Source organism: Triticum aestivum, chromosome 3B (assembly GCF_018294505.1).
Source record: "Triticum aestivum cultivar Chinese Spring chromosome 3B, IWGSC CS RefSeq v2.1, whole genome shotgun sequence".
Taxonomy (NCBI): domain Eukaryota; kingdom Viridiplantae; phylum Streptophyta; class Magnoliopsida; order Poales; family Poaceae; genus Triticum; species Triticum aestivum.
Genome location: NC_057801.1, coordinates 582,568,061 through 582,640,149, shown reverse-complemented (window position 1 = coordinate 582,640,149; position 72,089 = coordinate 582,568,061). Strand labels below are relative to the sequence as shown.

Below are 72,089 nucleotides of genomic sequence, written 5' to 3'. Positions count from 1 at the left end.
TGGTACGACGCTGCGTTCGTGGAGCAAATTGGTGCGGGCACTGCAGCCAGGATGCGCCCCACTTTGGAGACGCAATTATTGAGGAAGGAATTCATGGCGCCGAGGTGGAGCAGGACCGGTGGTGGGCCGCGCCTCCCCTCGAGTCCCGACGCACTAGGCCCACCCAGACGTGACGCCAATTAAACCGTCACGCAGCACTTGCTCAAACCCACAGCCTTCGCATACGGCGCCGCGCCCATAAATAAACGGAATTAATTAACGCACCTGAGGCAGGCCCGCCGCTCAGCCGCACAGCCGGCCGACGCGTCGGAACGTGCGTCGACGCCGTGGAAAAAGAAGGCGCCGCTGGAGAGGCGGCAGGGGAGGAAAAAAGAAGCCCACGACGGCGACCCGCCGAAAAAGAAAAGGAGGGCCGACGGGGACCGGCTGCGTCTTCTACGTGCCGCCTCTCCAAATCGGTCGTCGGGTGGTGCGTGGTCCCCTCGCAGGCGAACGGCGCCGCGCCAGGTGGAGGCGGGAGGCGTGGACGGGGATTGCCCGGCGACGCCGGCACGTATCCGTCTGTCTGCCTGTCTGCTTGCCTTTTCTTTTCTTGCTTTTGGGATGGTGGTGGTGTGCTGTGGTAGACGGCGGGCGGTGCGGTGCGGAGCGGAGCGCGCGGCGCGGAGTGGAGCCGCGTGATCGGGACAAAGTCGACGGGACGTCGCGCGCTGCCGGGTCCAAGTCGTGCGCCCCGCTCCCCACTTGGTCTCCCCACCCGCTGCTGCCGCGTAGTAAGCGGTAAGCGTGAACGCGGCCTGGCGTGCGTGCCGGTCTCGCCGTATTTTCGTTCGGGGTTTGACGTGGACGGCGGAGCAGTTGAGTCGAGGGTCTTCCAGGCACGCCGCTTTTTACTGAGCTGCGTAGGAGTGCAGTGCTGTGGGCATGTGAAGTTTGTATCCGTTTCATCATCATAGGTAAAAAGTTTGTATTCCCATAAAAAAAAACTTTTCAAAAAAAATCCCCTGAAACCTTCGCATACTACTGAATTTGTATCGGTTCATGGGTAAATACTTGACGTGACACCCTATTTAACCAGGAAAGAAACGGAAATCTCTTTTGGAGCTCGGCCTCCAACGAGGACTCCGAATTCAAAATTCAAATTTTATCAAAATTCATATTTTTACGTTTCAAAAAAAAATCTAAAAAAAACGCAGATATATATGAAGGCATAACACACATGTGCGTAAATTTTCAGGACAAAAAGCGTTGAAATAAAGACTGTGCAAAAGAAACAAATCTGGGGTTGTTTAACACATATATTATTCATCCTCTCAGACCATAAATTTATCTTTTTTGTACAAGTCGCAACTCAAGGTATGTCATCACGAATTTTTATACACATGTGTGCTACATCATTATGAACATGCATTTTTTCAGAATTTTTTTAACCATAAAAGTTTGAATTTGATTTTTTCAAAAGAAAAGGCCTTCATGGAGCTCGGCCTCCAAAACATCTCTCTCGGAAAGAAAGAGCGACTATGGAAGAGGATTTGGAGCACTCGAGTGCTCCACCCTCTTATATGATTATTAAATTTAGAAAAACATGAAAACTTTTAAAAATCCTGGAAGTTTGAGATATCAAACCTAGGTGGCCAACCTAAATCCTGTGTGAAGTTTTGTGAACAAAATACAGGAAGTGTATTGTCAATCATAAGACAAAAAATGATCTTATGTATAGAAAAAATATTGTTTGCATGAATTATTGTTCGGACTGTATTTTCTTCACACGGATATAGTTCCTGATATTTTTCATGAAACTTCACACGTGAGTAGATTGGGCACCCAGATTTGATATCCTGATATTCCTAATTTTTTTTTCTTCCTATTGTTTTTTATTTAATATTCATATAGGGGTGTGGAGCACCCAGGAGCTCTTGTGTATTTCCCAAGCAACTACTCCCTCCGTTCCAAAATAGATGACTCAACTTTGTACTAAAGTTAGTACAAAGTTGAGTCATCTATTTCGGAACGGAGGGAGTATATCTTAATTCGACGGTGGGGATCTGGTGCCTTGATCAACTTTGAAGCATGCATGGATTTATGACGATGCTTTGAATATGGAAGAAGAAGGTTGCATGCAATTCCTAAGAAGGGGCAATATGTATAAGCAGCATATGGCTGGCCAATTTGGAGTAACGTAGAGGGGCTAGCTTGATCAGTAAAGTATAGATGGACCCAAAAGGGAAGTGATCCTAGTCGGTCATGCAAATGTAGATACGAGATGTAGAGGTGCTATGTATTAAAAAATAATAAGACTCGGCTACCTATGAGCCTCCTCCATAGTGATTCGGTGTGCTCAGCCGTTTAACCACACCTACAAACGGGCCACATCTCCCCATGGTCCCGATGCTCGTGCCTGGTGATTTTTCAAATTGGCTACCAATGAGCCTCTAGAACAAATTGGCGCACTCAACCGACTGATAATACCTACGAATGGTCCAAATCTCCACATGATCCCAACAAGCACGCTTCGTGATTTTTCAACGTGTTACTCGCGTGACCCGTTCGGCCCACCGTAGCTGGGCAGCTGTTCCACCCATGGGCACTGCTTTCTCCCGCCTGCAAACTATCGGACCTAGTCTCCCACAATACGCCTGCCGTGTCGATGCTTATTGGATTGACTCAAATAGCTTATTCTCTACTACATTAGTTCATTTTTTTCCTTTTCCTTTTGCTTAAATTTTGGAAATAATACCAATACATATATCAAATTTTAATTTACTTACATTTTAAAAATGTCCACCGTGAATTTAATTTTTTTAATGCAGTCTAAATAATTTTAATGCAACTTTAAATTTTTTAAAAAAATAAAAAAATGTATGTGATACATTTTAAAATATATAAAATGTAAAAAATGTTTGTACAGTTCTTAAAAATATATTTTCTACCATTAAAAAAAGTATATGACAGTTTAAAAATATTGGCATGTACCAAGAATGTACAACGTGTGTTAAAAAATGTAGACATGTGTTGAACGGAAAGAAAAACAGATAAATAAAGAAAATAAAATTGAAGAAAATCAAAGGACACTGGTTAAGAAACGCAGAAAAGCTGAATATCCGAGAAAACCAACAAAATAAACTGTAAACAAAAAACAGGCAACTGGAAGAAAACCGAAAAAGAAACTGTACTAAGAAAAGAACACAAAATCAATCAACCAGGTCGGCCCACTAGGAAATTCTATGAAGCTATGCTATGCTACAGGTCGCAATAAGCGAGGCACTCCTATTTGGCGGGTAGGTCGCCAAATTGCGAGCTGGCGTGTATCCCCTACAGCATCAGCGTCAGAACTGATTTTTTCGTTTTTCTTTGTCTTCCCTTCCAGTATTTTTCTTTCCTTTTTTTCCATTTTTTTCTTTTACCTTCCTTTCTCTATTTTTTATTTCCTTTCTTGTTGTTATTTCTTGTTTTTTCAATATGCGAAAATCTTTTAAATTAGTGAATATTTTTTTAAATCGTGAATTGTTTCAAAACGTGAATATATTTGAAATTGATTGACATATTTTTTGAAATCATGAGCTTTGCTTTAACAATTCGTGAACACTATCTTAAATTGTGAACATTTTCTGAAAACCTGAACATTTTTCCAATGCAAGGCAATTTTTAAATTCTTGAACAGTCAATTAAACCGTGAACTTTTTTGAATTTCTGAACATTTTCTGAAATCTTGAACATTTGTTTGAAATAAATTTTTGAAATTTAGGACTTTTTGATACCATGAATTACTGAAAAAAAATGAAAAAAAGGAAAAACAGGGGCGTCCGGGCCCGCACATGGGCCGGCCAAGAATGGCGCGAAGGGGCGCGCGCGGAGGTCCCGTAAGCGAAGTAGAGACGAAGTCGAACCCACGATCTAATAATTAATAGCCGCATTACCATCCCTCAAATTGAAGCGTTGCCAGTAACTGGATATGTTAAATAGCAGCGCTTTAGTTAAAACACTATGTACACCACCAGATCTGGGTTTTTTAAAGATCAACAATTGTTGGAAATTTTGAACAATTTTTTTAGGAAAAAATGAATAGAAAATCATGAACAAATTTCAAAATTTGAAAAACTTTCGAAACATTAACAACTAATGAAAACATGATTATTTTTAAAAAACAGACGATGATATTTTTAAAAATATAAATTGAATATGTTTTTAATATACGCTGCACAATTTTTAAATACCCACTAAACATTTTTCTGATATATGCTGACATAATATTTAAATACATGTTGAATAGTTTTTGATATACCATGAACCATATCTAAATACACACTGAACATTTTTTTGATATATGTTGAACGATTTTAAAATACACAAGGACTAGTTTTAAAAATAAGTTGAACATTCTCTTAATATATGGTGAACGTTTCCATAAATATACTATGAACATTTTTATATATAAACATTTAGTGAACTTTGTATAATACATGATAGAAACAAGACAAAAACAGAATAGAAAAGAAAATAAATAGATATATAAATTTAAAAAGACAAAAAATAAAATAGAAAAAACAGCAGAGCGACGTGGTCCAGCACAAGTTGGGCGTCGGGAGGCAAGGCTTCAGCGAAGCCATAACGTTTTGATGGTGTTGAGCGTCAAATAGGATTTGCGTTCACTTGCCGTGACCCTGAAGGTGTCATCGCCTGCAAAGCCATTGTAAATAGGTCAGGCTTTTGTTGTTGAAATCATATCCATCTTTTCTTATGATTCAACCCATTTTACATTACTTAATAAGAGAGGGATGAGCTCGCTAGGAGGCTAAAAAACCTATTACAAGATGGGCCCTTAGCCAAATTTGCTAATTCTTGAGCAACAACGCTAGCCTCCCTAGGAAAGTGCACAAATGAGGTATAAGGGAAGCTGGACGTGCTATGATAGCAATCATCAAATATTGTAGCCGCTGGACCTGTAGATCGATCTCCTTCATTCAACGGATTATTTGTTCTAGGCAAAGACCATATCTCAACACTTTAGCTTTAGCACATAGCACATCGCAACAGAATTCAATTTTCTAGTTCCCTACATTTATGAATATGCTACTATCATCAAATAATTGCACTCCTCTTAATAAGGTCCTGATCAAACGAAGGGTCCACATTGAGCTTCACATGTCCATTTGGAGGTACCATTCATCCTCCTGATTTTCTCTTAGCTCTTGGATGCGTTGCAGAAGTGTAGTTTGACGTCAAGACTCAGACCGAGGCAGCAATTTGTTGGGCATTTTGAATTTCTTGCCATGGCGGAGCATCCTTCTCTCCCATTATAGATACCAACAAGTGATAGTTATTATTTCATGGGCGTAGTTATTATTTCATGCATGTTCCTTTGCCGTAGCACAAATGTCTCCTTTTCTAGCAACTCCAGCTCAGCACACATTCTCCCGCTATATCAATTAGATATGCATTACTAATAATTTTATCCAACCCAAGTTTCTTCCGTCAAATAGGACAGGCTTAGTTCGTTACGTGAGAACACGTTTGCCACACATGCGCACAGTTTTGTTTTTGTATCGATTTTTCTTGCAGGTTTTTTCTTTCCTCTCCAGTTTTTTTCGCCTGGTTTTTCCTGCCATTTTTTTATTTTTTCATTCTCTTTTTCTAAAAGAATTCATTACATATTTAAAAAATTTGTAGGAATGTAAAAAATCATGTTAAACATGTATGGAGAAATATTTCTGATGTATGAAAAAATATACAACGTGTATGAAAGACTAAACATCAAAAACATATATTTGAAAAAAAATGTATTTAGAAAACTGTTAAACATGTATAAAATGTTCCTAATCTATACAAAAAACATACAATGTGTATGCAAAATAGAAATTAAAACATATGTTAGAAAAAAATTGTTAATTATAAAAAATGTCCTGATGCATATGAAAAAAGTAGACATCAAAAGATATACTTTGTGAAAATGTTAATCATTGATTGAAAAAATGTTAAATGTGTATGAAAGTTTTTCTTCTTGTAAACAGAAATACTATGTGTATGAAAAAGGTAGATATCAAAAATGAAATAACAAAAAATAGCCATGTCTTTGAAAATTTAAACGAGTAAAAAATGTTTTTGATGTATAATAAAATGTATAGTGTGTATGAAAAAAAGAAGACAGGTGTTAGAAAAAGAAAGAAACAAAACTTGTGAAAATAAGGCAACAAACAAAGAAAACCAAAAAAGAATTAAAAAAGAAAACAAAAAACCGAATAAAAACCAAAGGATAAGGTGAACAAATGAAAAACAAAATGGAAAACACAAATAGCACCGATGTAAAAAAAGATGTAGAAGGACAGGAAAACTAAAGAAAACCGATGTAATAAAATGTATTGCCCTAACTTGAAAGCAACTGTTGGGCCAGCTCACTTAAAAAGCCTCTTGAGTCGGAAGTAGGAATCAGTACAGACTACGCACAACTCGTGATTGTTAGAATAAGTCCGAGGCATATCGTCGATCATCTGAGGACCAAGCAATCACACGAGCACGACACCGAGATTTATTAACGAGGTTCATCGATATGGCTACATCCCCAGGGCCTGACTACGGGCGCTCCTCCCCGTGACACTGTCACAATACCGCACCAGGTCGCCCTGGACACCGGCACAAGCCGCCGGCTTCCCCTGCGTTCCAGTGCTATTGTGTTGGCATAGGTTACATCGTGTGTCTACCCCCGCTATATATGAGAGGCCTAGGATACAGGTGTCCTACTAGGACACGACTCCACATCTTATGTTAACACAATACAACTACAAGTCCAACTGTAACCCACCTTGTACACAATATTCGACACAACTCCAACAAACTCCACCTTGGCGAATATTCTCCACCATCCTGAATTTGTCATGCGTCAAACTTCCATGTACATTGGACTTGAGCTTATCCCATGAGTACCGCTGCTACTCCAAAGACTCCATATGACTCCACCTGCAACTTGTAGTCCCTTCTTTTCGTGACCAAAGTCAACACTCGAGCAAAATTAAGTTCCTTGTTACTCTAGTTTGCGCTCCCAACTTCCAGAGTTTCAGTCCAACGCCAGCACACATTGATCACTGACCTGCGTGAAAGTGAACAACTCACATATTGGGTGTCACACATAAGAGTTACCTGAACTCAATACCACCGCTCCTTTCTCGACCGCCTGTCTGAAACTTGAAGGAATTTCACCATTGCTTATAGTCACCCTGAGTCAAATTCATAGTTGTCTCACCATATGTATGACCACCAGAGCCCTGGCCTGTCTCCATGTCCCGTGCATACCGCACGCCTCGCCGCTATTACCGCATCGAGCCTCCGCTGTCCTAGTCGAGTCTCAAGGGTCGCCAACCCACACCACTCAACCCCCACTGCAGAGTACCATCGATCATCACCGACCGATGACGAGTTTCATGCTTCCATCAGACCATTGGGCTCCAGTCCGAACTGCATGTCACTCGCTTTTTCCCAGCTGAAATAGACTTCGATTCTCTGGATCCTTACACCGTAGCCCCTCAATCCAGCTCCACCTTCAACATGACTCCATGGTAGATGATCAGTCCACCCTTGCGCCCCGTCGACTCCAAGCTCTTATGTGCACCGTCTTGAATCAACCACGCACCGTAGTCTTGTCGAAGTCACACAAGCCCTCGGGGCCTGCGCCACATGTTTCCACGCCCAGAAGTCGGTCACCATCGGCATCACGCTCCTATGTCGTCGTCGCCGATCCCACCACCGTCTTCTGTACCAACCGACCTGCGTCGATCCGTCAAACTGTCCAAGTCTGACCTCAGCCGAACTTCCCCGACTGCACGACACGTTCCAGACTCCTCAAGCCGTCACTGTGACCATCACCATCCGTACACATATGTGTACCAACAAATAAAACCAGGCAAAGTCCACATAGCCTTCCCATGTCAACATACATGAAACCCGATTCATCACACGTCTGTAGCTGGGCTTTACTTTTCTTTTCTTTTTTCCATGATAGCATCACGATCTGACTAAGTCCTTGTGCCGTATTTTTTCCCCAAACAAATCACTTGTCCTTGCTTTTGCAGCTCTGCAGCTTCCTGCACGCGCTCGTCCATGCTTCCACGCACAACATGCCGCACATGTTGGCCTCACCGGGCTTCGGCCCGGCCGCCCGTGCCATGGCCTCGTCCGTTGCTCACCTTGCAGCCTGCATAGCTGCACCTGCCCCCAACTTGGGCCGCCTGAACCACACACCTATAGGCCCCTCCTGGGCCTTAGCGCGCCTTGCACAAGCCAGCCCTGCCTGGGTTCTCTTGGCAACCTTGCCGATGGCACACGTTGCCGCGGGATTCCTGCCGCTGCACGACTGATCTGTCATTGACGTCCGCGTGTGCCACGCGCCAACCAATTCGATCTCGCCAAGTCCTGCGGAACATGCCACCGCCGCTTTAGATTGATGTGCAGCACGCCAACACGCGTTGTCTATCGCCAGCTTCTCGACGAGATGTTTGTCTACGCGCCTGTTGTTGGAAATATGCCCTAGAGGCAATAATAAAAGCATTATTATTATATTTCCTTGTTCATGATAATTGTCTTTATTCATGCTATAATTGTGTTATCCGGAAATCGTAATACATGTGTGAATAACAGACACCAACATGTCCCTAGTGAGCCTCTAGTTGACTAGCTCGTTGATCAACAGATAGTCATGGTTTCCTGACTATGGACACTGGATGTCATTGATAACGAGATCACATCATTAGGAGAATGATGTGATGGACAAGACCCAATCCTAAACATAGCACAAGATCGTATAGTTTGTTTGCTAGAGTTTTGCAATGTCAAAGTATCTTTTCCTTAGACCATGAGATCGTGTAACTCCCGGATGCCGTAGGAGTGCTTTGGGTATGCCAAACGTCACAACGTAACTGGGTGACTATAAAGGTAGACTACGGGCATCTCCGAAAGTGTCTGTTGGGTGACATGGATCAAGACTGGGATTTGTCACTCCGTATGACGGAGAGGTATCACTGGGCCCACTCGGTAATGCATCATCATAATGAGCTCAGAGTGACCAAGTGTCTGGTCACGGGATCATGCATTACGGTACGAGTAAAGTGACTTGCCGGTAACGAGATTGAACGAGGTATTGGGATACCGACGATCGAATCTCGGGCAAGTAACATATCGATAGACAAAGGGAATAGCGTACGGGGTTGATAGAATCCTCGGCATCGTGGTTCATCCGATGAGATCATCGTGGAGCATGTGGGAACCAACATGGGTATCCAGATCCCGCTGTTGGTTATTGACCGGAGAGTCGTCTCGGTCATGTCTGCTTGTCTCCCGAACCCGTAGGGTCTACACACTTAAGGTTCAGTTACGCTAGGGTTGTAGGGATATGTATATGCAGTAACCCGAATGTTGTTCGGAGTCCCAGATGAGATCCCGGACGTCACGAGGAGTTCCGGAATGGTCCAGAGGTAAAGATTTATATATGGGAAGTCCTGTTTCGGGCATCGGGACAAGTTTCGGGGTTATCGGTATTGTACCGGGACCACAGGAAGGGTCCCGGGGGTCCACTGGGTGGGTCCACCTGTCCCGGGGGGGCCACATGGGCTGTAGGGGGTGCGCCTTGGCCTAATGGGCCAAGGGCACCAGCCCCACATAGGCCCATGCGCCTAGGGTTTGAAGGGGAAGAGTCCTAGGAGGGGAAGGCACCTCCTAGGTGCCTTGGGGGGGGGGGGAGGGAAACCCCCCTTGGCCGCCGCACCCCCTAGGAGATTGGATCTCCTAGGGCCGGCCACCCCCCTTTGGCCCTCCTATATATAGTGGGGGAGAGGAGGGACTTCATACCTGAACGCCTTGGCCTTTGGTTGCCTCCTTCTCCCTCTCCAACACCTCCTCCACCTCCATAGTGCTTAGCGAAGCTCTGCCGGAGTACTGCAGCTCCATCAACACCACGCCGTCGTGCTGCTGCTGGTGCCATCTCCCTCAACCTCTCCTCCCTCCCTTGCTGGATCAAGAAGGAGGAGACGTGGCTGTTCCGTACGTGTGTTGAACGCGGAGGTGCCGTCCATTCGGCGCTGGTCATCGGTGATTTGGATCACGTCGAGTACGACTACATCATCACCGTTCTTTTGAACGCTTCCGCTCGCGATCTACAAAGGTATGTAGATGCATCTAATCACTCGTTGCTAGATGAACTCCTAGATGATCTTGGTGAAACGAGTAGGAAAATTTTTGTTTTCTGCAACGTTCCCCAACACCTGTCGCCGCTTGCACGCCCTTTGCTGCACGCACCACTGCTTTCCGATTGCTTATTAACAGAACTCCTGCCGTCCATCGATCTTTTCCGGTCGCAGGTTTCGACCAGACCAATTCGACGAATTCCGCTCCAATCTCTAGATCAACAACCATGGCCTCAAATCGATCATCTAAGGACCAAGCAATCACATGATACCACTTGTTAGAATAAGTCCGAGGCATACCGTCGATCATCTAAGGACCATGCAATCACATGAGCACGACACCGAGATTTGTTAACGAGGTTCACCGATATGGCTACATCCCCGGAGCCTGACTACGGGCGCTCCTTCCCGTGACACCGTCACAATACCGCACCCGGTCGCCCTGGACACCGGCACAAGCCGCCGGCTTCCCCTGCGTTCCGGTGCTATTATGTTGGCATAGGTTACATCGTGTGTCTACCCCCGCTATATATGAGAGGCCTAGGATACAAGTGTCCTACTAGGACACGACTCCACATCCTATGTAAACACAATACAACTACAAGTCCAACTGTAACCCACCTTGTACACAATATTCGACACAACTCCAACAGTGATTATAGCAACGCCCAGGGATCAATCGTAGTACCGGCAGGGAGAAGTTCGACGCTCCTAGCCACTCCACCCGATTCGCGTTCGATGTTAGTAGTAGGGGGAGTTCTTCTTGAGGCAATTCGAGCAAGTTTTCTCAGGGTTTTTTTCTTCTCTTTTTAAAAAAAATCATTTTCTGCATTCATTTTTCCGTTTTATTTTATTTTTCCTTTGTTTTGTCTTTTGGTTTTATTATTTTTGTTTTCATTCTACATTTTTGTATATGTCAACATTTTTAGAATGAAAACAAAGAAATAACTTAGTGTGACGAGGATTTTCACAAATGCTTCATTAACATTTTTATATACATGATGAATTTTTTATCATTTTTTAATACATGATCAACAATATTTTTTGTACACATTCAACATTTTTTGAATGCTTAATTAACATTTTTCTAATACTTGTTCATTTTTTAAAATACTTATTCAACATTTTTCAATTGTTTTTTGTAGAGTGCAATATATATATATATATATATAATATTTAAAGTATAAACGAAAGTACAAAAATAAAGCACAAAATGAAAACAGAAAACGTAAAAACAAACAGAAAAAGAGGCTGTGGCCTCCCCCGCGCGTGGGCCGGGCCATCTCACTCGCCCCTTCAACTAGTCGGGAGCTGGATACGCTAAAGGGTATGGGGGCGCACGGGCCTCATCAAACCCTAAACTAACTCGTCCCATCCATACACGCTTGAACGTTTCTAGTTTGTCTAAAATAAACCTTTTTGTCGGGATGTCTAAATTTTTTTTTGAGGGTTAAAAAAAATATATTTCTGTCCGGTTTTGTGAAGCCGAAGCTTTTGATTTTTTTTTAATTTCTCATTTTTTCTTCTTATTTTATCATTTGTAATTTTAGACAAACTTTTCAAATGCGAACAATATCTAATTTCATGAATATTTTTTAAATCATCATTTTTCAAATTTGTGGTTTTTGATTCATGAAAATTTTAGAATTCATGACCATTTTCCAAGTTCATAAACCGTTTTCAAATCTGTGAGCATTTTTTTGAATTCATGAGCTTTTTTCAAATTCATGAACTATTTTTTGGATTCATGATTTTCCAAATTTGTGTACTTTTTTGAATTGATGATTTAAAAAAAACATGGATTTTCTTTATATTATGAACATTCATATAAAGTATGAAATTATTGATTGATATAAAGCCAGGAAGTCGGTTTTTCTCCTAAAACAACTAGTAATGGTTTTTCTTGAACCAATAACTATTGTTTTTACCCTTTTTTTAGAGAGAAATCTTTGTTTTTGGCTGAATGAGGAGTGGGTGAATCGATCGGGCAAGCGAGCAGGACAGAGTTCTAATGGCTTGGCCTAATTGGGACACGATGATCGCTAGAGCTATAGTCAGCGCCTATATCGCCAGTTAGGTGTACTCGTATAGCTCATGCGAGCGATGTATAATTGTTAGAATTATGTCCTAGAGGCAATAATAAATGTTATTATTTATTTCCAAGTTTGTAATAAATGTTCATATTATGTGCTATAGATGCAATAGTTCTCGAGTCTGTATATCCAAGAGGCCCAGAGAAAAATTTATATGGATGTTTGGAATTATAAATGACAAAAGAGATTCCCAATCTCGCCTCTAAGACTAGCTCTAATGTTGCATGATGGTTTTGTTTTCTCGATCATGGGCATAAGCTAGTATGGTGAGGATGCCGAAGAACACTTGTGTTAAACACACCCAGTTGATTGTTAAACCATGACATCCTTCTATCACCAGTTAATAGTTTATTACACATGACTTTAACGTTTTACATAATTCCTTATACCATGAGAATATCAAGTTCCTTTATACTGGATGATGCACTTTGAGGTTCATCAAACATCAACCATAATAGGCAGATCATCGTGGCAACTTACAGGTGCATCAAAAGACCATGACAAGAAACTTGATAGCATAGCTCGAGAGTGGGATTTACTGCTTCAACGATGGAGAGATATTCTTAGGGCCCTCTCGGTATGACGATATCCATTATCGTCTAGTCATACATAACAATCGCGGGGATGTTGGAACATGAAAACCGAGAAAAGAGAACATAACTGGTAATGAGGAAACTAGCATAGTGATCAAGTTGTTGTCCACAGGGATGCTGAGAAATCTCACCTCGGGTTTGTAAAGTACCACAAAGCAAAAATTAATATCACACGGTAACTATAGGTTCACTCGATAATCATTCATGTGCATATAGGGGTCAATATGGATGTTCTCAGTTCCGCTATTGATCATTGAATGGAAGGAGTTTCGGTCATGTCTACATTCCATCGAACCTGCGGGATCACATGCTTAAGGTTCATCGATCAGTTGAGTATTAGTTGGGTTAAGAGCATGAGAGAAAATCACTAGAAAAGTTTCAAAAATAATGAAATTGTTTTAGAGAAAGAACAGGAACTGTTTAGAGGAATCAGAAAAGTTTCAGATAATCCGAGATAAAATAGGGAAGCCAAAATAGCTCCAGAGAACCCTAGAATGCATTCAGAAGTAATGGGGAGGTTTAGGAATTTTTCGGAACCTCCTGGAATTTTCCAGAGGGCGTCGGGGGTTGCCACTTTTCTAGTCCCAAGTGGGGCAATCCACCTTGGGCCTTTAATCCCAATAGTGGGTTCGCCCCCTTTGCTTGGGGGCAATCCCCCTTTGGTACAACTAGGGTTGGAGGGGGGCAACTAGACCTAGATGGGGCGCACCCCTAGGGGGCTGCCCCGTCTCCCAAGGTGCCACCCCTCCCACTATTAATAGTGGAGGGGACAACCCCTCCTTTTGCACGATTCGAGGCATAGGGATGCCATCTCTCTCGTTTCTCCACCAAAATGTTTTGTCTCATTGTAAGGCTGCTCCACCTCTAGTTCTCTGACGACACCAAGTTCTGGACGGCGAAGCGCTGTCGGATCACTGACTTCCCATGCGTGCAATCCGGCTGAGAGATTCTGCTTTTGATCTTTGTTTGACGGAGAAAATTCTTGCGGTTGGGAAGTTGTAAATCCTTGTTCCAGGAATTTGCACCAACGATCTATACCAACTCTTCTTCCGCCACAATCCAAGTTGGTAAAGATCCAACCTAATCTCAAATGCATCTTCATAGTGTCCCTGGGTTCGATTCGTAGGAGGATATTTTTATTTTCTAATGCGTTTCTCAACGATTAGAACATATGAGATGTGTGAGTATTGCATAAAGCATTTTGTAGTAGATGAGGTCTATTGCTTCATGAAAAAATTAGTAGATGAGATGGTATTGCTTAATAAAATCGTGCAAGTAGTAGAGAAGATCTAGTGATAGTAGATGTAATCTATTACTTATTGTTCTTGTTGCTCCACTTGAATGTGTGTTTTTTCCGATCTTGATGACAAAGTGGAATTCTTTTACAAAATTCTGGTTATATCCACAGTCCTTCTATGCCACACTTAGTATGCTGGTTGACAGATCAAAGATATTCTACCTCAGTTCTTTGGCTTTCATCTTAGTTGAGACAAACAATTTTTTGCAACTAAAAGCCTTGCAGATGTGATCTACATCGGGGTCATGTGTTGAACGAAGTTTAGTATGGGGTTCGAGATTTTTTCAATTAAGTCTCGTCTTTCATACACCCCGCATGTTAATCTACGAGCAAGAATAATCATATTTGATGGTGAGCGTAAGTAGCAACGGTTTGTTATGAAACCCCAGCAACCACATAAACTGAAATTTTTGCATAAACCGATTACACACATCTATCTTGGTTTTGCAGGATATGTACGTAATGTGGTATAGTCTTCGTCATATTAATGAGATTATGGGTGAGATGTCTATATGTTGTGATTATTAACATAGCCTATGTGTCATGGTACGACATGATGGTCGGAGCAATATGATTGTCACTTTAATAATCTGCATGCCAACTTCCATGTATTGCAGTTTTTATTAGTTATAGAGATAGCAGTAATATTGCATACATATGGTGGTTACAAGTTTATTGAGGATGGACCCCGACGCAAGAGCCGTACATGAAGACGAAGGAGAAAAAGCTTAAAGAACGGGCTATGGCAGAAAAGTTCTGCGAGGGCAGCTTTTTCTGCTGGCACGACAACAATTTTTGAAACTGCTGCTATGACAAGTAGTTTTTGGCAGAAATCTGTTTTTGCTCGGATGGAAGCTATGGGTGAGGTATGACATGTACTCTCTCTGTTCCTAAATATTCGTCTTTCTAGAGATTTTAGCAAGTGACTACATATGAAGCAAAATGAGTGAATCTACACTCTAAAATATGCCTATATACATCCGTATATGATAGTTCATTTGAAATCTCTAAAAAGATAAATATTTAGGAACGGCGGGAGTAGGAGCTAAGAGAACAGCCAGGTTAAATTTTTTGATGACCACATGCACACAATCACTTAGGATCAGATTGAACATAGGGCCAAAATGTTACCTTGAGAGGCTTTTGAGCATGCAACTATACGATGAGTTCATGCCATGAGGTGCATCTGGTTTATATGATGACATGATGATCAGCAAATTTGATGTGCATTTGACATGATGATCAACAAATTTATTACAGCCCAAAACAGTAGGTTAGCAAGATGGGTCATTACATCTAGTAGTAAGCGGTCCTCTCAAAGTGATAGGCGAAACTCAGTACCCGTCTCATAGTAGTAAGCCACAAGATGGTTTTGGTCTGCCATTTTCTAAAGTAAGCACCCGTAAACATGCTCAGTTTGAGAGGAACAACAAAGTCATCCAACAACAAAAAAAATGCATAAACACCTTTTCTGTTATTAAACATTCTTCAAATAAACCTAATATAGTTTAGCAACAAATTAAAAATAAGTGTGCTAGCAGAAAAATCACATAGCATATATAAATAAAAAACACGTGCCAACACCAATATAATCAGGACATCTGAGTTGATTGAAAGTCTGGCGCAACAATATTGTCTGCCATGGTGGTGGAGTTCATTGATACTCTCTCAGTTCTAAAATAGAGCGCGTCCACGCTTTTCGAGGTTCAACTTTGATCATAAATGTAACCAACAAGACCGACTGCGATGGGAGTGAAAATTATAACAGTGAATTCGTACTCAAAAAAAGTTTTCAATTATATAATTTTTGCTCTCACTGCAGTCGGTCTCGTTAGTTAAATTTGTGGTCAAAGTTGAAGCGCGAAAACCGAAGACGCGCTATATTTTGGAATGGAGAGAGTACGTAGCAGTGCATTGCCAAGCAATTTTTTAACATTCCAAGGTACCGCTTACTACTAGCTAGAGCTTGAATTTGAACTGTATTCGTGGTGAGGCGAGGCGAGTGAGTAAGCATGGACGTTGCTGCTCTATCGTCTCACACTACAAGCTCATGTTAGCGTTTCTTCTCTTTTCACTAGTCATATGGAATTAAATTTATTACTTGGACGAGCCTCGTAAAATATACAACAAAACCAACATGAACATCAAAGGACAACATAGGGAGCCCTCACACGGTACTTGCCGCTCGCTTCGGTCCACACCAAGGCCCCATGGGCGGGCTCGTCGTCGGTGGTAGGCGCAGTGAGCTTGATTTCTACCTGGAATGAGGCCGCCTGCCCTGCACCCCCGAACTCTAGCATCATCGGTGTCACGGCCACATCGATGTTGCTGGGCGAAACCCACGAGGCGTGGTACGTTGCCGGACCCTCTCCGACGCTGGTCACAGTCCTGTCGAAGTGCATCTCCCCAGTAGTAGCATTGGCCCCGAAGACCGCCACGAACGACGGATAGTTCACGTCGTTGGACGAAGAGGAGCAGTTGTACGCCGTCGAAGACCTCATGATCGCTGCAATCTGGGTGTCGGTGTAGTTTGCGGCGCAGAGCAGTGCCACGAAGTCCTTGGGCCCGGCGTCGTACACCAGCCCGGGTCCATGGCTGAGTTGGGGCTGACTTGCCCAGAGCCCATGGCCAGCGGGCTCACCGCGGTAGCGTTGGCGCCGGCGTCCGTGATCGGGCGGTATGTGTTGTCCTTGGTGGTCGCGGTGGTCATAATCGCCGATTTGACCATGGCCGGGCTCCAGTCCGCCAGTCCGGGTGCACCGCGTGTAGCAACGCCGCCATGCCGCTGGCGGGCGGGCACGCCATCGACGTCCCGGCCGCGGGACGTGGAGTTTTAAAGCTCAGGTTTGTGGACATCCCTTATTCTTATCCTTCAACATTGCTTTGAGATCTGTGCTAGACAACTAATTTTGTATATTAATTTTTTTTTGTTTCTTCAAAATAAAACAACGTGTGAACTTCAAACTTTGCAAGACACTAGAACGTTCCAATTAGAATGTGAGAAGAAACTTTCAGATTTTTTTGTCAAACATAAATATACGAAATTAGATTTTTTTGTATTAAAAAATCTACTTTTTAGTATTTATATTGCACGAAAAATTTCGAAAGTTTTTCCCACATTCTAGTAAGAATGTTTTGTCGAGCTGCCAAGTTTGAAGTTCATATGTTGTTCTATATGAGAGAAACAAAAAAAAACAAATGTACTCACACGAATCACGATGCAAAAATGAGTGGCTAGATAAGGGGGTGTCCCAAAGCCTGTGCTCTACAAAATGTTTACCCCCGGACGCGATCAGGAAGTCGTTGGCCAGCGCGGTTTGGCCTATCAGTCACTGTGGATCCACAGGTGCCCACGACGTGAGTATGTTCTCCCCAGGAGCCAGTATGTCCGGCTTGAGCACGCCGGTATAACTAGGCGACGACCCCCGAGAGGAGTACACGGCAACCACTGGCGCTGGCCGCGTGTCGAGAATCATCTGTTGGAACTGCACTGTCGCCGTTGGGAGCATGGTGGAGTTGATGTAGCTCAGCAGAGCCGGTGCATCTTTCGGGCGGATGAAAATGGCTGGGAGCGGCATGGTCTCCTCAAAGGACACGGCGTCCGTGATGAAGATGGCAGCGGCGACACCGGCGTCGTTCGCCGTGTACAGCTGATCGATGACACACCTAGTGTCACAACACACTACTATGCTCGTCGTTAGGTTTGCCATTGTCGACGATGAGTTGCGCGCTGAGATGGTCTCGTCGTACACCAACTTCATGTCCACCACCCAAGCGTTGGCGGGGTACGCCGTGAAGCCCGTTATGGTGCCTTGCGTCGTGCTGCCGTATGACACGGTGCCGGAGAACATTGTCCGGTCTACCGATCCAGCCGCGACGGTGAGTAGCCATGGGATGTCGTTGTGCATCAGGCCAGGGCTTGGGCCGGCGTTTCCTGCTGAAGCCTACACGAGGATACCGCTTTCCATGGTGGCTAAAGCGGCTATCGCAACCGGGTCCTCATACAGCGGCACAAAGTCAAAGCCCATGGAGATGGAGATGACGTCGACGCCCGTCCGCGATCGCCGCGTCCATGCCAGCCAGCACGTTAGATGTGTACGGGCCCTTGTCCCAGATGACCTTGTACATGGCAACATGAGCACTGTTGGAATTTTGCTAGTAGGCCTTTGGCCCAAAGCCCAACTAAAATTTTAAAATTCTCTTAGCCGATTCATGCACACATGTGAGTGGAGTGAGTGAGGCTAAAGTTTAGTCCCACCATGAAAGTTGAGAGGGAGTTGCACCTCTTTATAAGGTAAGCTCTTCTACCACTTGTATGAGCATGAGAAGAGGAGACCTACACGCGTGCTCCTCCTCCTCGGTCGCCTCGCCACGCCACGCCTCGTCACGACGCGTCGCGGGTTGCGGGATTGAGCCGAGACGAGGACAGAGCTATGCACATTGTCTATATTTTTGCTGCTCGAGAAAATTAATGAGTCATTAATTAATAATTAATGGACGCGTTAATTACTGAACCGTTTCCAATTCTTTTGGATCGCGACTCGGACATGGGGTTTACTTCCACGACCTATCCGGCCCCACTATATAGTCAGGCAGACACCTACCCTAGCCACCCCCAGTTCGTATGGTTTCGCACCACCGTTCCAGATCATTACGCCGCCACACAAGTCTTCTCCACCCTCCTTCCAGCGTGCACCGCGAGAAGGGACATCAGGCCTCCGGAACCCCGCCACTCGTGATCCTGTACGGGAGAGGGGCGATCGGTTTTTGGGGAGCGCACTCGCGCGACTGCTGGCAGCGACGACTTCGCCAACAATGATTTCTTCCCCGACCCCGGCAACCTCATCCTCAACAACATGGCCGAAAACATCAATGCCGGCGGTGCTGCTGTCGCTGCACCGTATGTGATTCTATCCTTCTTGTTCGAGATCATGGTAGAATTCATGTTTCTAGTATGTGCCCTAGATGTGATCTGTTCATCTACTTTGCTAGTTCTCATGATTAGTTTAATCTCTGCTAGTGTTGTCATGATTTATCTTCTGTTTATTCGGATTAAAATTCGTAGTAATTTGCTCGTATATTCAACAATCCAAAAACCTAATCATAGGCAATTTACTCCGAGTGGTTTTGCTGCGCATTTGAAGGCGCTTGCCTTTAAGGGGATGCAATATAAGAGGTGGCGCATGAGAGTAGTCTACTAGTTTCAGACCATGTGTTGCTATGACGCCACTAAGGACAGGCCTGAGGGTGATCTTAATCCAGCACAGTTGGAAGCTTTTGAGAAGATAGATACCCTCTTTAAAGGCGCCCTTCTGAGTGTTCTTGAGGATTCCATTGTGGATTCGTATATGTCGACAACGGCAAGGACATGTGGGCTGCGCTCAAGGCCAAGTTTGGGGCCTCGGACGCAGGCAACGAGTTGTACATCATGGAGCAATTCTATGACTACAAGATGACTCATGAGCGCTCCGTTGTCCAGCAAGCTCATGAGATACAATCACTCGCAAAGGAACTCGAGTACTTCAAGTGTGTGTTGTCGAACAAATTTTTTGCCGGAGGCATCATTGCCAAGCTTCCACCTTCGTGGAACAATTTTGCTACTTCCCTGACACACAAGAGACAGGAGTTTTCCGTTGCGGATCTCATTGGTACTCTTGATGTTGAAGAGAAGGCGAGAACAAAAGACACACATGCTCGAGTTGCCGAGGGAGGTTCTAGTGCCCACATGGTATAAAAGAAGAACTTCTAGCCCAACAAGTTCAAAAATAACAAGAACAAAACTCAGGGCAAAGGCAAGTTTGATGCAAAGAACAAGCCGTCACATTCTACGAACTTCAAGAAGAATTCTCACAAGAAGGGGAAGGGACTTTGCCATGTCTGCGGTGATCCTAATCACTGGGCTCCGAAGTGTCCTAACCGCTTTGAGGAGCGCGAACATGATAAGAGGGGCAAGTCCGCTAATGTTGTCATCGGTTAAAAGATCGAGGATGTCGCCTAGAGGGGGGGGGGTAAATAGGCGCTTTAAAATAATTATGGTTTATGCTTGAACAAATGCGGAATAAACCTAGGGGTTAATTTTTCAAGCACAAAACCTAAAACAACTAGGCTCACCTATGTGCACCAACAACTTATGCTAAGCAACATAAGCAACTATGTGATAGCAAGATATATGACAAAGAACAATATGGCTATCACAAAGTAAAGTGCATAAGTAAAGGGCTTGGGTAAGAGATAACCGAGGCACACAGAGACGACGATGTATCCCGAAGTTCACACCCTTGCGGATGCTAATCTCCGTTTGGATCAGTGTGGAGGCACAATGCTCCCCAAGAAGCCACTAGGGCCACCGTAATCTCCTCACGCCCTTGCACAATGCAAGATGCCGTGATTCCACTAAGGGACCCTTGAGGGCGGTCACCGAACCCGTACAAATGGCGACCCTTGGGGGCGGTCACCGAATACGTACACTTTGGCAACCCTTGGGGGCGGTCACCGGTACCCGTCAAATTGCTCGGGGCGATCTCCATAACCTAATTGTAGACCCCGACACTTGCCCGGAGCTTTACACCACAATGATTGAGCTCCGAACAACACCAACCGTCTAGGGCGCCAAGGCACACAAGAGGAAGAAGCTCTAGGGTGTCCAAAACACCCAAGAGTAACAAGCTCAAGGGTACCAAGCACCCAAGAGTAATAAGCTTCTCAACTTGTAACTTCCACATATCACGTGGAGAACTCAAACCGATGCACCAAATGCAATGGCAAGGGCACACGGAGTGCCCAAGTCCTTCTCTCTCAAATCCCACCGAAGCAACTAATGCTAGGGAGGAAGATGAGAGGAAGAACAAGAAGGAGAACACCAAGAACTTCAAGATCTAGATCCAAGGGGTTCCCCTCACATAGAGAAGAAAATGATTGGTGGAAATGTGGATCTAGATCTCCTCTGTCTTTTCCCTCAATAACTAGCAAGAATCCACGGAGGGATTAAGAGTTAGCAAGCTCGAAGAAGGTCAACAATGGGGGAAGAACACGAGCTCAAAGGATTAGGTTCATTCGGGAAGAAGACCCCCTTTTATAGGTGGGAAAAAATCCAACTGTTATGCTCACAGAGCGGTACTACCCCTAGGGCGGTAGTACCCCTTTGAAACACAACAGCGAGGAGGCAAAAGGCCAGAAGAACCGTCGGAGCGGTAGTACCGCTTGACCTCATGGTACTACCGCTAGGGGTAGCGGTACTACTGCTTGCGAGCGGTACTAAAAAATTACATCCGGGCCTACCACCACAGGACTTGGGACGAGTTTTTGGTCCGGAGCGGTACTACCGCTGTAGGAGCCGCGGTAGTACCGCTCTGGAGCGGTAGTAAAAAATTATATCCGCTCCAATTCGGGGTAGTACCGCTGCAGCCTTTTCAGAACACCAAAACGGCCACAACTTTTGCAAACGGACTCCGAATTCGTTGAAACCAAGTTTGTTGGAAAGCTAGTGACAAGGGCTAACACAATCTTTAAAGAAATATCAATAAGAAGCAAATTAGAAAAGGCCCATAAGAAAATGGTGAGAACCCTTCCTCGGATAAGACCGGTAAAACCTCCAACACCGAAAACATCATAGAAGACGCATGCGAACTCTGTTTTTGATGAACTCAAGCTTGTCATCAAGATGACTATAAGCTCTAAGACTCACAAATAGATCCAAACAAGAACCAAGAAACATGATGCAAGGATGCAATGGTTTGATCTCTCTACTAAAGATACAATCAAGCTACCAACTTGAGAGCCCCCTTGATAGTACGGCAAACGATCCTATAACCCGGTCTCCCAACTACCACCATGAGACCGGTAAAATAGAAAACCTATCAAGGGAAAACCTTTGCCTTGCACATGGTCCACTTGAGCTAGATGATGACGATCTCGACTCCCTCAAGTTGGACCACCTTTCTTGATTGCGTTGGCTCGATGAAGACTAGATGATTGCTCCCCCATAGTGCACTATGGGTGAGCCACTCTTCGGCTCATCTTCACAAGTCCATCGTCACCACAATGGGCGGCAAGCTTCAAGCACTTGATCTCTTCGTGATGCATCACTCGAACTTGCACACCGCATCCTAACCCCACAAAGAACTCTCACAAAGACCATGGGTTAGTACACAGAGCGTAATTGACAATGCTTACCATACCATGGGATCACTTGATCCCTCTCGGTACATCTTCTACGCTTTGTGAGTTGATCAACTTGATTCAATCTTGACTTAGTCTTGATCAACCTTAAATCTTTCCAACTCTATTCATTTGGATGATGTCTTGAAGGTAAACATGAATGATCACACAATCTTCTTCTTCAAGACATGCTTGCAATAAGCTCAACACTCACATGTCCAATCTTTGGATAATTCCTTAATAGCACCTTGGTCAACTCATAAACTCCTTGAAACCAACACATGGACTTCAAGAAAAGCCTATGGACAAAACCTTCAAATATAACTCAAGGCAACCATTAGTCCATATAGATTGTCATCAATTACCAAAACCAAACATGGGGGCATCGCATGTTCTTTCAATCTCCCCCATTTTGGTAATTGATGACAATCACTTTCAAGAGAGTTTATACAAGGAGTTATGCATCACCATGCAATGCAACAACCAATGATGCATGAGAATGGGATGCAAATGCTTAGGAACCAAAACCAAAGCAAGGAGAAAACTCTGAAGACTTCTCCACAAAACTCTCTGAAACTCCTCCCCCATTGGCATTGATTGCCAAAATGGGTGAAAAGATTAGAAGGCCAATATAAAGAGTGTCCCTCCATAAATTGTGTGTCTCTAAAAAAGAGAGTGGAATGCAATACACATATCCAATGGTAAATACTTGGAGGAAGACAAACTATATTGAGGCCCAAAGATTGCAAAAGAATGATATGCCACAAAGACATAACAAAGAGAGAAACAAGAAATCGAGCACTCAAAATATACCAATAAAAGCAAGCAATCAAAGGATATCAATTAAACCAACTAGACCAAAGATCCTATGAGACACATGAATGAAGGATATTATGATATGAGCAAAGGAGAGTTCTAAATAAGCTAGTGAAGCTCCCCATGATTTGTGCACACATAATAATTTTTGTATTTGGATACAAAGTGCACAAAATAGGATCATAGCTCCCCCAAAATCAACAGAAACAAACAACAAGTGCAAGTGAGCATAAAGGAAACTAAGCCTAGGACTTGCAATAAACACATGGTTCGGCAACATGTAAAAGAGGCAACTTAAGAATAGGCTCAACCAAAATGATGTGTGTGAGTCATGGAAAAGCACATGAGAGGACTAATATACGGATGAGCATAAGCATCAACATAGTCTCGAATGAATGAGATACACGGTGCAAAGCCTTTCATTCTCACACACAACTAAGCAAATGGGTTCACAAGAACACTAAATATGCAAAATGAATAACCAACACTTGTGACAACCCAAGGTGAAGATAGAAAGCATAAGCATCATCAAGACAGGGGATACCAATTAAGATGGCAAAAGCCTCGTCAAGACAAGCATGAGGAAAATAATCTTCACCACACAAGAGTGCATCAAGATGCAACGAGATAAGGCACACAATCAAGGTAAAAGCTTTCACAGAGCCACCAAAGAAATAACATAAGAAAGACAAGGTGGACGTGAAAGAAAGGATATCATCTAGAGATGTAATTTCTCTCAAGTGTATAAGGGTCTAGGTAGACAAAATCACGACGATATATATATCTACAAAGAAGGATGTACACCCAAAATAGTTACAACACGAAGGAACAAGATATCCAAAAGGAAGTCATACATATACCAATAAGATATGTGCTTGGAAGCATAGCCCAAGGCTAGATATGGTCTTATTGTATATAAATGAATTCCTACCACACAACCATCAAAGACATCACAACTAGCAACAAGAGATCATTGTTGGGATGCTTTGAGAAAGGAAACAAGTATCACAAGAAAGAAAGAATAACATGCCATGATACAGTCTACACACGATTGATGCAATAATGTGTGCATGTAGTAGATGATGATACTTGTTATTGAGATAGCATTGTAAGGATGTAGTAGATACCAATTGAAGGTAGAAAGTAGTTCATTGATCATCCTAGCTTGACTCCAATAAGCACATGATGACAACACCTTCCTTTTGAATGAGCCGAGTATCCAATGCATCTCCAATTGTTCCTAGAACAACAACACAAACAAAATGGTACCCAAACTCATTGGGACCAAAGAGTTAGAGAACCAACAATACATAGGACAAACTCCACATAGATGTGTGCATATAGATATGAAAATGAATCTCATGCACATCTCATCCAATTTGAGACTTGGTGGAGTTTCCCCTATATATTGGGTCAAAGAAAGAAAACATGCCAAAGGAACTACATGAAGTTAAAATGCATGCTCAAGACTTTCAAGAACCGATACCAAAATATAAGGAAAAAACCAAGTGAAAAGGATACCAAATGGAGAAATCATCACTTGGAAGATATCATTAAAAGATACATCAAGGAATGAGATATCCATTGGAACACACAAAAAAAGATGGCAAACTCCCAAAGGAGAGGATGGTTCCAAACAAGCCAAGCTCTCTACAAAGTTTCATGCTGGCACAAAATACCAAAAGAAACGACTTGCCATCCACCAACACACACTTAAATGGATCACAAGATGAGTGTTTTATAGAAAATAGGATAGCTCCCCCAAGACTAGTGCATTATAGAGAATTTACATTTGAATACAAAATGCACAAGGTGGGATCACCACTTTCACTATATCTAGGAAACACTAAACAAGATCAAGAAAATGACAAGATACACAAGTGGTATGGAAAACAATGGGAGTTGACACAATCCTAGGCACGAGATAAGGCAAATAAAAGCAAAGGCCAATGTAAAGATGATCAATAATTTCTACCACACATAAGTGAGTACCAATTGTCATAAGACAAGAAGTATTTGGAAATAATTCCCGTTGGTAGATAGCAAGGATATCCAACATCATCTTCACACCAAACACAAGCAAATTGCAACTTGTAGAGCTAACATGCCACCTAGGAACAAGATAATCTACAATATCAACACTAGGTGACAAAATCTCAAATGTACACATTTCTAGGCTAGTAATATACATAGCATATTACTCCCCCATAATGTGATACCAATGAAGAAAACTTAACAAGAGGCAATAAGAGGATCCAACAAGAGATAATTAATGGACAATTTAGAATTTGAATTTCTCATGAGAAGACATACCACATAGCAACTAGATAATCTTGAAATATCAATACTAGATGGTATTACTCATGTACACACATTTATAGGATTGTGAGGGGCACAAAGCACATCACTCCCCCATAATGGGATATTCCATTAATCTCTCACAAGAGCCAACTAAGAAATAAACAAGATGCAAAAGGCTCAATGCATGACACACACATACATGATGTGCAAACCAACACACACATACTTGATTGCTCAAGATAATCAAGTTGGAAGCACAACATATACAAACACATGCAAGGAACAAAACCAAAACATGCAAGTGGGCAAGTAACTTTCAATGTAAACAATTTAAGTACAAGTTACCGCAAGGAGGCACATTGGATATAAGATATAAGCTTGATGATTCAATTGACTTGGCTTGAGGCAATAAGAGAGATGAAGTCCCCTTAATTCTTCATAATGTAGCCAAGTGTCCAATGCCCTCCAACAACACCTATTGATCAAGTTTGAGCTAGTTGGTCCCCAACCAAGTTGGGTCCTAAGAGGTTAGTCACAATAGGCTTGGCTACCCAAATGGTTCTTTGCTTCAAACCACTTTGAGTACCAACAAACTTGGCAAACACACTGCCAACCTTATCCTTCCCAAGATAATAGACATCATCAATGATAATTGGGTTGGATGAGGTACCATTTGTGCATGAAGAAGCGACGTGACCTTTTTCACGACATAGGTACCAACGTCTACTCTTTACTTTCTTCTCACTTGATTTCTCAACTTGAGATTGAGAATGAGAGTGAACTTGTGGCCGCTTCCCTTGTTGCTTGTCACTAATGGCCTTCTTATTCAAAGGGCAAGATCTAACATGATGCCCTTCAATTTTGCACTTGAAGCAAATGATCTTGGCTGAATTCTTGACTTGTTTTTGGCCCTTCTTCTTGTTGCTCTTGGACTTCTTCTTCCTATTGGAGTTGAATCCAAGTCCACCTTTGTCATTGGGGGATTTTTGCACACTCAAGATATTGTTGAGTGTGGCCTTCCCTTCATGACACTTTTCCAAGTCTTTCTTCAAAGAAGTGACTTGGGCCTTGAGCTCTTTGATTTCCTCTACATGGTTAGTCTCAACACAAGTACTAGAGAAAGTATAAGCTTCATCATTAGAGCAACAAGGCAAGGAAAGCAATTTATCACAAGATGTACCAACATTGTGAGTAGATGAATTACAAGGACTAGCACATGGCAATATAGCACTTTGACTAGATGTAGTGCTAGTATCCACATGAGGCTCACTAGATGTTACCTTAGCAAGCATGGACTCATGAGCTATCTTTAGCACATTATGGGATACTATAAGATCATCATGAGAGTTTGAGAGCTTTTCATGACTTTCTTCCAATTTCCCATATTTGCTAGATAGCAACTCAAGTTGAGCCCGTAGCTCAACATTCTCCTTCAATATGGACTTCACAAGAGATAGAGTTAGTAGCACAAGCATGATCATTAGCAACAAGAGGAGAAGACAACTTGGCAAGCTCTTTTGAATATGAAGCTTTAAGTTGAGCATGAGACTCGATGAGTTTGATGAGCTTACTCTTAATGACCCTTGAGCCATTTTCGAGGTGCTCAAAGTCCTCAAGGAGTTTAGCATGCGCAACTTCAAGCTCCTCATTTTTAGTTTCAAAATCATTGGCCACCTCAAGAGCTCTATCACGAGATTCCCTTACTCTATATAATTCTAGAGCAAAAGTCTCCTCAAGAGATTCCTTGGTGGTTTGTTCAAGTTCAAGAGCTTGAGAGAGGTCTGCAATCTCATTAGCGTAATAACGCTCATGACCTTCCATTTTCTCAATGGTGACCTCATGCTCCTCGAGATGAGATTCCAACTCCTCAATATATTTCTTGCCCTCAATGGCAATGGACATAATTTCCATGAAGTTGGAACGAGCAATTTTATTTTTATGAAGAGCTTTAAAAACCATTTCCCCCTTAATTTTTAAGGAGGCAACATTATCATTCTCTTCATCATAATCAACATCATCATCATTCTTGCCATCATCAATATCATCACAAGATATATTGGGATTCAAAGTGGGAGATACCTTTGAGGCCTTAGCCATAAGGCAAAATGCAATAGAGATGATGTAGGATCCCTTGAAGCACCATTCAAGACCACATCTTGTTCCATGGAGTGTTGAGTTTCCTCTACATTGTTAGCACAACAACTCGAGGAAATAGATACATTTTTATCATGGCAACAAGACATAGCAAGCATATCATCATGAGATTTGAGCAAGCAATTTCTACATGATATGCAAGGACTACCAACACGAGCAAGTGAAACATGTAAGGTGCTCGAAGTGTTGAAGTCCAAAGAAGGACCATTGCAATAAGATAGTGATGAAGAATCACCAAGAACAAGCACACTATCATCATTGCAATGACCACCACTACTCACCCTAGCATTACCTTGTGGCAATCCACATGTAGGTGAAGTAGAAGAAGTTGAGAAGGCAACACGGCCGGAGGAGGAGGGAGAACAATCATCCCCTCAAATCTTGGACACACCATATTTATCTTGAAGCTTTGTCCATAACTCATGAGCATCTCGGAACGACATGAGTTGAAATATAACTACATTGCTCAAAGCATCAAAAAGCACATTAGAAGCTTGAGCATTGTGATAAGAGTTTTTATCATCCTCTAAAGATAATCTTTGGGGATCCTTTGGAGGAGAAAAACCCATATCTACAATTCTCTCTAAATTTGGGTCCATGACCCTAAAGAGGTTAAGCATGCGAATTACCCAAACATCAAAATTTGTGCCATCGAAACTAAGAGTGTGAGAGAATCCTAATCCCCTAGTTGACATCTTTACTCTCTAGGCGGTTAAGCCTAATAAAGAGAGACGAGGCTCTAATACCAATTGAAAGATCGAGGATGTCGCCTAGAGGGGGGGGGTGAATAGGCGCTTTAAAATAATTACAGTTTAGGCTTGAACAAATGCGGAATAAACCTAGCGGTTAATTTGTCAAGCACAAAACCTAAAACAACTAGGCTCACCTATGTGCACCAATAACTTATGCTAAGCAAGATAAGCAACTATGTGATAGCAAGATATATGACAAAGAACAATATGGCTATCACGAAGTAAAGTGCATAAGTAAAGGGCTCGGGTAAGAGATAACCGAGGAACGCGGAGACGACGATGTATCCCGAAGTTCACACCCTTGCGGATGCTAATCTCCATTTGGAGCGGTGTGAAGGCACAATGCTCCCCAAGAATCCACTAGGGCCACCGTAATCTCCTCACGCCCTCGCACAATGCAAGATGTTGTGATTCCACTAAGGGACCCTTGAGGGCGGTCACCGAACCCGTACAAATGGCGACCCTTGGGGGAGATCACCGAACCCGTACACTTTGGCAACCCTTGGGGGCGGTCACCGGTACCCGTCAAATTGCAAAGAGCGATCTCCACAACCTAATTGGAGACCCCGACGCTTGCCCGGAGCTTTACACCACAATGATTGAGCTCCGAACAACACCAACCGTCTAGGGCGCCAAGGCACCCAAGAGGAACAAGCTCTAGGGTGTCCAAAACACCCAAGAGTAACAAGCTCAAGGGTACCAAGCACCCAAGAGTAATAAGCTTCTCAACTTGTAACTTCCACGTATCACGTGGAGAACTCAAACCGATGCACCAAATGCAATGGCAAGGGCACACGGAGTGTCCAAGTCCTTCTCTCTCAAATCCCACCCAAGCAACTAATGCTAGGGAGGAAGATGAGAGGAAGAACAAGAAGGAGAACACCAAGAACTCCAAGATCTAGATCCAAGGGGTTCCCCTCACATAGAGGAGAAAGTGATTGGTGGAAATGTGGATCTAGATCTTCTCTCTCTTTTCCCTCAAAAACTAGAAAGAATCCATGGAGGGATTGAGAATTAGTAAGCTCGAAGAAGGTCAACAATGGGGGAAGAACATGAGCTCAAAGGATAAGGTTCATTGGGGAAGAAGATCCCCTTTTATAGGTGGGGAAAAATCCAACTGTTATGCTCATAGCCCGCACAGAGCGGTACTACTGCTCCAAGGAGCGGTACTACCGCTAGGGCGATAGTACCCCTTTGAAACACAACAGCGAGGAGGCAAAAAGGCCAGAAGAACCGTTGGAGCGGTAGTACCGCTTGACCTCACGGTACTACCGCTAGGGGTAGCGGTACTACTGCTAAGGGTAGCGGTACTACTGCTTGCGAGCGGTACTAAAAAATTACATTCGGGCCTACCACCGCAGGACTTGGGATGAGTTTTTGGTCCGGAGCGGTACTACCGCTGTAGGAGCCGCGGTAGTACCGCTCTGGAGCGGTAGTAAAAAATTACATCCGCTCCAATTCGCGGTAGTACCGCTGCAGCCTTTTCAGAACACCAGAACTGCCACAACTTTTGCAAACGGACTCCGAATTCAATGAAACCAAGTTTGTTGGAAAGCTAGTGACAAGGGCTAACACAATCTTTAAAGAAATATAAATAAGAAGCAAATTAGAAAAGGCCCATAAGAAAATGGTGAGAACCCTTCCTCGGATAAGACCGGTAAGACCTCCAACACCGAAAACATCATAGAAGACGCATGTGAACTCCGTTTTCGATGAACTCAAGCTTGTCATCAAGATGACCATAATCTCTAAGACTCACAAAGATATCCAAACAAGAACCAAGAAACATGATGCAAAGATGCAATGGTTTGAGCTCTCTACTAACGATACGATCAAGCTACCAACTTGAGAGTCACCCTTGATAGTACGAAAATGATCCTATAACCCGGTCTCCCAACTACCACCATGAGACCGGTAAAATAGAAAACCTATCAAGGGAAAACCTTTGCCTTGCACATGGTCCACTTGAGCTAGATGATGATGATCTTGACTCCCTCAAGTTGGACCACCTTTCTTGATTGTGTTGGCTCAATGAAGACTAGATGATTGCTCCCCCATAGTCCACTATGGGTGAGCCACTCATCGGCTCATCTTCACAAGTCCATTGTCACCACAATGGGCGGCAAGCTTCAAGCACTTGATCTCTTCGTGATGCATCACTTGAACTTGCACACCGCATCCTAACCCCACAAAGAACTCTCACGAAGACCATGGGTTAGTACACAGAGCGTAATTGACAATGCTTACCATACCATGGGATCACTTGATCCCTCTCGGTACATCTTCTACGCTTTGTGAGTTGATCAACTTGATTCACTCTTGACTTAGTCTTGATCAACCTTGAATCTTTCCAACTCTCTTCATTTGGATGATGTCTTGAAGGTAAACATGAATGATCACACAATCTTCTTCTTCAAGACATGCTTGCAATAAGCTCAACACTCACATGACCAATCTTTGGATAATTCCTTAATAGCACCTTGGTCAACTCATAAACTCCTTGAAACCAACACATGGACTTCAAGAAAAGCCTATGGACAAAACCTTCAAATATAACTCAAGGCAACCATTAGTCTATAGAGATTGTCATCAATTACCAAAACCAAACATGGGGGCACCGCATGTTCTTTCATCGGTGATACTAATATGAAGGAATCCGGGTACAGTATTCTTCCTACCATCCTTTCAGTATTTCAATCTCCTGATTGGTTAATTGACACCAGTGCCAATGTACATGTTTGTGCTGACGCCTCTATGTTTTCTTCTTACCAGGTCACAGGGACTTCTCCCGTGCTGATGGGGAATGGGTCATATGCTATCGTTCGAGGTGTCAGTACGGTCGATCTGAAGTTTACTTCGGGGAAGACCATGCGTTTGAAGAACGTTCATCATGTGTCGTCCATCAATAAAAATCTCATTAGCAGTTCCCGGTTATGTCGAAATGGTTTTAAGTTGGTTTTCGAGTCCAATAAAGTTGTAATTTCTAAGTATGGACAATTTGTTGGAAAAGGCTGTGAGAGCGGAGGCTTGTTCCGCCTGTCTGTGTCAGATATTTGCACTAAAGTTATTAAGAATGGTTGCCACAATAATGAGTCTGATATTTGGCATTCACAACTTTGTCATATTAACCTTGGTTGCATGACGCGACTAGCCAATTTGAATTTAATTCCAAAAATCTCTACTGTCAAAGGCTCCAAGTGCCAAGTATGTGTGCAAGCTAAGCAACATCGTAAGTCCCGTAAGATTGCAGAGGCAAGAGACTTGGCGCCACTAGATCTTATACATTCTGATCTTTGTGAGATGAATGGCGTGTTGATAAAAGGTGGAAAGACATATTTCATGACATTGATTGACGACTCTACTAGATATTGTTATGTGTATCTTCTGAAATCAAAAGATGAGGCTTTAACTTTCTTCAAAAACTATAAAGCTGAAGCGGAGAACCAACTTGACCGGAAAATTAAATGACCAAGGTCCGATCGTGGTGGAGAGTATTTTTCCAATGAATTTGATTTGTTTTGTGCGGAACATGGTATAATCCATAAGAGGACGCCTCCCTACTCACCTCAGTCTAATGGGGTGGCCGAAAGAAAGAACCGAACTCTAACTGATTTGGTTAATGCCACGTTAGACACATCAGGTCTTTCCAAGGAATGGTGGGGGGGAGGCGCTGATGACTGCATGTCATGTCCTAAACCGAGTTCCCATAAAGCATAAGACCGTTACTCCATTTGAGGAATGGGAAAGGAAAAGGTTGAAACTCTCTTACCTACATTCTTGGGGTTGTTTGGCGAAAGTCAATATACCAATTCCCAAGAAGCGCAAGCTTGGACCAAAAACCGTGGATTGTGTTCTTCTGGGCTATGCTTTTCATAGCTGATAATAAATCTGAGGTATCCGATATGCATGTTGGTACAATTATGGAGTCTAATGATGCAACTTTCCTTGAGGACATATTTCCTATGAAGGATATGTCGAGTTTATCAAATCAGGAGATACCTACTCCATCTAGTGATGAATTCGCTGTAATTCCTGAACCCACCATTGCGATGGAACACATTGAGAATCCTGTTGAGGGTGACAATGGAACTCCTTTGAGGAGTAAGAGACAGAGGACTGCAAAATCCTTTGGTGATGATTTCATTGTGTACCTTGTGGATGACACACCCATGACTATTTCAGAAGCCTATGCATCTCCTGATGCTGGCTACTGGAAGGAAGCTGTTCGTAGCGAGATGGATTCCATCTTAGCTAACGAAACCTGGGAGATCACTGGCCGTCCTTATGGGTGTAAACCTATAGGATGTAAGTGGGTGTTCAAGAAGAAGCTTAGACCTGATGGTATGATTGAAAAGTACAAGGCACGACTTGTGTCTAAGGGTTATACCCAGAAAGAAGGTGAAGACTTCTTTGATACTTACTCACCGATGGCTAGACTGACCACAATTCGGGTGCTACTATCACTGGTTGCCTCACATGGTCTTATCATTCATCAAATGGACGTTAAGACGGCTTTCCTCAATGGAGAGTTGCAGGAGAAAATTTACATGGATCAGCCAGATGGTTTTGTAGTACCTGGTCAGGAAGGAAAGGTGTGCAAGTTATTAAAGTCTTTGTATGGCCTTAAACAAGCTCCTAAGGAGTGGCATGAGAAGTTCAAAAGGACATTAACTATTGCCGCCTTTGTAGTAAACGATGGTGACAAGTGCGTGTACTATCGCCATGGTGGGGTGATACGTCTCCAATGTATCTATAATTTTTGATTGTTCCATGCTATTATATTACCCGTTTTGGATGTTTATGGGCTCTACTTTACACTTTTATATCATTTTTGGGACTAACCTAGTAACCGGAGGCCCAGCCCGAATTGCTGTTTTTTTGCCTACTTCAGTGTTTCAAAGAAAAGGAATATCAAACGGAGTCCAAACGGAATGAAACCTTCGGGAGCGATCTTTTTGGAACAAACGCAATCCGGGAGACTTGGAGTGGACGTTAAGAAGTAACCGAGGCAGCCAGGAGGGTGCCTGGCGCGCCCTATGGGGGTGGGCGCGCCCCCACCCTCCTCGGCCCCTGACCTACCTCCTTCGCCTATATATATCCACGTACCCTGAAAACATCCAAGAGCACCACGAAAACCTAATTCCACCGCCGCAAGCTTCTGTATCCACGAGATCCCATCTTGGAGCCTTCACTGGCGCTCCGCCGGAGGGGGAATCGACCATGGAGGGCTTCTACATCAACACCATAGCCCCTCCGATGAGTTGTGAGTAGTTTACCACAGACCTTCGGGTCCATAGTTATTAGCTAGATGGCTTCTTCTCTCTTTTTGGATCTCAATACCATGTTCTCCCCTCTCTTGTGGAGATCTATTTGATGTAACTCTTTTTGTGGTGTGTTTGTCGAGATCCGATGAATTGTGGGTTTATGATCAAGTTTATCTATGAGAAATATTTGAATCTCCTCTGAATTCTTTTATGTATGATTGAGTTATCTTTGCAAGTCTCTTCGAATTATCAGTTTGGTTTGGCCTACTAGATTGATCTTTCTTGCCATGGGAGAAATGCTTAGCTTTGGGTTCAATCTTGCGGTGTCCTTTCCCAGTGACAGCAGGGGCAGCAAGGCACGTATTGTATTGTTGCCATCGAGGATAAAAAGATGGGGTTTATATCATATTGCATGAGTTTATCCCTCTACATAATGTCATCTTGTTTAATGCGTTACTCTGTTCTTATGAACTTAATACTCTAGATGCAGGCAGGAGTCGGTCGATGTGTGGAGTAATAGTAGTAGATGCAGAATTGTTTCGATCTACTTGTTGTGGACGTGATGCCTATATACATGATCATGCCTAGATAATCTCATAACTATGCACTTTTCTATCAATTGCTCGACAGTAATTTGTTCACCCACCGTAATACTTATGCTATCTTGAGAGAAGCCACTAGTGAAACCTATGGCCCCTGGGTCTATATTTTATTATATAAGCTTTCCATCTACTTTTATTTGCATCTTTTACTTTCCAATCTATATCATAAAAATACCAAAAATATTTATCTTATCTTATTATCTCTATCAGATCTCACTTTCGCAAGTTACTGTGAAGGGATTGACAACCCCTTTATCGCGTTGGTTACGAGGTTCTTGTTTGTTTGTGTAGGTACGAGGGACTTTTGAGGAGCCTCCTACTAGATTGATACCTTGGTTCTCAAAAACTGAGGGAAATACTTACGCTACTTTGCTGCATCACCCTTTCCTCTTCAAGGAAAAACCAACGCAGTGCTCAAGAGATAGCAAGAAGGATTTCTGGCGCCGTTGCCGGGGAGGTCTTCGCTCAAGTCAAGACATACCAAGTACCCATCACAAACTCATCTCCCTCGCATTACATTATTTGCCTCTCGTTTTCCTCTCCCCCACTTCACCCTTGCCATTTTATTCGCCCTCTCTTTCCCGTTCTCCTCTCTCTTTCGCTTTCCTTCTTGTGTGCTTGTGTGTTGGATTGCTTGTCGCGATGGCACAAGATAATACCAAATTGTGTGACTTTTCCAATACCAATAATAATGATTTCCTTAGCACTCCGATTGCTCCTATTAATGATGATGAATCTTGTGATATCAATGCTGCTTTGTTGAATCTTGTTATGAAAGATCAATTCTCCGGCCTTCCTAGTGAAGATGCCGCTACTCATCTAAACAACTTTGTTGATTTGTGTGATATGCAAAAGAAGAAATATACGGATAATGATATTGTTAAATTGAAGTTATTTCTGTTTTCACTTAGAGATCATGCTAAAACTTGGTTTTTGTCTTTGCCTAAAAATAGTATTGATTCATGGAATAAGTGCATAGATGCTTTTATCTCTAAGTATTTTCCTCCCGCTAAGATCATCTCTCTTAGAAATGATAGTATGAATTTTAAACAACTTGATCATGAGCATGTTGCCCAATCTTGGGAAAGAATGAAATTCATGATTCGCAATTGTCCTACTCATGGTTTGAATTTATGGATGATCATACAAAATTTCTATGTCGGATTGAATTTTGCTTCTAGAAATCTTTTAGATTCGGCCGCGGGAGGCACTTTTATGGAAATCACTTTAGGAGAAGCTACTAAACTCCTTGATAATAATATGGTTAAATATTCTCAATGGCACACCGAAAGATCTACTAGTAAAAAAAGTGCATGCTATAGAAGAGATTAATGTTTTGAGTGGAAAGATGGATGAACTTATGAAATTATTTGCTACTAAGAGTGCTCGTATTGATCCCAATTATATGCCTTTGTATACTTTGATTGAGAATAATAATGAATCTATGGATGTGAATTTTGTTGGTAGGAATAATTTTGGTAACAATGCGTATAGAGGAAACTTTAATCCTAGGCCGTTTCCTAGTAATTCCTCTAATAATTATGGTAATTCCTACAACAACTCTTATGGAAATTTTAATAAGATGCCCTCTGATTTTGAGAATAGTGTTAAAGAATTTATGATCTCTCAAAAGAATTTCAATGCTTTGCTTGAAGAAAAATTGCTTAAAGTTGATGAATTGGCTAGGAACGTTGATAGACTTTCGCTTGATGTTGATTCTTTGAAACTTAGATCTATTCCACCTAAGCATAATATCAATGAGTCTCTCAAAGCCATGAGAATTTCCATTGATGAGTGCAAAGAAAGAACCGCTAGGATGCGTGCTAAGAAAGATTGCTTTGTAAAAGCGTGTTCTTCTAGTTTCCATGAAAATAATGATGAAGATCTAAAAGTTATTGATGTGTCCCCTATTAAATACTTGTTTTGCAATATGAATCTTGATAATGATGGTACTGGAGATGAGTCAACTTTAGTTAAAATGCGTCCCAATGATTGAGAGTTTTTAGATCTTGATGCTAAAAGTGGGATTGGAGAGGTCAAAACTTTACATAGCATTGAACCCACTATTATGGATTTCAAGGAATTTAATTATGATAATTGTTCTTTAATATATTGTATTTCCTTGTTGCAATCTGTGTTGAATTCTCCACATGCTTATAGTCAAAATAAAGCTTTTACCAAACATATTGTTTATGCTTTGATGCAATCTTACGAGGAAAAACTTGAATTGGAAGTTTCTTTACCAAGAAAACTTTATGATGAGTGGGAACCTACTATAAAAATTAAAATTAAAGATCATGAATTCTATGCTTTGTGTGAATTGGGTGCTAGTGTTTCCACGATTCTGAAAACTTTATGTGATGTGCTAGGTTTCCATGATTTCGATGATTGCTCTTTAAACTTGCACCTTGCGGATTCCACCATTAAGAAACCTATGGGAAGGATCAATGATGTTCTTATTGTTACAAATAGGAATTATGTGCCTGTAGATTTTATCGTTCTTGATATAGATTGCAATCTTTCATGTCCTATTATTCTTGGTAGACCTTTCCTTAGAACGATTGGTGCAATTATTGATATGAAGGAAGGGAATATTAGATTCCAATTTCCATTAAGGAAAGGCATGGAACACTTTTCAAGAAAGAAAGTAAAATTACCTTATGAATCTATCATGCGAGCTACTTATGAATTTAATGCCAAAGATGGCAATACTTAGATCTATTCTCGCTTTTATGCCTAGCTAGGGGTGTTAAACAATAGCGCTTGTTGGGAGGCAACCCAATTTTATTTTTGTTTCTTACTTTTTTGCTTCTGTTTAGTAATAAATTATTCATCTAGATTCTGTTTAGATGTGGTTTTATGTTTTAATTAGTGTTTGTGCCAAGTAGAACCTATAGGATAACCTACGGTGATAGTTAATTTGATTCTGCTGAAAAACAGAAACTTTTGCACGCATGAGAATAATTTTAATAAATCACAGAAACGTGATTTTGCATTGATTATTTTTGCAGTAGATCAATAGACAAATTTCCCAGGATTTCCTATTTTAGTAGGATTTTTAGGGTTCCATAAGTATGCGAAAGTTACAGATTTCTACAAAGTGTTCTGTTTTTGACAAATTCTGTTTTTCGTGTGTTTTTTGCTTATTTTGATGCATCTATGGCTAGTATCGGGGGGTATGATCCATAGAGAAGTTGGAATACATTAGGTTTAACACCAATATAAATAAAGAATGAGTTTATTACAGTACCTTATGTGGTGGTTTTTCTTTCTTGCACTAACGGAGCTTATGAGATTTCCGGTTGAGTTTTGTGTTGTGAAGTTTTCAAGTTTTGGGTAAAGATTTGATGGACTATGGAATAAGGAGTGGCAAGAGCCTAAGCTTGGGATGCCCATGTCACCCCAAGATATTCAAGGACAACCAAAAGCCTAAGTTTGGGGATGCCCCGGAAGGCATCCCCTCTTTCGTCTTCGTCTATCAGTAACTTTACTTGGAGCTATATTTTTATTCGCCTCATGATATGTGTTTTGCTTGGAGCGTCTTGTATGATATGAGTCTTTGATTTTTAGTTTACCACAATCATCCTTGCTATACACACCTTTTGGGAGAGACACACATGATTCAGAATTTATTAGAATACTCTATGTGCTTCACATATATCTTTTGAGCTAGATAATTTTTGCTCTAGTGCTTCACTTATATCTTTTAGAGCATGGCGTTGGCTTTATTTTGTAGAAATTGTTGATCTCTCATGCTTCACTTATATTATTTCGAGAGTCTTTTAGAACAACATGGTATTTGCTATTGTTATAAAATTGGTCCTAGAATGATGGGCATCCAAGTTGGGTATAATAAAAATTATCATAGAAAGTGAATTGGATGCTATGATCAATTTGATGCTTGATAATTGTTTTGAGATATGAGGATGGTGATATTAGAGTCATGCTAGTGCAGTAGTTATGAATTTGAGGAATACTTGTGTTGAAGTTTGTGATTCCTGTCGGGTGGTTGGTGCGACATATGCCAAGGGATGGCTTATCATGGTGGGGGCGATTAGAATGTCGCCGGTGCCTGGAAACGGGATGAGGTGAAGGCATGCACGCCGGCGAATCTTACCCAGCTTCAGGGCTCTCCGTGGAGATAACACCCCTACTGCTGCTCTGCGGGGTCTCCGCATGATCACTATGTCAAAGTGAGTACAAGGTTGCTCCTTGAGCTGTTTCCTGGAGGTAGGAGAAGGCAAGGCTAGCTTCCTCCTTCCTATATGATCTGGTCTAGTGCTAAAGAAGCGATCCCCCTTGCATGGGTGCCCCGGGGGGCTTATATAGGCCCGCCCCCCAGGGATACAATGGTAATCCGGCTGGGTGTGGGTCCCAACCGTCTGTCTCTCAGGCCGCCGTCTTCTCCGCCGACTGCTGGGGCCCGCTGACTGGTGGGCCCCGCCGACAGGCCTAGTACTCTAGCCGTGCTTCTAATGACGTTGGCTTGGTCATGGGGTCGTGGCAACAGTGCCGCCGCCTGATAGACGATCACTGTGGCCATTCCCCGTCTTGTATGGTTAATGGCGAGTGGGGCCCGTCGGAGGGGCTGGCTGACTCCCGGGGGCCAACTCCCAATGGGCCCGTCTTGTGGCGCTCTTGCCGTCTTCTGTACCCCCACTGACGGGTGGGACTCGCCGTCTCTGGGCCGTACAGGCAGGCCGTCGTGGGCACAGTGCGCCGCCCACGGGGGCTGAGGTCAGGGCAGGCATGGCAACAGTGCCGTGCCGGATGGAGATCTCCATCGATACGGCACACTGTAGCCATGCCAGCCCTACGTAAGCGGGAGGGGGATGGGCCACGCGGTGACCGTACCCCGTCCCATCCATCGTGGCGAAGGCAGGAGGTGGTCGGAGTCGCGGGCCGACTCCCCATTGCCAGCTTCTCTGGAAGTCGCCAATAGGAGTCAGCTTATCTCTAAGTCGTCCCTGGGACTCGGCCATGAGGGGCAGTCGGCGGCCTTGCCGCCAACTCCCAGAAGGCGGCTCCTTATCGCGGGGTCTTGAGGGGCGCAGTCCGCCTCGATGTTTTGAAAGGTTCAGGGGCTCGGGTTAGCCTACTCGTGGCCCATTACTCCGACAATAGTCCCCGAAGCTGGTGAGGCGCCGAGGGTGACATGTCGAGGAGTCTCAACAGTTTCATCCTTCTGGTGGTGGAATCTAGACCTTGCTCGCCGTCTTCCTCCAGGCCAACTAGCTGGAGCCAGACTCACAGAAAGCCGTCTTGCCCCTTAAAGAGTTTGAAGGTCGTAGCAGGATCCAGGCAGCGTGCCTGATAAGCTTCCGGGCAGCCGCCCATTGCGGGTCCGTCGCGTGGCGCCACGTGGCGGGGTCAGTCTGCCAGCCCACGCGCGTGACGGTACAGGGCCTCAGGCAGGGCCCGCCACTACCGCGCCTTGGCACGCGAACGAATCTGTTGCCGCCGTGCGGACGGTTGGGATTCCCACATCGTAACTGCGCGCAGTTACTTCGTGTGGTAAATCGTGGGGGCGTGGGGTCCTGTGCACAGTTAATCCCACGTCCGCCCCATCGGCTTCTCAGCCCACGAGCCTATAAGTAGGCGAGAGGAGGGGGCGGCGGAGCACGCGCGCCCATTTCCCCTACTCCCCTTGCTTCCTCTTGCTTCTTCTTCCTCTCGCCGCTGCCGCGCCGAACCACGCCACGCTCGCAGCGATGAGCTCTTCCTCCACCGCCGCACCTCCTGCTGTGCGCTCTGGCGTGTGGGACGGCACCGAGGTGGACGACAACCATATTGAGTTCCTCCGCAAGACGCGTCGCCTCCCCGGCAAGGACCTAGTGCGGGCCCGCGCCGCGCCGGAGAAGGAGGTATCGCCGGCGCCGGAGGAGGGCGAGCGGGTCGTATTCCGCTCGCACCTCATGCGCGGCCTGGGGCTGCCGGCGAGTGGTTTCTTCTGCTCCTTCTTGGAGTTTCACGGGCTCCAGCCGCACCACCTTAACCCAAACACGATGGTGCTGCTGGCTGCCTTCGCCACCTTGTGCGAAGGCTTCCTCGGTGTTCTCCCCACCATCGAGCTGTGGGGGGAGTTCTTTCAGTCCAAGCTTGGCATGCACATCGCCGGCGTGCCGGCCTAGTGTGGTGCCTTCATCGCGATGCGGAGATCGGTGGCTGATAACCTGTTTCCCACCATCCCGCTGATTAAGTCGGTGAAGATATGGCAACGGTCTTATTTTTATGTGAAGAACGTCGCCCCAGACGGCGACTGGGTCAACCTGCCGCCTTATGAAGCCGGCGCACCAACTGGGAGGCTCCCCAGCTGGTCCCACCGGGTCAAGACTCTGACTCCCGTCGGCGCCGCCGCTGTCGCGCGACTCCGAGTTCTGACGCAGTCGGAGGGTTTGACCGGGGGCGACCTGCTGGCCGCCTTCGTGGTGCGCCGAGTCCTCCCGCTCCAAGGCCGACCTCATCTGATCTGTCAGATGAGCGGCCACCGGGACCCGAGTCGGATGTGCTCCAAGGACATGCCCCACGCGGAGGTGGCGGACATGGTGAATTACATCGCGAACTGCAGTCTCGCGGCGGATTGGTGGTTCGGCAAGGAGCCGTACTCACGCGCCAACCCCCCGCCTGCCGTAAGTCGTCTCTCTTCTTCTTCTGTCTGCTATCTTCTTTTGCAGACGAATCCGACTTCTGATCTTTTTGGTTTTTCTTTAGTCAGAACCCCCTTATCCAGCCTTCAGCCGGAACCGCGGGCCCGGCCCGTCAGTTCGTCTCCGACCGAGCAGAGAGCGACGTCGACGACCCTGACTTGGGGGCCGCGGCGATGGAGGCCGACGCCGAAGGAGGAGGAGGAGGAGGAAGAGGAGGAGGCTTCAGGCCCTCAGCCACCTTTGCCGACTGGCCTGATGACGATGCCGAGGGGGAAGTCGCCCTGCGCCACCAACCAAGAGCCGGCAGCCGAACGCGAGTTCCTCCGCCGGCTTGGATGGTCAAGGCGGCGTGAAGAGGCGCCGGGCCGGGCCGAGCTTGCTTGGCGGCCGGTCGAAGAAGTTCAAGGGGGTGGCCGCCGTGACCAAGCGGGAGGAGGCGATCGCGAAGGCCAACCGCTGCCGTAAGGAAGTGAAAAAGCCACCACTGGTCTCCGCGTAAGTGCTTCCACCTTTTGTCTTGTTTTCTACTCGTGAGTCTTGTCCAAATCTTTTATATGTCTTCCTCGCTTCAGGGCTCCTCTTACCTCCGTCATGGGGTCGGCAGAGACTTTCACCACTACTCAGCGGATTGACCCCGCCGCCGACCTCCGGGAGGCGACGGAGCGGAACGCGCGGGAGAAGCGCGACGAGGACGAAGCCACCTGCCTGGAGAAGCCGGAGGCCGAGAAGGCGGCGGCCTCTGCCCAGAGGAAGCTGGATGAGACCGAAGCCACCGGTGCGGCAAGGCGGCGAGCTGAGGAGGCCGCGCACCGCCAATCGGCGTTGCTCGTCATCCCGCTGAACTCTGCACTGCCACCCCCGGAGTTCACGGGGCAGACTGGGGAAGCCGACGGTGAGAACCCCGTCATGGAGAGGGAAAGCGGCGAGGCCTCCATGTCGGACACGGCCGTGCTGCCATCGCTGCCTCCGCCGCCATCTGGGAGTGCGCAAGGTAAACAGCCGGCAGGCCCGCCGGTGCCGCTGACTGAGGACGAGTCCGTGGCGAAGCTGCTCCTTCAAGTCGCCTCGCCAGCGCGCCGCCGTCTTGAGAAGGCGACTTCGGCGCCACGCCCCTTGGAGACCGGCGCCGCCAGCTCGGCCATCCCAGACGCCGAGGCGACAAGTGCCGGGCCTGTTGGGTGGGTGCGAGGAGGCGGCACAGGCCCGCTGAACCAGGCGCTTCTGGACGTTCAGGCGAAGCTGCGAGCCGAGGGCGACGCCATCCAGAACTGTACCAAGGCGCATCTGGCGTCGCGGGCAGCCGTCCGGGTATGTTTTCATTTTTGACTTTGTTTTTCCTTGTTCTTCTCTGTGGGGGCGCGCCAGCGCATCCACCAAGTGTAGTCCCCGAGTTTCGGGCCGGCTGCTGAGCAGGTGGCTCGGAACTCCTTCTGGCGAGTTCCAAAGCTTATCTTTGTCTTAAATTCTTATCATAGGAGTATCACAACCTCCGCGTCACTGCCTTCAACCGCAATGTTGAGGAGCTGGGCAGGCGGACTGCCGACTTGTCGGAGAGCCGGAGTGAGTCCTTCTTCTTCGCGGGGGCGCGCTGGCGCACCCGCGGGCTGTAGTCCCCGAGATTCAGGCTGACTGCTGAGCAGTCGGGCCGGATCTTCCCGGCGACCTTCTTTATTGACGACTTAACGTCTTTTCCTTTTATTCTTCAGGGGCCAACGCCACTCATTAGCAGCAGTTGGGTGAAGCCAACACCGCCTTGCGTGCCAAGGGGGAGGAGTGCAGCAAACTCGCCGCGGAGCGCAACCTGCTGGCTGCGCAGCTGGCGGAGCAAAGGGAGCTGCTCAAGAAGGCGCAGGACGAGGCAGAGAAGAGAGAGACTTCTCTCCTGGCCGAGTTTGAAAGCGAGCGCTCCTCCTGGACCGACAAGGAGGCACAGCTGACCTCCGGCTTTCATGAGATTGAGGACATCGTCGACGGTGAGTTTCTTTACTTCCTTTCTTTCTTTGAGCCTCCGACTATGGGTCGGGCTGAATCCTGATTTTTTTGACTTGCTTCTTTTCCGTCTTGGCAGACTTCTTCCCTGGCCACTCGCAGGCGGCCACTCAAGCCATCGAGGCTGATCGCAAGGCACGGAGGGCAGATGGTGTGGAGATTGCCGCCAACGCTCCCCGGACCCTCGATGAGCAGCTTCTGAGCATCGAGGCTCATCTGCGGCCGGCCCATCGAATGCTGCACCGGCTTCAATGTGCCGGTGCCCAGGCGATTGCTGCCCTATGGCCAGACATGCCGGTTCTGCGCACCGCCAGTCGGACTGCCGACTGGCTGGAGGTCGCGGCTGGTCATCTTGAGGCTTGGAAGGGTTCCTCGGCCCGGACTGGAGCGCATCGGGCCTTGGAATTCGTCAAGGCGTGGTATCCAGGACTGGACCTGGACCGGCTGGCCGCGTTCCGGTCAGAGGCCCAAGCGGAGCTGATAGCTGTGGAAAACGCCCTCGTCGCGCGTGCCGGGGCGATTGCCGACTACGCAGACACCAGCGTCGTCGTCCCTGATCGGGCCGAAGACGGCAGGGAGGCGCCGCCGAAGTGGTTCGGGATGAACTCGGATTATGACGAGGACTCAGCGGAGGTGATCGGTTCCAGCACCGAGGAGGAAGGCGAGGCGGAGGACGGAGGTGAGATGGAGGCGCCAGAAGACGGAGCGGGCGACCAGCCTCCGCTCGACCGCGCCTCCAGCAACGAGCCGCGCCCGACCGAGCCGGCTGCCGCCGGAGACAATCAAGCCGAGACTGTCCAGCCGGCCGCCCCGGCGCCTGACACCGCTGTCTCTTCCGACCCTCCGAACCCGTCTGCCACTTCCTAGGCTGCCGTCTTGCCTTCATTTTATCTGCTTTAGTAGTCTTTGAAGAACTTGTTAATTCGAACAATTCCACCCGCGGGGTGTATTTTGAACTTCTGCTTGAAGATTCGGCCAAGGACCTATGTTATGTAAATATTTATCCGAATTCTATCTTTCCTTGCTCATTGCTCTTTTGGCTTTTTCCTTTGCCGCCTTCCCTTAGTCGCCGCCTTGCTAGTCGGACAGCCGTTCTGTGGACCACCTCTGGATCAAATGCTTGGCTACTTTGGGAAGGCAAGTACTTGGCCATTTTTTAGAGTCTTTTTAGCAAGTTGGATAGAAAGCGGCAAGCCGACTACTCAGGAGTCGGCTTTGCTAAGAGAGGCTGGAAGCCGGCTTAGGCTATGTTTATGCTTTGAGTCCTTAGCCAGTTTTCATATGGGCGCCCATTCTTCCTTACTCCTGCCTACCGAATAGTCGCTCTGCGAGCTGCAGCTTCTGAAGGAGACGGCTTAGGCACCACACACTATTTGTACGGCTGCAGGAAGCATTCCATAGCGCGAGGCGGCGAGTCCCCGGGCCGACTAGTCGAGCCTGGTGCCAAGTGGCATAACAAAGAGTAGCATACTTGAAGGCATAATTCTTATCATACAGATAACAAAAGGGCAGTCTCCGAGCTCGTCTCAGGGGGCCCGAAGTCTTGGTACTTTAATACAAAGGGTAGCGTGATACATACTGCATCAACTGTAAAATCTTCGAAGAAGATTTGCATTCCATGGGCGTTCCGTCTCTTTGCCGGAGTCATGCCTCTTGCGTGCTCGGGGCTTTTGAGCGTCGATCAGGTAGTAGGAGTCGTTGCCCAGCACTTTGCTGATAATGAAGGGGCCTTCCCAAGGTGCCGACAGCTTGTGCTGGCTGGCTGTTCGCTGGATCAGTTGGAGCACAAGGTCGCCCTCTTGGAAAGATCTCGACCTGACCTTCCTGTTGTAGTATCGGTGCAGGCTCTGCTGGTAGATGCTGGACCGGCTGAGTGCCAACAGCCGACCCTCTTCCAGCAGATCGACACCGTCTTGACGTGCTTCTTCTGCTTCCTCCTTGGTGTACATGGTGACTCGCAGGGAGTCGAACTCTATGTCCGTCGGGATGACAGCTTCAGCACCGTAGATGAGGAAGAAAGGTGTGAAGTCGGTTGACTTGTTTGGAGTCATGCGCAGACTCCAGAGGACGGCTGGCAACTCATCAAGCCAATAGCCGGCCGAACGCTCTAGTGGTTCGACCAGCCGAGGCTTGATGCCGGACAGGATGAGGCCGTTTGCTCGCTCTACCTGGCCATTTGACTGCGGGTGGGCAACGGACGCTAAGTCCAGTCGGATGCCCCGTGTCGCGCAGAAACGATCCAAGGCACCTTTGGCGAAATTTGTGCCATTGTCGGTGATGATGCTGTGTGGTATGCCGTACCGAGTCGTGATGTCGGCGATGAAAGTCACTGCAGTCGGACCATTCAACTTCTTGATGGGCTTTACTTCTATCCACTTGGTGAACTTGTCCACCGCGACAAGTAAGTGTGTTAGGCCGCCTCGTGCCGTTTTGAATGGTCCCACCATATCCAGGCCCCAAACCGCGAAGGGCCAGGCGATGGGGATAGTCTTGAGCATGGAAGCCGGCTGATGTGGCGTGGAGCAGAACTTCTGGCACCCTTTGCACTTTTGGACCAATTCCTTGGCCTCTTCTAGGGTGGTTGGCCAGAAGAAACTGTGTCGAAAGGCTTTGGCGACGAGTGCTCTTGAAGCCGCATGGTGTCCGCACTCGCCCTGATGGATGTCTTTGAGAATTGCTTGGCCTTGCTCTGGCTCGATGCTACGCTGGTAGACACCAGTGACGCTGCGCCTGACCAGCTCTCTGTTGACTATGGTGTAAGCTGCCACTCGGCGTTGTACTTGCCGGGCTAAGATTTCATCTGTTGACAGCTCTTTGCTCACTAGGAACTTGAGGATGGGCTGGGCCCATGAGGGTGCTACTATTTCTTCAATTGCCAGTACTGCGACTTGGACGAGGGCGGCTGGGCTGGGAGGCGGCAGGCTGGAGTCCGCGGCCGCTTGCTGGATTGATGAAGTCCCCGAGCCGACTGGTGCAGTCCCGCGGCCGAGTTCTGGAGTCTTCGGACTGGTCGCCGCAGTCCCCGGGCCGGCTTTGACTGTGGCGTTATTGGAGCCATTTGTAAGAACTCTCGTGCCGTATGCTGGGGCTCTTGAGTCGGATCCGACTTCTTCAGGGGGAGCCGGCACAAAGATGGAGTCTGATTCTGGTGAAGGCTTGACAGATGCCTTGAGGAGGCGCCGAAGGGCGACGCCAGATGGTATTGCTTGGTGGGTGGAGCCGATTCGTGTCAGGGCATCTGCTTGGTCGTTGTCATTTCTTGGCACGTGAAGGAACTCACACCCCTCAAAATATCCGCTGAGTTGCTATACAAGGAAGCGGTAGCTCGCCATGTTTGCATCCTTGGCGTCCCAATCGCCAGAGGACTGTTGGACCACTAAGTCGGAGTCGCCATAACACAGGATCCGGCGAATGCCAAGTTCTTTGGCAAGCCGGAGCCCGTGAATGAGCGCCTCGTATTCAGCGACGTTATTGGAGGCGGCGAATGGATCTGCAGCGCATATCTGAGCTTGTCGCCTTTGGGGGAAGTGAGGACAACGCCGGCTCCCAAGCCGGTGCGCATCTTGGAGCCGTCGAAATGCATCCGCCAATGGGTGGAGTCGGGCGCTGGTGGCAGGTACTGGGTCTCGGCCCAGTCGACGAGGAAGTCGGCCAGTGCTTGCGACTTGATGGCGGTGCAGGGCTGGTAGTAGATGGTGTAGGGAGCCAGCTCAATGGCCCATTTGGCCACTCGGCCAGAAGCATCTTGGCTTCCGGTGATCTCGGCTAGTGGGGCTGTGCAAACCATAGTGATTGGATGCTCTTGAAAGTAAGGCTTCAGCTTCTTGGCGGCAAAGTGCACACCGTAGCACATCTTCTGGTAGTGGGGGTAGTTCTGCTTGGAGGTCGACAGTACTTCGCTCAGGTAATATACCAGTCTCTGGACAGGTAGCACCTTGCCTTCCTCCTTGCGTTCAACTACAATGACTGTGCTGACTACCCGGCTGGTGGCGGCAATGTACAAGAGCATGGGCTCTTTGGGAGTCGGGGCCGCCAGCACAGGGGGAGTAGTCAACATTTTCTTCAATTGGAGAAAGGCTTCATCCGCCTTGGGGCTCCACTCGAAAAAGGTCGTCTTCTTCATGAGCTGGTATAAAGGGAGAGCCTTCTCGCCCAACCGACTAATGAATCGGCTGATGGACGCCAAGCAGTCGGTGAACTTTTGCACATCTAGCAGTCGGTTGGGTACCTCCATCCTCTCGATGGCCTTGATCTTTATAGGGTTGCACTCTATGCCGCGTTCAGAGACCAGGAAGCCAAGGAGTTGGCCGACTGGTACTCCGAAGACGCACTTCTCAGGGTTGAGCTTGATCTGGAATCGGCGCAGGTTCTCAAAGGTTTCCTTGAGGTCTTCCAGCAATGTTCCACGCTTTTCCGTCTTCACCACCACATCGTCCACATAGACGTGGGCGTTTCTGCCGAGTTGCTTGAGGAGGCACTTCTGCATGCAACGCTGAAAGGTGGCGCCGGCATTCCTCAAGCCAAACGTCATGGTCAGGTAGCAGAAGGCTCCAAATGGCGTGATGAAGGCGGTCTTCAGTCTATCAGCCGGGTTCAGCTTGATCTGGTGATATCCTGAATATGCATCTAAGAAGCTCAACAGCTCGCATCCGGCTATGGAGTCTATCACCTGATCAATTCTCGGCAGGGCGAATGGGTCCTTGGGGCAAGCTTTGTTGAGGCTTGTGTAGTCAATACACATCCACCACTGTTTGTTCTTCTTCAGCACCAGGACCGGGTTTGCTAGCCACTCTAGGAAAAACACTTCCATAATGAAGCCGGCTGCCAGGAGCCGGGCTATCTCTTCTCCAACAACTCTTCTCTTCTCTTCTGACAAGCGGCACAAGGGCTGCCTGACGGGCTTCACATCAGATCGGACATGTAACTTGTGCTCGGCGAATTCCGTTGGTACACCTAGCATGTCTTTAGGGGACCATGCAAAGATGTCTCGATTCTCATGGAGGAAATCGACGAGCTCGCCTTCCTATTTGCTGTCAAGGTTTGCACCTACGACAGTGTACCTCTCTAGGTGCTCCGGGTCCAAGGGTATCTTCTTCGTTTCTTTGGCCGGCTTGAAAGAACCTTCAGCTTCTGACTGCTTGGGGTCGGGCGATATCTTAGGCTGCTTGCCGGCCATTGCCACAACCCGATCAAGAAGCCGCCTCTCGGCTGCGATCACCAGGGACTCGGCTAGCCGACTGCTTTCGGCCGCGCAAGCGAATGACTTTCTGTAGTCGCCGGCTATGGTCAGAATACCCTTGGAACTCGGCATCTTCATCTTGAGGTAGGCATAGTGGGGGACCGCCATGAACTTGGCCAAAGCAGGTCGGCCAAGCAACGCATGGTACGGGCTTTCGAGGTCCACTACTTCAAACCAAACTGGCTCTCGGCGGAAATGATCTTTGTCTCCAAAGAGGACGTCTATCAGGATCTTGCCGATTGGCGAGCAAGAAAGGCCAGGAACAATGCCGTGGAACACAGTCCGACTGTTATGAAGCTATCTTTGCTTGATTCCTAACTTCTCCATGGTATCCTTGTACAGAATGTTGATGCTGCTACCTCCGTCTATCAGCACACGCGAGAAGCGAGTGGCCTGCCTATCTATGGCAAAGGTGGCACCTAAGACCAGGGCGTAGGAGCCCAGACTCGGCATCACCTCTGCTCCAACTGATAGGCTTCTCGGGCCAGTGCATGAACTCTAGAGTACTTGATGCTACTGCATTCACCTCTTGCTGATGCAGCCGCCTGCTGCGTCGATCGTCAGCCACACTGGTGAACACCACATAGGCTCCATGCTCTTCTGGGTACTCGTCTTGTACTGCGCCGACTGGCCTGACAGCCGGCTGCTGGAGCGGCGGTGGAGGCGGCGACCCAGCAGGCAGGGGAGGCAGGAGGCCGTCTCCCTTGGCGATTCTGGTGAGCCAGTGGCATTTCCGGGTGGTGTGGTTCGACGGCTTCGCGCCGCTGTGGAACTTGCAGGGGCCATCTAGAGTCTGCTCGTAGGAGAAAGCCGGCTGCCAAGCTGGCCTGCCGCCCTTCTGCTTCTTCGGACCCGGCTGTCCCTCAGGCTGCTCTTCTTCGATCGTGGCCACCTGCCGGCTGCTGGAAGCCGGCTGAGGGGCTTTGCGCTTGTGATCGTTTTGATACGGGCGCCGGCTTGATTCTCTAGCCGGCGTCTTGGGAGCCGGCGTCAGCACTTTTCCGGAGGCGTCTACCCGGATCTCGGTCATCATTGAGGAGTCGGCCGTGGCATACTTGTCCGCGATGACCAGTAGCTCATCAAGGGTTACCGGATCGTCGCAGAGGAGTCGGTGCTTGAGGAGAGTGCCTTCACGACACCCGGCGGTGAAGTACTCTATGGCCTGGACCTCGTGCACTCCTTCGCAGGAGTTGCGGAGCTCGGCCCAACGCATGAGGTAGTCGCGGGTCGATTCGCTGGGCCCTTGTACGCACAAGGAGAGCTGTCGGGGCTTGGGAGCCCGCTTGTATGTGCTAGTGAAGTTGCGTATGAAGGCTTTGGTGAAGTCTAGCCAGCTGTTGATGCTGTAAGTCTTGAGGCTGTTGAGCCAGGTGCGCTCCGTGCCTTGGAGCATCAGGGGGACATATTTCACGGCAACGCGTCGATTGCCATTCGCTATGCGAACGGCGGTGGAGTAGTCGATCAACCAGTCTTCCGGCTTCACGGAGCCATTGTACTTGGGTGTGTCTCTTGGGAGCGAGAACCCTTTGGGAAAGGGCTCGTCGCGGATGCGGGGTCCGAAACACGGCGGGCCGACATCATCTTCTTCTTCCAAGGCCAGGGATCGCGCTAGGCGGTCGATCCGATGGCGGGCATCATTCTCGCTGACTCCTTCGCGGCGACCAAGTCGGCCGCTGAGAGTCGGATGCTCGACAGGTGGCGGGGTAGGATATCTTTCCCCGCGAGGCGGAGGAGGCGGCAGGTCGCCTCGTCGCTCCACTCCTCGGGGGCAACCTTCTGCGTCGCGCTCGATGGTAATACGAGTCCGGCTGCGGCTAGTAGCCGGCTCCTTCTCTTGTCTTGTACGGGCGCCACCCGCAGTCGGCGTGCGCGACATTGCGCCGTGCTCTCGGTGAGGGGGGCTTCCAGCTCGGATGTCGGCTTCATGCCGGGTTGCGGCCGCATCGATCAGCTGCTGGATGCGTCTGGTCATGTAGGGGAGCTCGTCGGCCCCCAGTCCGTTTAGCTCATCAACGATCGACTGGGCGGTGCGTAGGTTCTCGAGGGGCGTGGCGTAGACCGGACGGTCCGCTCCCAGCATGCTGGCGATGGCCGCTCCACATTTCTTGACGACGCCGACTCGGCTTGGCCCTTCTGGAGGCGGCGTGCCGAAGGCGGCGCAGTCGACCTCGCGCTGGTGGGCCTCCGTGAGGCGTCTCATGGTGGCAATCTTCTGGCCCTCCGCAAGGAGGGCAAGGCAGCGTGCCTCCAGCGCCTCAGCGTCAGTGTCCGCCGGGTTGGGGGCGGACAGATCATGCAAAGTGGCTTGTAGGGCGTCGCGGGTGTTCTCGTCGGAGGCGGCGCCGTGGCTGATGACGAACACTTCGGTGATGGTGCTGCCGCCACTGTCGGCTCGTGGGAGAGGATCGTCAAGACGATCACGTCGGAGGGGAAGGCATCGAGCGACACTGTGTCGGAATCGACAAGCATCGGGTCGGTGGAGCCGACCGACTCCAAGTCCGCGGTAGGCTCGCCGGAGACGTGGAGTTACTCGAGGAGGCTGACGAGGCGGCTCTCGGGGAAGCCTGTGCCCGCATCGGATGCGGGCTCATCGGAGATGCGAGCCTCACAAAGAAGATCGGCAAGGCAGCTCGCTGCACAGGCATCGTCGACGCTTTGCAACGCGTCGGTGCAAGCGCCATCGGGCGTGCCGGGCTGGCTACGCTCGCTGGGGAGGAAGAGGGTTCCTGTCCAGAGCGGGTCTCCGGATGACGGTGCACCAGGCCCCACGGTGGGCGCCAAATGTCGGGTGGTTGGTGCGACATATGCCAAGGGATGGCTTATCATGGTGGGGGCGAGTAGAACGTCACCGGTGCCTGGAAACGAGATGAGGCGAAGGCATGCACGCCGGCGAATCTTACCCAGCTTCAGGGCTCTCCGTGGAGATAACACCCCTACTGCTGCTCTGCGGGGTCTCCGCATGATCACTATGGCAAAGTGAGTACAAGGTTGCTCCTTGAGCTGTTTCCTGGAGGTAGGAGAAGGCAAGGCTAGCTTCCTCCTTCCTATATGATCTGGTCTAGTGCTAAAGAAGCGATCCCCCTTGCATGGGTGCCCCAGGGGCTTATATAGGCCCGCCCCCAGGGATACAATGGTAATCCGGCTGGGTGTGGGTCCCAGCCGTTTATCTCTCAGGCCGCCGTCTTCTCCGCCGACAGCTGGGGCCCGCCGACAGGCCTGGTATTGTAGCCGTGCTTCTAATGATGCTGGCTTGGTCATGGGGTCGTGGCAACAGTTTCGCCGCCTGATGGACGATCAGTGTGGCCATTCCCCGTCTTGTCTGGTTAATGGCGAGTGGGGCCCGTGGGAGGGGCTGGCCGACTCCCGGGGGCCGACTCCCAACGGGTCCGTCTTGTGGCGCTCTTGCCGTCTTCTGTACCCCCACTGACGGGTGGGACCCGCTGTCTCTGGTCCGTACAGGCAGGTCGTCATGGGCACAGTGCGCCGCCCACGGGGGCTGAGGTCAGGGCAGGCATGGCAACAGTGCCGCGCCGGATGGAGATCTCCATCGATACGGCGCACTGTAGCCATGCCAGCCCTTCGTAAGCGGGAGGGTGATGAGCCACGCGGTGACCGTACCCCGTCCCATCCATCATGGCGAAGGCAGGAGGTGGTCGGAGTCGCGGGCCGACTCCCCATTGCCGGCTTCTCTGGAAGTCGCCAATAGGAGTCGGCTTATCTCAAAGTCGTCCCTGGGACTCGGCCGTGAGGGGCAATCGGCGGCCTTGCTGCTGACTCCCAGAAGGCGGCTCCTTATCGCGGGGTCTTGAGGGGCGTAGTCCGCCCCGATGTTTTGAAAGGTTCAGGGGCTCGGGTTAGCCTACCCGTGGCCCATTACTCCGACAATTCCCATAGCATGCACGTATGGTGAACCGCTTTGTGATGAAGTTTGAGCATAATTTATTTATTGATTGTCTTCCTTATGAGTGGCGGTCGGGGACGAACGATGGTCTTTTCCTACCAATCTATCCTCCTAGGAGCATGCGCATAGTACTTTGTTTTCAATGTACTTGTAGATTTTTCCAATAAGTATATGAGTTCTTTATGACTAATGTTGAGTCCATGGATTATACGCACTTGTCGGATATCGGGTTTCGGCAAAACCCTTAAGGTTCGAACTCTGGGGTGCACGCGAAGATCTACTCCCTACCGATCCACGTCCCAATGCCTCGCCATGAATCTAAGCTACACGATGAACAACACAAGGGACACAAGGTTTATACTGGTTCGTGCCACCGTTGTGGTGTAATACCCTAATCCAGTGTGTGTGGTGTGGTGGATTGCCTCTGGGGCTGATGATGAACAGTACAGGGAGAGAGCAGCCTCGCGAGGGGTGTTCTTGAGTTGGTGCGGTGTTATCCTTGGGCAGGATTCGATCACCTCCTCCTATGGTGGCTATCTCTATTTATAGAGGCCTTGGTCCTCATCCCAAATAATGAGTGGGAAGGGAGCCAACAACAACCATTTTGAAAGGGGTCGTCATGGCTTGCGTCATGAGCACCTCGCGAGCCTGCCTGGTGAGGCCGCCCCTGAGGAAGCCTTGCGTCGTCTGCCCCGCGAGGCTTGGCCCCTCGTGAGGGTCTTGAGCTTGGGTTGATGAAGACGAGTCGTAATGGGCCACCCCTTGAGCCATGCCGCAGGTTGAAGGCAGGCAAGTTTGGGGACCCCCGTTCCCAGAATGCCGACAGTAGCCCCCGGGCCCATGGCGCGCTCGGGCTTGGCTTAGCAGCGAAGCGAAAGGGCAAGTGTGGAGCGCCGCGGGCCCCAATAGCCTGCGGCCTTGGATGCCGCGTGGTGGTTGATTTGGCGTGGGAGTCTCCGCTTCCCCACGCTACCTCGGCAGCTGCCTGATTTGACGAGTCCCTGCTGCATGCAAAAAGAGTCATGATTACCTGCGATCATGGAGGCCGACGGTTGGCTTCCCTTGGGCTATAAGTACGGAGAGGCGCGAGCCCCCTCAGTCCATATCTTCTCGCTTCGCTCGCTTCTTCTTCCTCACTCCTCCTCCATCTTGCTGCCTATGGCACCGATCCGCCGGTTCTCAGCTGACGAGAAAGGAAAGGCCCCCCGGGAGGGGCCCGACTCGCTCCCGCCGAAGAAACGGCCGGTCCCCGGCCGCCACGACGAGGTTGCACGGCCGGAGATGTTGAGGCCTTGGTACGAGCAGCCTCCTCCTGGGTTTCCGCTCCCTTTGTACATCCGGGCTGAGGCCCTGGAAAAGAAGATGCCGAGCAACGCCGCCCGCGCCGTCGGCGACGACGAGTCACGGCGGCGCGCGTCGTCACTCCTGGAGTTCATGCCGCGGACTCCTCTCGCAAGCTCATTATCCATGCCGCCATGCCTCCAAGCTCCTGGATCCGCCTTCCTTCTTTCTTCGCCTTTGAGATGCCACCGAGGGGGCCTCTCGAGCTCTGGCTACAGCACGCTGACTGCGGTACCCCGGCGACCGGAGCGGAGGTTGAGGTCGTCGCTCCGGGCAAGGTCTACATGACCCGGGGCTGGGGCGAGATCGCCCGGGTCTACCGAACATGAGGTGCCCCCGTGGTTCATTTCGAATATGATGGCGCCTCCCTGATGCTCTTCAAGGTCTTCGATGCGGAAGGCCGCCGGCTGGAGTGCTGCACCAGAGGAGGCAGACATGACGTCGATGTGGCAAGGGCTAGGCCTGCCACCCGCTTCCCCAACGGCTCCTCTGACAGCAGCGAAGATGCTTGGGAGTCCAGCGGCTCTCCCGAGCTCTTCGCGACTCCGGAGACGAGCGATGACAACTACGTGCCCCCGAGCTCACGTCGCGCTTGGGGCAGAGCAGCTGCATCAGGCCGCCAGCGCGACTGATCTGGATGGGGTTGGCACCGGCCCCCGTGGCCCACTGTTGATGATGGCATCGGCCATGAGGGCGCATGTAGTTAGGGCTCCTTAGGATTCACACCTTTTGTTCCCTGCGAGGAATTGAGAAGGTACCCCGTGGGGGCATGTAAGGTGTCCGCAATGTCTTTTGCTGTTATTATCCTGATTATGAAGTGTTGCAAGTGCTTATCCTGTCCCGGTTTAGTTCCCCCTTTCTAGCCTTGCGACGACTTGGTGCTCTACGCTGACAGGTCCCAGTCCCCAGGCAGGCTTCAGCCGTTGCTGGTATGCCAGGTCGCGATGTCGTGGTCAAGGCCAGGAGGTGAGCGGCCCGAGGTCCAGTAAGAGCCCCTAAGGCGCGATGCTCAGGAGGTCCCCTTTAGAGCTCATGCAGCCGCCGGGAGGTGAGAAAGGAAGGCAAGGTTGCCGCCACAGAGCCGCATTAAGTGGGGGTTTCATGTCGCATCGATTAGCTATTCCAGGGGCGAGACTTATCTCGAAAGCATGGAGCCGTTCCTTCGCGAGGTTCCAGTCTTGTGCGTCAGTAGCTGAGATGTTCCTGGGTCAGGCCTTCATGAGCTTCTCCTCCCTTCCCCGCACTCTCCTTCGTGCTCTACATCCTCAGGTCCCGGCCCTCGAGCGAGATCAGCCGCCGCTGGTATGCCAGGTCACGATGCCATGGACAAGGCTAGGGGGTGAGGGCTGGAGAGCCAGTAAGAGCTCCTGAATCGCGATGCTCAAGAGTCCCTGTTGGTGTCAAAACCGGCGGATCTCGGGTAGGGGGTCCCGAACTGTGCGTCTAGGCGGATGGTAACAGGAGACAAGGGACACGATGTTTTACCCAGGTCCGGGCCCTCTTGATGGAGGTAAAACCCTACGTCCTGCTTGATTGATATTGATATTGTGGATGTTTACAAGAGTGGATCTACCACGAGATCAAGGAGGCTAAACCCTAGAAGCTAGCCTATGGTATGATTGTAATGGTTGTTGTTGTGTCCTACGGACTAGAGCCATCCGGTTTATATAGACACCGGAGAGGGCTAGGGTTACATAGAGTCGGTTACAATAGTAGGAGATCTACGTATCCGTATCGCCAAGCTTGCCTTCCACGCCAAGGAAAGTCCCATCTAGTGTAACTGAGCCTGTACAACTGGCCTCGACACCTGGTATGACGCCTTTGAAGGTTGTCTTTGTAGGTTTAATCCTTGAAGGGCCTATGCCCATCTTTCGCACTGTATCCTGATAAAGCAGGTTCAGGCTACTGCCGCCGTCCATCAGGACTCTCGTGAGGTGAAATCCATCGACGATTGGGTCTAAAACCAATGCGGCGAATCCGCCATGGCGGATACTGGTCGGATGGTCTCTTCAATCGAAAGTGATCGGGCAGGAGGACCATGGGTTGAATTTTGGGGCGACTGGCTCCATCGCGTATACGTCCCTTAGTGCACGCTTCCACTCCCTCTTGGGTATATGCGTTGCGTATATCATGTTTACTGTCCGAACTTGAGGGGGGAATCCCTTTTGTCCTCTGTTGTTCGGCGGCCGGGTCTCTTCCTCGTCATCACTGTGTAGCCCCTTGTCATTGTTTTCGGCGATTAATTTGCCTGCCTACTTGAATACCCAACAATCTCTGTTGGTGTGGTTAGCTGGCTTTTCGGGGGTTCCATGTATTTGACAGGAGCGGTCGAGTATTTAGTCCAAATTGGACGGGCCCGGAGTAGTTCTTTTGAATGGCTTCTTCTGTTGACCGGGCTTGGAGCCTCGGAATCCGGCGTTGACTGCCGTATCCTCATTGCTGTCGCCGTTAATGCGGCGTTTGTTTTTGCTTCGACGTGACCTGCCATTGCGGTCCTTGGTATCCGGACTACCAGCGTTTTTGCTGAGGTTGTTGCTGCGAGCTAGCCAGCTATCCTCTCCCGCACAGAAGCAGGTCATGAGTGATGTGAGGGCTGCCATGGATTTCGGCTTTTCCTGTCCTAGGTGCCGGGCCAGCCACTCGTCGCGGATGTTATGTTTGAAGGCAGCGAGGGCCTCTGCATCCGGACAGTCGACGATTTGATTTTTCTTTGTTAAGAACCGTGTCCAGAATTGCCTGGACGATTCGTCTGGCTGCTGGATTATGTGGCTTAGGTCATCTGCGTTCGGTGGTTGCACATACGTGCCCTGGAAGTTGTCGAGAAATGCGGCTTCCAGGTCTTCCCAACATCCAATTGACTCTGCGGGCAGGCTGTTAAGCCAATGCCGAGCTGGTCCTTTAAGCTTGAGCAGGAGATATTTGATGGCGTGAAGATCGTCGCCGCGGGCCATATGTATATGGAGGAGATAATCCTCAATCCAAACCGCGGGGTCTGTTGTGCCATCGTAGGATTCGATATTAACGGGTTTAAACCCTTCAGGGATTTGATGATCCATTACTTCGTCAGTGAAGCATAGTGGGTGCGCGGCGCCTCTGTATTGAGCAATATCGCGACGTAGCTCGAGAGAGCGTTGTCTGCTGTGTTCGGCCCGTCCGGAGTAGTTGTATCCGGCGCGACGGTATTCGTCGTGGGTCTTGGGGTGCCCACGTGATCCATAGATAGATCTGGATTGTCTTGCCTTGTCCTCCAATATATCTCGCAAGTCCCGCGCGTTCCCCTGTGGCTTCATGCTTTTTGAGCGGTGCCGGGGTACGGTTTTGGTGGAGGGCTTGCACGCCTCTTTGTCGCGGCCACGAGGTGGTCGGTCTGCCGTATTGTGCGCTGGTGATGCAGGTTTGTACGCTTCCTCCTCTAGTCGGGGGAGCAACTTGTGTTTTGGGTAACTTTTGGAGGGGCGTTCGAGTTCATACTCTTCGGCCGCGAGGACCTCGGTCCATCTGTCGGCCAGTAGGTCTTGATCAGCTTGAAGCTGTTGCTGCTTTTTCTGTAGGCTGTTTGCCGTGTCCATTAGCCTGTGTCGGAAACACTCTTGTTCGACGGGATCCTCAGGCACGACGAATTCGTCGTCGTCGAGGCTTGCCTCGTCTCCGGAGGGAGGTAAGTAATTATCATCCTCGACCTCTTCGTCTGCCGCCCTCTCGTGAGGGCTTGCTTCTGCCTCCTCCTACGCTGGATCGTGCTGGAGGGGGTTGTCTTCGGCACTTTCTGGGGTGTTATTGTCTCCTGTGCCGGAATCTCTATTCTTGCTGTGGCGGGATTTAGAGCGGCGCCGCTGATGTCGGCGCTTGGGCTGTTTCTTTAAGGAATCGGCCTCTGTTGCTTCTTTGCCGTCCCCATCTTTTGGGGTGTCCACCATATATATGTCGTATGACGATGTGGTCTTCCAGTGTCCTGTAGGCACTGGTTCTTGATGGTCTCCGGCGTCGTCGTCCATACCGTCGATGTCTTCGGAGTCGTAGTCGAGTACGTCGGTTAGATCGTCGACGGTGGCTACGAAGTGGGTGGTGGGTAGGCTCTGAATTTCTTCGTCGTCCGCGTCCCAACCATCCTGGCCGTAGTTCGGTCAGGGCTCTCCAGATAGCGAGAGATGCTTCAGCGAATTTAAGATATCTCCAAAGGGTGAGTGCTGAAAGATGTCCGCAGCGGTGAATTCCATGATCGGCACCCAGTCGGATTCGACTGGCAGGGGCACAGGAGGTTCGGAGTCCGGCAGAGAGTCCGGCACCTCGGAGTCATGAGCTTTATGCGGGAAAAGGTAAGTGTTCGGCTCCATCGCCATAGAAGTTGCAGCTCCCGAGGCGGTGTCCAGCCATCCATCCTCGATCTGAGCGATCAGCTTCGGACTATGGGTCGGAGCGGGTTGGTGTGCGGCCTCCAAGGTGCTGTCCGGTGGCAGAGTTGGGTCGTGCCCATCGTGACAGCGCGGCATGCTCGGCTGTGGCTCAGATCCATCGAAGATCAAGTCCCCGCGGATATCGGCCGTGAAGTTTAGGCTTCCAAACCTGACCTGATGGCCAAGGGCATAGCTTTCGATCTGCTCCAGATGGCCAAGTGAGTTGGCCCGCAGTGCGAAGCCGCCGAATACGAAGGTCTGTCCGGGGAGAAAAGTCTCACCCAGGACTGCGTCGTTGCTGATTGAAGAGGCCATCAAGCCTATCCGTGACGACATAGAGGAACTCTCAATGAAAGCACCAATGTCGGTGTCAAAACCGGCGGATCTCGGGTAGGGGGTCCCGAACTGTGCGTCTAGGCGGATGGTAACAGGAGACAAGGGACACGATGTTTTACCCAGGTTCGGGCCCTCTTGATGGAGGTAAAACCCTACGTCCTGCTTGATTGATATTGATATTGTGGATGTTTACAAGAGTGGATCTACCACGAGATCAAGGAGGCTAAACCCTAGAAGCTAGCCTATGGTATGATTGTAATGGTTGTTGTTGTGTCCTACGGACTAGAGCCATCCGGTTTATATAGACACCGGAGAGGGCTAGGGTTACATAGAGTCGGTTACAATAGTAGGAGATCTACGTATCCGTATCGCCAAGCTTGCCTTCCACGCCAAGGAAAGTCCCATCCGGACACGGGACGAAGTCTTCAATCTTGTATCTTCATAGTCTTGGAGTCCGGTCGATGATGATGATAGTCCGGCCGATGATAGTTCGGCCGATGATGGTAGTCCGGCTATCCGGACACCCCCTAATCCGGGACTCCCTCAGTCCCCCTTTTAACGCGCAAGCGGATCGCACGGGTAAGAGAAGGAAAGAGCCCACGATGCCTCCCGTTTGAGGCCTCAGGTGATCCCTGTAAACCAACACGAGAAGAGCAAGGGTTGCCATTACGATTGCCAGCCGGCCATCGGTTGCTCCGAGAGAGTGGTGAGGGCACTGAGGGCCTAGTGAGGTGACGCTTGCGGGGCTGTTGTGGGCCAGAGCTCGACCACTCAGGTTTGTCGACGTTGCAGGGACGGACCCATGCACAAGAGCCGTGCTAGAGCGAGTGGCTCCAAAGGTAGGTGTCAATCGAGTAGGCGATTATCACAAGCGGGTTAAGCATGAAGGGCAAATCAGCTTACATAGACGCATGAAAGGTACATGCCACTGGGTCAGGCCCGAGCGGCCTAGGGATGATGTAGCCCGAGGGGTGCCCCCAGCAAGGTAAACTGAAGACATAAGCAAAAGGGGTACATGTCGCAGGGACAGACCCACGTGACCTGGGAATAATGCAGCCCTGAGGGTGCTCCCAACTGAAATGAGACTCGAAAGATGTCAACTGATGCCATTGTAGAGCTGGTGTTGAAGTAGCTGGCGATGCGCGGTGAAGAAGCCGATCCTCACGAGCCACCAGAGCCCTGAGCCTCGGGAGGCTCTGGGGGTCCGGGCGGCTCCTCGAGGACCATCTCCATCTCTGCCAGGACCACATGGTGCCTGGCCTCCTGAGCTGCCAGAATGCTCTGCATAAGACGCTGGTGAGCAGCAGCCGCGTTCGGCAGGCGGAAAGGCATGCGAACGTAGCTGTGCGGCGGACCTTCGCAACGTCCTATGCGTGAAGGCCAGTGGCGCTCCTGAGACGTGACTCGGCTGAGTCCTGTGTAGTCGATGCAGACGTGCAACCCGCCATCCTCGCCTAGGTGAGGAGCTACGCTGGACAGGCGGCGATTGCCGCGCATGACTCGTGATTCTTGAAGCTCGAGTGACCTTGGTGATGAACTCCTGGGGGTTGGGCCTTCCTTGCCCCGTGCCTTCCTGAGGAAAACGTGACTCGAAGCACGTCTCCAAGTGGTGCCCGAGTGCCTCCCTCGTGATCATGGAAAAGTCTGAGGCCCTCCAGGAGAGAGCCCCCGAGCCTTGACCGAGGAGGGCGCCGGGCGCGCCTTCCTATGTGATGGAGGGAGGTGCCCCTTGCACAGGCGCAGATCCTGGCGCGGTGCCTCCGGAGATGCCTGCCTCCTGAGGCCTTGAGCTGGGCGATGTCTTCTTCTTCTTGGGAATTGCCTCGGGAGGGTTCTCACTCTTGCTATCTGGGTCTTCGACTGGCGCAGCTTGGAAGGCACGCTCGAGGGAGCACACCGCATCCTTCTCTTCGTAGGGGACTATGATGATTCCGCCGCTTCCCGGCATCTTGAGGACATTGTAGCCATGGTGAGTCACCGCCATGAACTTGGCCAGGGCTGGATACCCGAGGATAGCATTGTATGGCAGGCGAATGTGGGCAACATCAAAGTCGATGAGCTCGGTATGGTAGTTCTTGCACTGTGCGAAAGTGACAGGGAGGAGAACCTACCCTATTAGAGTGGTGGAACCGTCAGTGACTCCTGAGAAAGGCTTGGTTGGCTGAAGTTGATCATAAGGCACTTGGAGGTTGTTGAATGTCTCGACGGACAGAACATTGAGCCATGCGCCGCCATCAATGAGGGTCCTGGTAACTTGCACATTGTTGATGACTGGGGAACAAAGCATTAGGAGGACGCCGGCTGTAGCCGCACACTTGAGCTGATCTGCTGAGTTGAACGTGATGGCGCACGTGGACCACCTGAGAGCGCGCGTGGCCTCGAGTTTGGGAAGGACTGCGTTCACCTTGCGAGCAAACTACTTGAAGATGCGCTGAGAGGCTGGGGCTTGGGCACCGCCCAAGATGCAAGCGATAGCACGCGGCTCCTGGAAGCCCCCAGCCCCCTCGTCCTGGTGGTGGTCATCATTCCTTCTTGGCGGTGGTGGTAGAGGAGGAAGGTCTGCGTTGCCTTCAGGGCGGTCCTCACGAGGCTGATCCCTCCAAGCCCCCTTGCGAGGCTGGTCCTGCCAGCGATCCTCGCGAGGCCGGTCACGCCACTCCTAGCGAGGGCCTCGGTCGTCCCATCGTCCCCCACCTCTTCCTCCTCCCCGGTTGTAGCCCCGGTCGTTGCGCTCGGGGCGTCGACCAATGCGTCCTTCTCGAATGGCCCTGAGCTCCTGGTATTCGTTGGTGTTGTGGGTGTAGAGGTTGTGGTAGGCGCAGAATCGGTGGCCCTTGGACGACTCCGACTGGTCTCTGCCGCGCTTCGTGTCTAGTTCTGCTACGAGCACGACTGCTCCTTTGCGCTTCACGTCCTTGGCCTTGACTTTCTTCTCTTCTGGGTCAGCAGCTGGAAGCTCGAGGAGGGAGATGCGCCCTTCCTCGGTTCTTGTGCACTTGGTCGCTAGGTTGAACAGCTCCAGGGATGTGCACAGATCCTCGTGGATGGCGAGCTCCTCCTTCATCTTGACGTCGCAGACGGCGAGCAGAGAATGCTGAGATGATGGCCTCCTCGGTCAGCTTGGGAATCTTGAGGCGAGCATTGTTGAAGCATTGGATGTACTTCTGCAAGGTCTATCCAGGCTACTGCTCAATGCGGCGCGGGTCACTCACGACTGGAGGACGGTCGCGAGTGCCCTGGAAGTTGGCGATGAAGCGGGTGCACATCTCGTCCCAAGAGGAAATCGAGACGGGAGGCAGGTTCAGGAGCCAGGTGCGAGCACCATCCTTGAGCGCCATGGGAAACCAGTTCGCCATGACCTTTTCGTCCCCGTTGGCCGCCTTGATGCCTAGCTCCCGAGGCTCGCAGACGCGGGGCTTGCTCTTGGAGATTCCCGCGCGCTGCCGTTAGGGGCAGCACAGGGTCTTGACGTGTTGGCGCAGGGATGCGATCTTGACGTGCTGGAGCGGGGAGTACGCCAGCGCCTTCTTGAGGACGAGGGATTTCTTGGCAGCTCCTTTCTGGTCGCGCGGGTGCTGGACGCGGCGGGTCTCGTCCAGGGGCCGCGCGCCTTGGAGCCAGGGCGCCTTCTTGGGGGCGGAGGCACCTCCTGAGCTGCATCACCCACGCAGGATGGAGGGCGAGGCAGTGAGAGGGACGCGTAGGAGAGCCCCCTGCGGCGCTGACGAGCTCGGTGATGCGAGCGAGTCACTCCTCATAGAGGTCGTCGACGGGGCAGTAGTGCAGAAGCTCACATGCTAGGAGCAACGCGGCCTGCGTGTCCGTGGGAGCACAACGAGCGTGAGACGATGAGCCAGCTGGGGTCAGTGACGGAGTGGCGGTGCGGCCATCCCGCCGCACCGAGGGATGCAGCAACGATGCTTGCTGCTCATTCCACGCTGGGCCGGTGGCAGCGTTGGCGGCAGGCGACGGAGAACGATGGGGGGCCCCACCGACGGGAGCCGTCTAGGCGACGCGGGCGGTGAGAGCAGCCCGACGCTCGGTGCGAGCTCGGCGAGCGTCGGCCATGGATGCGACGAACGATGGAACACGTGATAGCGGAAGAAAGATTCTGGTGCACCCTTACCTGGCGCGCCAAATGTCGGATATCAGGTTCCGGCAAAACCCTTAAGGTTCAAACTCTGGGGTGCACGCGAAGATCCACTCCCTATCGATCCACGTCCCAACACCTCGCCATGAATCTAAGCTACACGATGAACAACACAAGGGACACAAGGTTTATACTGGTTCGTGCCACCATTGTGGTGTAATACCCTAATCCAGTGTGTGTGATGTGGTGGATTGCCTTTGGGGCTGATGATGAACAGTACAGGGAGAGAGCAGCCTCGCGAGGGGTGTTCTTGAGTTGGTGCCGTGTTCTCCTTGGGCAGGATTCGATCCCCTCCTCCTGTGGTGGCTATCTCTATTTATAGAGGCCTTGGTCCTCATCCCAAATAATGAGTGCGAAGGGAGCCAACAACAGCCATTTTGAAAGGGGACAGCTAGTACAAGTTATCCTGACTAAAGTTGGTCTTCGACTGCCAAAGGCACTGGCGATGACGCAGTCTTGGGCTCCACGACGACCTCCGTACTGCCGCTCTACTGGTCTTGGTCTTGTTGCACCGATATGGTAACCTTTGCTTGATGCCTCGGTACTCCGCGCCTACTCTTGCCCCCTTTGCACCAAAGAGGAAATGAGGACACTGCGCAGGCTGGCGCCCGCCTGGCACCTGCCTGGTATCGATCGTCATGGCTTACGTCATGACCACCTCGTGAGGTACCCCTGCCTTGATTTCTCCGCCTCCTCGCGAGCCTGCCTAGTGAGACCACCTCTGAGGAAGCCTTGCGTCATCCGCCCATGAGGCTTGGCCCCTCGCGAGGGTCTTGAGCTTGGGTTGATGAAGACGGGTTGTACTGGGCCACCCCTTGAGCCATGCCGCAGGCCGCAGGCAGGCAAGTCTGGGGACCCCTGTTCCTAGAACGCCAACAACACTCTCACCCTTCCACCATTGCTAGCCTCTCTTGTGCCGCACAACTTTCGCCGATACCATACACCCACCATATACCTTCCTCAAAATAGCCATAGCCACCATACCTTATTATGGCATTTCCATAGCCATTTCGAGATATATTGCCATGCAACTTTCCACCGTTCCGTTTATTATGACACGCATCATCATTGTCATATTGCTCTTTGCATGATCATGTAGTTGACATCGTATTTGTGGCAAAGCCACCTTCATAATTCTTCCATACATGTCACTCTTGATTCATTGCATATCCCGGTACACCGCCGGAGGCATTCATATAGAGTCATATTTTGTTCTAAGTATCGAGTTGTAATCTTGAGTTGTAAATAAATAAAAGTGTGATGATCTTCATTATTAGAGCATTCTCCCAAGTGAGGAAAGGATGATGGAGACTATGATTCCCCCATAAGTCGGGATGAGACTTCGGACTTTATAAAAAAAGAAAAGAAAAAAGAAAGGCCAAATAAAAAAATAAGAAAGGCCAAATAAAGGAAAAAAAGAATAAAAGGAGAGAAAAAGAGAGAAGGTACAATGTTACTATCCTTTTACCACACTTGTGCTTCAAAGTAGCACCATGATCTTCATGATAGAGTCTCATATGTTGTCACTTTCATATACTAGTGGGAATTTTTCATTATAGAACTTGACTTGTATATTCCAATGATGGGCTTCCTCAAAATGCCTTAGGTCTTCGTGAGAAAGCAAGTTGGATGCACACCCACTTAGTTTCTTTTGTTGAGCTTTCATACATTTATAGCTCTAGTGCATCTGTTGCATGGCAATCCCTACTCACTCACATTGATATCTATTAATGGGCATCTCCATAGCCCGTTGATATGCCTAGTTGATGCAAGACTATCTTCTCCCTTTTTTTCTTCTCCACAACCAGCATTCTATTCCACATATAGTGCTATGTCCATGGCTCATGCTCATGTATTGCGTGAAAGTTGAAAAAGTTTGAGAATACTAAAGTATGAAACAATTGCTTGGCTTGTCATCGGGGTTATGCATGATTAAATACTCTGTGTGATGAAGATAGAGCATAGCCAGACTATATGATTTTGTAGGGACAGCTTTCTTTAGCCATGTTATTTTGAGAAGACATGATTGCTTTGTTAGTATGCTTGAAGTATTATTGTTTTTATGTCAATATGAACTTTTATTTTGAATCATTTGGATCTGAACATTCATGCCACAATAAAGAAAGTTACATTGAGAATTATGCTAGGTAGCATTTCACATAAAAATTCTGTTTTTATCATTTACCTACTCAAGGACGAGTAGGAATTAAGCTTGGGGATGCTTGATACGTCTCCAACGTATCTATAATTTTTTATTGTTCCATGCTACTATATTACCCGTTTTGGATGTTTTTGGGCTTTACTTTACACTTTTATATCATTTTTGGGACTAACCTACTAACCGGAGGCCCAACCCAAATTGATGTTTTTTTTGCCTATTTCAGTGTTTCGAAGAAAAGGAATATCAAACGGAGTGCAAACGGAATGAAACTTTCGGGGCCATCTTTTTGGAACAAATGCAATCCAAGAGACTTGGAGTGGACGTCAAGAAGTAACCGAGGCGGGCACGAGGTGCCCGGCGCGCCCCCGCCCTCCTGGGCCCCTCGTGGCTCCCCTGACCTACCTCCTTCACCTATATATATATTCACGTACCCCGAAAACATCCAGGAGCACGACGAAAACCTAATTCCACCGCCGCAACCTTCTGTATCCACGAGATCCCATCTTGGAGCCTTCGCAGGCGCTCCGCCGGAGGGGGAATCGACCATGGAGGGCCTCTACATCATCTCCAAGGCCTCTCCGATGAGTTGTGAGTAGTTTACCACAGACCTTCGGGTCTAGAGTTATTAGCTAGATGGCTTCTTCTCTCTCTTTGAATCTCAATACCAAGTTCTCCTCGATCTTCTTGGAGATCTATTCGATGTAACTCTTTTTGCGGTGTGTTTGTCGAGATCGGATGAATTGTGGGTTTATGATCAAGTTTATATATGAGAAATAATTGAATCTTCTCTGAATTATTTTATGTGTGATTGGTTATCTTTGCAAGTCTCTTCGAATTATCAGTTTGGTTTGACCTACTAGATTGATCTTTCTTGCAATGGGAGAAGTGCTTAGCTTTGGGTTCAATCTTGCGGTGTCCTTTCCCAGGAACAGCAGGGGCAGCAAGGCACGTATTGTATTGTTGCCATCGAGGATAAAAGATGGGGTTTATATCATATTGCATGAGTTTATCCCTCTACATCATGCCATCTTGCTTAATGCACTACTCTGTTCTTATGAACTTAATAAACTAGATGCAGGCAGGAGTCAGTCGATGTGTGGAGTAACAGTAGTAGATGCAGAATCGTTTCGATCTAGTTGTTGTGGACGTGATGCCTATATACATGATCATGCCTAGATAATCCCATAACTATGCACTTTTCTATCAATTGCTCGACAGTAATTTGTGCACCCACCGTAATACTTATGCTATCTTGAGAGAAGCCACTAGTGAAACCTAAGCCCCCCCCCCCGGGTCTATCTTTTATTATATAAGTTTTCCATCTACTTTTATTTGCATCTTTTACTTTCCAATCTATATCATAAAAATACCAAAAATAATTATCTTATCTTATTATCTCTATCAGATCTCACTTTCGCAAGTTACCGTGAACGGATTGACAACCCCTTTATCGCGTTGGTTGCGAGGTTCTTGTTTGTTTGTGTAGGTACGAGGGACTTTTGAGGAGCCTCCTACTGGATTGATACCTTGGTTCTCAAAAACTGAGGGAAATACTTACGCTACTTTGCTGCATCACCCTTTCCTGTTCAAGGGAAAACCAACGCAGTGCTCAAGAGGTAGCATGGGGGCGAAGGAGTTATTCTTTGTCTGTATGTCGATGACATACTGATGTTTGTAACCAAACTTGATCTAATCAAGAAGGTTAAGGACTTCTTACCTCGCTGTTTTGAGATGAAGGATCTAGGAGTAGCTGATGTTATCTTGAACATCAAGCTGTTGAGAGATGGAAATCGTGGGATGACACTGCTTCAGTCTCATTATGTGGAAAAGATCTTGAGTCGTTTTGGGTACAATGACTGCACGCCTTCTCCAACTCCATATGATGCTAGTGTGCTGCTTTGAAAGAATCGACGGATTGCTAGAGATCAACTGAGGTATTCTCAGATTATTGGCTTGCTTATGTATTTGGCGAGTGCCATGAGGAATGATGATACGTCTCCAACGTATCTATAATTTATGAAGCATTCATGCTATTTTATTATCTGTTTTGAATAATTATGGGCTTTATTATACACTTTTATATTACTTTTGGGACTAACCTACTAACCGGAGGCCCAGCCCATATTGCTGTTTTATTGCCTGTTTCGGTATTTCGAAGAAAAGGAATATCAAACGGAGTCCAAACGGAATGAAACCTTTGGGAGCATGATTTTTAGGAAGAATATGATCTGAGATACTTGGAGTTCACGTCAGAAGATCCTTGAGGAGGCCACGAGATAGGGGGCGCGCCCACCCCCTGGGCACGCCCTACCCTCTCGTGGGCCCCTTGAGGCTCCCCCGACCGACTTCTTTCGCCTATATAAGCCTACATACCCTAAAAACATCAAAACAGAAGATAGATCGGGAGTTCCGCCGCCGCAAGCCTCTGTAGCCACCAAAAACCTCTCGGGAGCCCGTTCCGGTGCCCTGCCAGAGGGGGAACCCATCATCGGTGGCCATCTTCATCATCCCGATGCTATCCATGACGAGGAGGGAGTAGTTCACCCTCGGGGCTGAGGGTATGTACCAGTAGCTATGTGTTTGATCTCTCTCTCTCTCTCTCGTGTTCTCTCTATGGCACGATCTTGATGTATCGCGAGCTTTGCTATTATAGTTGGATCTTATGATGTTTCTCCCCCTCTACTCTCTTGTGATGAACTGAGTTTTCCTCTTGAAGTTATCTTATCGGATTGAGTCTTTAATGATTTGAGAACACTTGATGTATGTCTTGCCGTGTTTATCTGTGGTGACAATGGGATATCATGTGCCACTTGATGTATGTTTTGGTGATCAACTTGCGGGTTCCGCCCATGAACCTATGCATAGGGGTTGACACACGTTTTCGTCTTGACTCTCCGGTAGAAACTTTGGGGCACTCTTTGAAGTACTTTGTGTTGGTTGAATAGATGAATCTGAGATTGTGTGATGCATATCGTATAATCATGCCCACGGATACTTGAGGTGACAATGGAGTATCTAGGTGACATTAGGGTTTTGGTTGATTTGTGTCTTAAGGTGTTATTCTAGTATGAACTCTATGATAGATTGAGCGGAAAGAATAGCTTCATGTTATTTTACTACGAACTCTTGAATAGATAGAACAGAAAGGATAACTTTGAGGTGGTTTCGTACCCTACCATAATCTCTTCGTTTGTTCTCCGCTATTAGTGGCTTTGGAGTGACTCTTTGTTGCATGTTGAGGGATTGTTATATGATCTATCTATGTTATTATTGTTGAGAGAACTTGCACTAGTGAAAGTATGAACCCTATGCCTTGTTTCCTATCATTGCAATACCGTTTACGCTCACTTTTACCATTAGTTACCTTGCTGTTTTTATAATTTCAGATTACAAATACCTTTATCTACTATCTATATTGCACTTGTATCACCATCTCTTCGCCGAACTAGTGCACCTATACAATTTACCATTGTATTGGGTGTGTTGGGGACACAAGAGACTCTTTGCTATTTGGTTGCAGGGTTGTTTGAGAGAGACCATCTTCATCCTACGCCTCCTACGGATTGATAAATCTTAGGTCATCCACTTGAGGAAAATTTGCTACTGTCCTACAAACCTGTGCACTTGCAGGCCCAACAACGTCTACAAGAAGAAGGTTGTGTAGTAGACATCACCTAACATCTCTTTTGTTGTGAGCAAGCTGAGTCGGTTTGTGTCAAAACCAGGAGATCATCATTGGTGTGCGCTTGAGAGAGTTATGCGCTACTTGAAAGGCACTGTGAGCTATGGGATTCACTACTCTAGGTATCCAAGGGTACTGGAGGGTTATAGTGACTTGAATTGGATATCTGATGCTGATGAGATTAAGGCCACAAGTGGTTATGTTTTTACACTTGGAGGTGGCTTTATTTTCTGGAAGTCTTGCAAGCATACCATCTTAATGAGGCCAACTATGGAAGCAGAACTTACAGCATTAGATACTGTCACTGTTGAAGCAGAGTGGCTTCGTGAGCTTTTGATGGACTTACCTATGGTTAAAAAACCAATACCCCCTATCCTGATGAATTGTGAGAATCAAATTGTGATCGTCAAGATAAACAGTTCTAAGGACAATATGAAGTCCTCAAGGAATGTGAAGAGGAGACTAAAATCTGTCAGAAAACTAAGGAACTCCGGAGTTATTACGTTGGATTATATCCAAATGTCGAAAAACTTGGCAGATCCCTTCACAAAGGTTTTATCATGTAATGTGATAGATAATGCATCGATGGAGATGGATTTGAGACCCACCGCATGAGTTGTCCATAGTGATAACCCACTCTATGTGATCGGAGATCCCGTGAAGTAGAAGTGGGAGACAAGCTATTGGTCAACTGAGAGGAGAGCTTCCTTATTTTAATTATCCCACTCCGTGAAGATGCAATACTCTCCTGATCTGCATGGTAGGTTGATATTTATCTTAATATGTTCCAAGTGGCTTATTTGAGTAAGCAGAGATGTTGTCCTGTAGAGCATCTCTTGAGGAACACACCTATATGAATTTGACTGTTAACGTCGCGGTCTGTGAGAATTGGGTGTTCTCTAATAAATTCATGAAAGGCCCTGGAGTATGACGCATACGCTCCACCCGCAAGGAAGCCTTGCGGCAGCCTAGTATCGGTTAAGAATTTGTGTGAAACTAGTCTCGCAGAAACTTGTAGGTCAAGGCATACTCCACTATTCAAGTTGTGATCTAGTGTAGCATAAATCTCTGAGTGGAAGTTCAAATTTACAGTCTCCACTGAACATCGGTATATAAACAATGTTTTGGATTTAAATGATGAGATGTGCCAATGAGAGTTTGTGGGGGATTGTTGGAATTTTTCTGGTAGGCCTTTTGCCCAAAGCCCAACTAAAATTCTAAAATTCTCTTGGCCCAGTCATGCACACATGTGAGTGGAGTGAGTGAGATTAAAGTTTAGTCCCACCATAGAAGTTGAGAGGGAATTGCACCTATGTATAAGGTGAGCTCTTCTACCACTTGTATGAGCATGAGAAGAGGAGACCTACACGCGCGCTCCTCCTCCTCGCTCGCCTCGCTACGCCATGCCTCATCACGACGCGTCGCGGGTTACGGGATTGAGCCGAGCCGAGCTAGAGCTATGCACGTTGTATGTATTTTTGCTGCTCGGGAAAATTAATGAGTCATTAATTAATAATTAATGGACGCGTTAATTACTGAACCGTTTCCGATTCTTTTGGATCGCGGCTCGGACATGGGGTTTATTCCCACGACCTACTCGGTCCGCACTATATAGTTAGGCAGACGTCTACCCTAGTTGCCGCCAGTTCATATGGTTTTGCACCACCGTTCCAGATCATTGCGCCACCACGCAAGTCTTCTCCATCCCTCCTTCCGGCGTGCACCGCGAGAAGGGACAGCAGGCCTACAGAACCCCGCCACTCGTGATCCTGTACAGGAGAGGGGCGATCAGGTTTTTGGGGAGCGCACTCGCGCGACTGCTAGCAACGACGACTTTGCCAACGACGATTTTTCCCCAACCTCGGCAACCTCATCCTCAATGACATGGCCGAAAACATCAACGCCGGCGGTGCTGCTCCCGCAACACTGTATGTGATTCTATCCTTCTTGTTCGAGATAATGGTAGAATTCATGTTTCTAATATGTGCCCTAGATGTGATCTGTTCATCTACTTTACTAGTTCGCGTGATTAGTTTAATCTCTACTAGTGCTGTCATGATTTATCTTCTGTTTATTCGGATTAAAATTCATAGTAATTTGCTCCTATATTCGACAAGCACGAGGGGCAATTCCACAGGCCATGCCGAGCCCGTACCCGAAGAAGGACGCGCAAGGCATGGGGTTTCCCCCGGCAGTCGACGACGTGTGTGGGCCGTGTCCTATGATGTCGCGCATGGAGTTCATGCCGATGACGATGCCAGGCTTCATGGTGACCAAACCTTTGTTGAAGTAACGCGCTCCGATAAGCTTTCGATTTCACAAGGAAGCCTCAAACGCCACGCCCGACTCGCACTTGCCGCGCCACCAATACGGCACGGGGGGCTATGATGACGTCGTCGGAGCTCGAGGTCTCCGGCCACACTCCGGTGTCAATTATGCTGATGATGACGCCCTCACCGAGCTTGGCTGCCGGACACAACCCAACCAACGAGCTGAGGTGGAGGAACTCCGGGGAGTGGGTGGTGTCGTGAGGGATGTCGGCTCGGCGGTTCGGGTAAGCCGAGACGAAGCCCGGAGCGCGGCTCAGCGCGGCAAGCTCGGGGGCCGAGAGAGTGGCTGCGAAGCCATGGAGTGCCTCGTCGTAGGTATAGAAAAGCCGCGGCTGCTTGCCACGGACGCCGCCGTGTGAGTCGGCTGCTACTGCTGCTAGAGACGCTAGCAGGACAGAGTACCACTCATGGTGGTTGGATGCGCTGGCGGCATGGCAGACCTGTCCATGTGGACAATGTATGACGTTCACTGATCGGCGGCCACTAGAGTAGGGAAGAGAGAGCAGATGAGGAGCCATGAACTGTTGACTAGGAGTGTAAGTGACAACATGTTGACAATCGAATTGTTCTAACTTCTAGGCATGGCCATCGATTATATATACGCCGGTGGTGGTGGCGGTATTGCATTCATCGGAATCGACGTACACGCGAAGGACAGGTCTGTGTTTTTTCCATTGTTTTGTGCGAGGGGTGCCCATCATCCTGAAACCATCGAGGGCAACGGTAGTCACTGTGTCGCAGGAAAAACCGAGGAGCTCAAACAAAATATGAATTGGACGAGGGTACAGCGCGACTGCAGGCCAAAATAGAAAGGCTCATGTTTCGCTCGATGCAAAAACAAAAAAATGATTGACCCAACTACCTAGTTCCACGAACCAACTGGTTGAATCACCTCAAAAAAAACATGGGTAAATGGGTAGAATGACTATGGTATCCCCAACCCACTATGGTTCAAATCCTGGTGATGCGCATTCAGTGGGAGGAGACGTTTCCGTTGATGACGAGGTGCCTACGGTGACTTCATAAATTTCAAAATGATATGTCGGCTCAGTCTTTTGAAGATGCTCATAAGGACAGGGTGTGCGTGTGTGCATTTATAGGGGTGAGTGTATGCGTGTGTATATGAGCGCTTGCGTAAAAAAAACTACCCAGTTCCTATTCGGCACTTATGGTGCCAGTCGCCCTTGTATCCTAAATTTATTTTGATTTAACAAAAAGTGGTGATACCCCTAAAAAAACTGCTCGTTCGATGATTCTAGAAAAGCATGCTCGCGGACGACAGTGCACTAGTAGAAAAAGGGCCAATTGTCCCAGTTCGTAAGGGCCTTTTGTCCCGGTTTTGGAACCGGGACTAAAAGGTCGTTACTAATGCCCTTGACCTTTAGTCCCGGTTCTTACACAAACCAGGACAGATGGGCCTCCACGTGGCCAGTGCAGCGAGCCCAGGCAGGAGGCCCTTTGGTCCCGGTTGGTGGCACCAACCGGGACCAATAGGCATCCACGCGTCAGCATTTCAGGTGCTGGGGTTTTTGTTTTTTTGAAGGGGGGGGGTTAATTTAGGTGTTTCATATATTGTGTTAGCTAGCTAATTAATATAGAGAAGTGTCCTCTCTTATCTCCGTGCTTGGTCGATGCTATGTACTATACGTATAGAGAGGACTAGACACGCTAGCTAGTAAGCAAATGAAGGAAACAAAAAATCGTCATGAACATATGCATACATA

The 72,089-nt window shown here is 48.2% G+C and overlaps 1 pseudogene; it reads right to left on the bottom strand.

The window, feature by feature from the left end:
- Positions 1 to 16,293: 16,293 nt before the first annotated feature.
- On the bottom strand, positions 16,294 to 70,915 carry LOC123065799 (subtilisin-like protease SBT3; annotated as a pseudogene).
- Positions 70,916 to 72,089: the final 1,174 nt, after the last annotated feature.